At 45.2% G+C, this 72,089-nt stretch overlaps 1 non-coding gene across 1 annotated transcript; it reads right to left on the bottom strand.

Annotated features, from left to right (window-relative positions):
• Positions 1-53,027: 53,027 nt before the first annotated feature.
• On the bottom strand, positions 53,028-53,134 carry LOC125533271 (small nucleolar RNA R71). The gene has a single exon (XR_007294201.2). It is a non-coding gene; the product is annotated as a small nucleolar RNA R71 (small nucleolar RNA).
• Between the last annotated feature and the right edge of the window lie 18,955 nt (positions 53,135-72,089).

The raw sequence follows: 72,089 nt of genomic DNA, 5'->3' as shown, positions 1-72,089 counted from the left end.
ACGGGCAGTCCCTCGGTCGCGAGCTTGACGACGTCCATCTTCGCCCACTGCACCTTGACATGGGCAAAGGCCACTCGCACACCTTCGATGCAGACCGACCGCTTGATGGCGTCAAGCCGAGGGAAAGCATTGACCAGCCGCTTCATGAGTCCGAAGTAGCTGCTGGGCAGGATGTCAGCAGGCATAGACGGATTATCAAATCCTTCATGGCCAGTTCGGCCACCCTATGCAGTTCAGTCAGCTGCTTCAGCTAATCGCTAAAGGGCACCGGATGTTCTGGCGCAAGTTATTGCGACCAGAATAGCTTCTCCATTGAGCTCCCCTCTTTGGCTCGAAAGAACTCCGCTGCGTCAGCAACACTGCGCGGCAGATCTGCAAACGCTCTTGGAGAACTCCAAATCCGGGTCAGTAAGAGGTACCTTTTCTTCACAAACTTGCTCTGCATAACAAAGGCCTTACCCGTCGCGATTTTCCTGGCTTCCTGGATCTCCTGGAGGGCACCCTGGGCTTCGGCCAGGGCCTCTTCCGCGCTTTGGCGGGCCTTAGCAAGTTTGGACTCTTGGTCCAAAATCTTGCACTCCGAGGACTCGCATTTCTTTGTGGCGTCCTGGAGCTCCTGCTGGACCTCCCCGACCCTTGCCTCATGCTTTTCACGGGCGGCTTGTTCCTTCGCCGCTCTGTCTTGGGCCTCGGCCAGCAACTTCTTGAGGGTCTCCACCTCAGTCGCAGCTCCTACGAAATATCATGATAGTATGATCAACATACACAATTGATATCTTTCTACATCCGAATAGACCATTGCATACCTTGTTGGTCCTCTAGTTGCTTTTTGACATGGCCTAGCTCTTCCTCGGCCCGCTCCAAACTATGCTTCAGTTTAGAGACTTCGGTAGAATGAGAGGTCGCAGCTAGCATGGACGCCTGCTTATTCATATAGATGTATATTGGTTAGTCTCCTGCGAAAATTATTTGATCCTTTGTCCGGCTTCTCTTTTCGAGCACCAGATAGTGTCTTAGGGGCTACTGTCTATACTATGATACTCTTTTTTGCATAAAATACGTCGCATACCTCAAAGCCTGTCAGAAGGCTTGTGCAGGCTTCGGTCAGTCTGCTCTTCGCGGACTGAATCCTCTCAACCATCGTACCCATGAGGGTATGGTGTTCTTCAACAATGGAAGCACTTTGTAGTGCTTCCAGTAAGGCATCCGGTGCCTCTGGATGGATAGAGGTCACCGGCGGAATAGGTGCACCTCCTTCTGCCTGCCTGATTCCGGAGCCGTATGGGCCTCCGGAATAGTGTTCGGCTGGGGGCCGAATTGGACATGGCCCCCATCGCCAGTCTCCGGGGGGATTTGCTCCCCCATGTGTCCGACGGCCGAGGTCTCGCCTTCTGGCGCCGCCCTGACGGCCTCCTGTTCCTGGCCTGGGAAGGTCCTTCAGGACAAAACCTCGGCGTCGTCCGTGGCCTTGGGAGAGGAGGCCTCCGGAAGTGACCCGCTGTCCATCACCTTTGGATCCAGCGAGTTCCCCGAATATGAGGATCGCTGGGGGCGGGCGTGAGCCGGACTGCAACGCATGATTCGACACATTAAAACCATGAAATAAAGAAGTTGGATATATGTGTTCATAGGTGCTTTTGAGTACTTACAATTCAGCCAGGGGCTTCTCCCTAGGGTGCCACTCGGAGCTGCTGTCCGTATCCAACGCGGAGTTGTCCGCGAGGGGAACCCTCGCCTTCTTGGGCGCCCCTGCCTCCAGATCCGTGGAGGCTTCCCTTTTCTTCCTTCCCCCTTGGGGGGAAAGTTGCTTTCCTCCTCTTCTTCTTCCTCCCGCTCCTCATCTTCAGCAACGGGGGAGGAATGGGTTTCAGCGTCTTCGGACGTCACGTTTGAAGTGCCTTTGCGGCGGAGGCCACTTCGGGTCTCCTTGGTCTTCTTCCTGCCCTTCTTCTCCGGCTCTTGGTAAGGCACCGGAACCAGCATCTTCGTTAGAAGTGGGATTGCTAGGTCTTCGGGCAGCGGAGTTGGACACTGGATCCGTTCCGCCTTCTTTGTCCAGACCTCGAAAGATGGACAGGGAAGTTTAGACGTCTTCCTTGAATATACAGGTGAAGGATACATCTCGAAATACAGAAAACTTACCGGACTGGCGGGATGGGCCAGGTTGTACCCACGGTCCTCGGTCGTCTTCGGCCATGTTTCATTGGCCTTAAAAAGCACCCTCCAGATGTCTTCGTGAGTAGCGCCAAAGAACTGTTGAAGGGTCTGGTGCTTGGCCGGGTCGAACTCCCATAAATTGCAAGTCCGACTCTAGCAAGGAAGTATCCGGCGAAAAAGCATTACCTGGATCACATTGACGAGTTTGATGTTCTTGTCCATCATGCTCTTGATGCGCATTTGCAGCGCAACCAGCTCGTCCGACGATGCCCAGTCTAGGCCCTTCTCTTGCCAGGAGGTAAGGCGCATTGGGGCTCCGAATTTGAATTCGGGAGCCGCTGCCCAGGTGGTGTTGCGGGGCTCTATGACATAGAACCACTGCTTCTGCCACCCCTTTATAGTCTCCATGAAGGTACCTTTGGGCCATGGGACGTTGGAAATCTTGCTCACCATGGCGCCTCCGCACTCCGCGTGTTGACCGCCCACCACCTTCGACTTCACATTGAAGGTGTTCAGCCACAGGCTAAAGTGAGGGGGGATGCGGAGGAAGGCCTCACACACGACAATGAATGTTGAGATGTTGAGGAAAGAATTTGGGGCCAGATCATGGAAATCTAGGCCATAGTAAAACATGAGTCCATAGACGAATGGGTGGAGAGGAAATCCTACCCCGCGGACGAAGTGGGGGATGAATACCACCCTCTCATGAGGCTCTGGGGTGGGGACGATCTTCCCCTTGGCTGGAAGCCGGTGGGCGATTTCTGGAGCCAAGTGCCCTGCCTCCCGAAGCTTTGCAATGTCCTTCTCCGTGACGGAGGAGGCCATCCACTTGCCCTGCGCTCCGGATCCGGACATGGCTGGAGTGCTTTTTTGAGGCGGAAAAGATGGGAGCTTGTGTGCTGGAGCTCAAGAATGGATGGGAAGAGAGAAGGAAGGCATGGGTGAAAGAGGTGAATCCTTATCTATTTATAAAGGCAGTGAATATCAAGTGCCTCCCCACTCGCCTTAAAACTTGCCTATTCCCCAAGGGCCGTGCAGGCGGCGCGGTTGGATTACCCACGCCCGTATTGATGATAATCCCGCAATAAGGGGACACACTCTCTGCTTTGACAAGACATGCCAATGAAAACCGCATCTCGAAACATGGAACGGGAGGCTGAAAAATGGTTCGAAATAATGACCGGGAGGAGACGCGGCGTCTCACTACAAAAATGTCAGTAGATCAGACTTGTTAAATATTATACTCTTTATGGAGCCTGTTTTGCAGATCCAGACACGTTCTCTGTGTTCGAGGACTACTTTGAAATATTCGGAGGAGGAACCCTCCTTGCAATGCCGAAGACAATCTGCACGTCGGACACCTCGTCATTGAAGCCTGGTTCAGGGGCTACTGAGGGAGTCCTGGTTTAAGGGGTCCTCGGGCGTCCGGCCTGGGTGACATGAGCCGGACTGCTGGGCCATGAAGATACAAGGTAGAAGACTTCCTCCCATGTCCGGATGGGACTCTCCTTGTGCATGGAAGGCAAGCTAGACGACCGGATGTATTATTTCCTTTCTTTGTAACCGACTTTGTATAACCCTAGGCCCCTTCGGTGTCTATATAAACCGAAGGGTTTAGTCCGTATAGAACAATCACAATCATACAGGCTAGACTTCTAGGGTTTAGCCACAATGGTCTCATGGTAGATCAACTCTTGTAATCCTCATATTCATCAAGATCAATCAAGCAGGACGTAGGGTATTACCTCCATCATGAGGGCCCGAACCTGGGTAAAATATCGTGTCCCTTGTCTCCTGTTACCATCGACCTTAGACGCATAGTTCGGGACCCCCTACCCGAGATCCGCCGGTTTTGACACCGACACCCACCTCCTCCACCATTGCCCAAGCCACCACCACCTCCAAAACCACCAATGCTGAAGCCACCACCACCGACATTGCCGAATGCAAACCCCCCTCCAAACCCCACACCACCACATGCATTACCCAACCCATTGGCCATAAGACTTTGAAGCTCCATCTTTCTCTGGCACATGATCTTCATTCTTCTCAATTCCCAAAATTCTTTTGTCATTGCATCCATGCTCTCTGGATTCATCAACACGAACCGGTCCTCCTCGGTGGTCCTCTCATCCCTCCTCTTTTGTTACCCTAGGGCGATCTTGCACTCCTAGAAGGCACACCTCTTCTCCCACTCCTCCTTGTGCTTCTATTTCTTCTCAGCCATGGCCACTTTAGCATCCCAATGGTGATCATAGTTTATTTCATCTTCGACATGTCACCAATTTGATCTCTCAAAGTGGTTGCCTCAGATGACCTCTTCACTCTTGCTTTATCCTTCATGTTTCCATCCGATTTGCCGTTGCCTCTCCCTACTCTTGGTGCATTATCACTATCGTCATCCTCATCTTCCAATTTGACAAGAGAACCTTTCTTTGGGAGAGATTCCTTGTCCCTCATCCCCCTTCTCACTATCTTTGAGCAAGCGCCAACAATGATGAAGAGTGAATGGTCGGTCCTTGAAACTCACAGTTTTCTTGAAATATTCATTGGCAATGCAATCCTACACATGAACATTGAGACAAGTATGAGCTCAAAATTTTATCAACTTAGCCAAAGCCAACAAAATGAAGATATACTCACATAATCATCAATAGTGATGCCACTTGGAGGTGCATTCCACACTTGCTCCAAGCACCCATTCCAATGCCCACCAGTTTTCTTGATCATATCCCAACGACCTCGGAGTGACTTTAGGACCAGCCGCAGGGGGGCGGCAAGATGCGGTGGTACTTGTCCTCGATCATGTGCCAATAGTTCCCAAAGCTCTGACCCATGTCGATGACCGCGTCGAGTGACACACTCTCCCATGCTTGAATCAAGCACACATCCTCCGTTTCCATGTAGTTGTTGTTCTTACCAACTCTAGCATCATACTCGGCCCCCTTGATCACTTCCACTTCTTCACCGCTGTCATTCACTTGATCCACCTCCGCCTCGACCTCCACATGAGGCGCATCAAAATTATCAAAGGGAGCACTCAAAATCCATTGTATTCTCCTCCAACATCTTGGTATAAGTTGATTGCATGTTTTGGCTACAAAATTCTATGGGCAAAGCATGAACAAGTGCTTCAAAGTCTAAGCAAAGATCACTAGATCGTTTCATCAAAATATTTTTTTACCTCTCAGACATTTCATCAAACACGTGGTAGGCGTTGATACATCTCCAACGTATCTATAATTTTGATTTTTCCATGCTATTATATTATCCATCTTAGATGTTTTATATGCATTAGTATGCAATTTTGTATCATTTTTGGGGCTAACCTATTAACCTAGTGCCCGGTGCCAGTTGTTGTTTTTCTCGTTGTTTTTTTCTTTTACAGAAAATCATTACCAAACGGAACGACTTTTTGACGATTTTTCTTGGACAAGAAGACACCCATGAAGCTTCGGGAGAAGGCCAGAAGAGCCATGGGGTGAGCCACAAGCTCAACAAGCGCGCCCTAGGGGGCGTGTGATACGTCTCCAACGTATCTATAATTTTTGATTGTTCCATGCTATTATATTATCAACCTTGGATGTTTTATATGCATTTATATGCTATTTTATATGATTTTATATTATTTTTGGACCAGAAGAAGGCCATGGAGTAGAAGAGTTGGGCCAGAAGAGTCCCGGGCTGCCCACGAGGGTGGGGGGTGCGCCCACCCCCTTGGGCGCGCCTCCCTACCTCGTGGACAGCCCGGAGACCCCCTTGACTTGTTCTCTACGCCAAAACCTCTTATATATACTGAAACTTCCAGAAATAAACCTAGATCGGGAGTTCCGCCGCCGCAAGACTCTGTAGCCACCGAAAGCCAATCTAGACCCATTCCGGCACCTTGCCGGAGGGGGAATCCCTCTCCGGTGGCCATCTTCATCATCCCGGCGCTCTCCATGACGAGGAGGGAGTAGTTCACCCTCGGGGCTGAGGGTATGTACCAGTAGCTATGTGTTTGATCTCTCTCTCTCTCGTGTTCTTGATTCGGCACGATCTTGATGTATCGTGAGCTTTGCTATTATAGTTGGATCTTACGATGTTTCTCCCCCTCTACTCTCTTGTAATGAATAGAGTTTTCCCTTTGAAGTTATCTTATCGGATTGAGTCTTTAAGGATTTGAGAACACTTGATGTATGTCTTGCATGTGCTTATCTATGGTGACAATGGGATATCACGTGATCCACTTGATGTATGTTTTGGTGATCAACTTGTGAGTTCCGTGACCTCATGAAGTTATGCATAGGGGTTGGCACACGTTTTTGTCTTGACTCTCCGGTAGAAACTTTGGGGCACTCTTTGAAGTTCTTTGTGTTGGTTGAATAGATGAATCTGAGATTGTGTGATGCATATCGTATAATCGTACCCACGGATACTTGAGGTGACATTGGAGTATCTAGGTGACATTAGGGTTTTGGTTGATTTGTGTGTTAAGGTGTTATTCTAGTATGAACTCTATGATAGATTGAACGGAAAGAATAGCTTCATGTTATTTTACTACGGACTCTTGAATAGATCGATCATAAAGGATAACTTTGAGGTGGTTTCGTACCCTACAATAATCTCTTCGTTCGTTCTCCGCTATTAGTGACTTTGGAGTGACTCTTTGTTGCATGTTGAGGGATATTTATATGATCCAATTATGTTATTATTGTTGAGAGAACTTGCACTAGTGAAAGTATGAATCCTAGGCCTTTTTTCAACGCATTGCAATACCGTTTATGCTCACTTTTACCACTTGCTACCTTGCTATTTTTATATTTTCAGATTACAAAAACCTATATCTACCATCCATATTACAGTTGTATCATCATCTCTTTGCCGAACTAGTGCACCTATACAATTTACCATTGTGCTGGGTGTGTTGGGGACACAAGAGACTCTTTTCTATTTGGTTGCAGGGTTGTTTGAGAGAGACCATCTTCATCCTACGCCTCCCACGGATTGATAAACCTTAGGTCATCCACTTGAGGGAAATTTGCTATTGTCCTACAAACCTCTGCACTTGGAGGCCCAACAACGTCTACAAGAAGAATATTGTGTAGTAGACATCAAGCTCTTATCTGGCGCCTATGCCGGGGAGTTTAGCGCTTGAAGGTATATCTTTAGATCTTGAAATCGAATCTTTTTGTTTCTTGTTTTATCACTAGTTTAGTCTATAAAAGAAAACTAAAAAATGGAATTAATGGTACCTCATATGCTTCATATTTTTAATATCTTTCATGAAAATAAGGATTCTGATAATTGTGCCAAAATGCTAGAAGAATAATGCATTAAAATGTTAGGCACTAAATCTTTGTATGATGAGCATGATTGCAATGTTGTTAGTATGAATTCCTTGAATATCCATGGTACTAATGATGATTGCACTAGTCATGATGAAAATGTCTCTTATAACCATGTCAATTTTTGTGGAGTGCATAGAGTTTGCAAGTACACACCAAATAGGGAAGATAGATTTCGCAAGAGGCATAAGTATTTAGAAACTAAATGGTTGCAAGAAAGGCTAGATGTTTGTGCTGAAAATTTAGATCTTCTTAGCCATCCTTGTGAACTTTGCAATGAACGTGGTCATTTAAATATCCAATGCAAATTGTTTCATGATCGAATCGTGTCCAAAAATTGTGATGACTTGATTTCGTTGCGCATCATAATGAACTTAGTTTGCTTCTGGGTTATGAAGAAATGAAACGTATAACTAAGGATATTCCAGAATTTTCCCTTGATAAAGTTCTTGATTTTGATCTAGAGGAAATTTATATGTATTGTGCGGTGAATTGCATTGAAAATACTTATATTGCCAATTACATAAAGAGAAGAAAACAAATAGAAGATGAAGGGAATACTAATGGAAGGGAAGAGACTTCCCAATATCCTCCTATTATTTCTTATGATGAATCAGGTAATGAGGAAGAGCTTTCTATCCAACCAATCTCATTAATAAGGAGCTCCAAAAAGAGGGTTAAACCCACACATGATGCGAAGAAGCAAAAGAAAAGACGTAGAAGCAAAGGTAAAAAGGTATCCCTCCCAAATGATGTTGCTCCTATTACTCATTGCGATGATGATAATTGCTATACTATTGGTGCTATCCATACTATTAATGATGAGAGTGATTATGCTTATGATATGAAAAGGCCCAAGCTTGGGGATGCTATGTTTGATGAGAATGACATGTTTGAGAATTTATTTGCTGCAATTAATGTTTTTCCCAAGCTTGGGGATGCTATGTTTCATGAATATGATATATTTAACCTCCCAAATTTTGATATGCAAATTTATTATGATGATATCATGCCTCCTATTTATGATGGTTATATTGATGAAAGTGGGTTTGGAAGAGTGTCGACTTTAGGAAGTAATGATCCCACTATTTTGGAGGGTGTTGAATCTTATTTTGAGAATTATGAAAGTGGATTTGGAGAGGTCATGACTTTATTTAGTAATGATTCCACTATTTTGGAAGAGGTTTCAATTGATTATTATGAGAACAAAGTTGCTACTTATGATGATTATTGTGATGACACTTATGCTATAAAATGTAGTGATGATTATATTTATAAAACTTGTCATGATTATGATTACCCTTTTTCTGAACATTACTTTTTTAAAGTGGAAACAATTTATAGTATTCGAGTTTCTTATGATACTCCCACTATTCCGAATGAGAAGAATTTTGCTTATGTGGAGAGTAGTAATTTGTTTATGCTTGTAGATCATGAAAAGAATGCTTTATGTGATGGTTACATTGTTGAATTCATTCATGATGCTACTGAAAATTATTATGAGGGAGGAACATATGCTTGTAGGAATTGCAATAATATCAAGTTTCCTCTCTATGTGCTTAAAGTTTTAAAGTTATGCTTGTTTTGCCTTCCTATGCTAGTTGATTATTGTTCCCATAAGTTGTTTGTTCAAAAATTCCTGATGCATAGGAAGTGGGTTAGACTTAAATGTGCTAGTAATATTCTTCACGATGCTCTCTTTATGTTTCAATTCTTATCTTTTATGTAAGCATCATTGAAATCATCATGCCTAGCTAGGGGCGTTAAACGATAGCGCTTGTTGGGAGGCAACCCAATTTTATTTTTGTCCCTTGCTTTTTGCTCCTGTTTAGTAATAAATAATTCATCTAGCCTCTGTTTATATGTGGTTTTATGTTTTAAGTTTTAATTAGTGTTTGTTCCAAGTACAACCTTTGGGAAGACTTGGGCGAAGTCTTTGCGATCCTGCTGTAAAAAACAGAAACTTTAGCGCTCATGAGATTTGCTGCCATTTTTTACTGGAGAGTGCGGTTAGGTTGATTCTTCTTGAAGATGATTAATAGACAAATTCCTCAGGTCCACCAATTTATTTCATAATTATTGGAGTGACATAAGTATTCGAAACATACAGATTGCTACAGACTGTTCTGTTTTTGACAGATTCTGTTTTCATTGTGTTGTTTGCTTATTTTGATGAATCTATGAGTAGTATCGGAGGGTATGAACCATAGAGAAGTTGGAATAAAGTAGATATTACACCAATATTAATTTAGAATGAGTTCACAACAGTACCTAAGTGGTGATTTATTTTCTTATACTAACGGAGCTTACGAGTTTTGTGTTAAGTTTTGTGTTGTGAAGTTTTCAAGTTTTGGGTAAAGATTCGATGGACTATGGAATAAGGAGTGGAAAGAGACTAAGCTTGGGGATGCCCAAGGCACCCCAAGGTAATATTCAAGGACAACCGAGAGCCTAAGCTTGGGGATGCCCCGGATGGCATCCCCTCTTTGGTCTTCGTTCATCGGTAACTTTACTTGGAGCTATATTTTTATTCACCACATGATATGTGTTTTGCTTGGAGCGTCATTTTATTTCATTTTGCTTTGCTTGCTGTTTGAATAAAATACCAAGATATGAAATTCTTAAATGTTAGAAAATCTTCACATATTTACATAATTATTCAACTACTCATTGTGCTTCGCTTATATCTTTCGGAGTAGTTTGTCATTTGCTCCAGTGCTTCAATTATATCCTTTTAGAGCACGGCGGTGGTTTTATTTTTAAGAAATAGATGAACTCTCATGCGTCACTTATATTATTTTGAGAGTCCTAAAAAGCATGGTAATTTTCTTTAGTTATAAAATTAGTCCTAATATGATGGGCACCCAAGATGGGTATAATAAAAACTATCATAAAAAGTGCATTGAATACTATGAGAAGTTTGATACTTGATAATTGTTTTGAGATATGAAGATGGTAATATTAGAGTCGTGCTAGTTGAGTAGTTGTGAATTTGAGAAATACTTGTGTTGAGGTTTGCAAGTCCCGCAGCATGCACGTATGGTAACCTTTGTGTGACAAATTTGAAGCATGAGGTGTTTCTTTGATTGCCTTCCTTATGAGTGGCGGTCGGGGACGAGCGGTGGTCTTTTCCTACCAATCTATCCCCCTAGGAGCATGCGTGTAATGCTTGGTTTTTGATGACTTGTAGATTTTTGCAATAAGTATGTGAGTTCTTTATGACTAATGTTGAGTCCATGGATTATACACGCTCTCACCTTTCCATCATTGCTAGCCTCTTCGGTACCGTGCATTGCCCTTTCTCACCTTGAGAGTTGGTGCAAACTTCGCCGGTGCATCCAAACCCCGTGATATGATATGCTCTATAACACATAAGCATCCTTATATCTTCCTCAAAACAGCCACCATACCTACCTATTATGCCATTTCCATAGCCATTCTGAGATATATTGCCATGCAACTTTCCACCGTTCCGTTCATCATGACACACATCATCATTGTCATATTGCCTTGCATGATCATGTAGTGGACATCGTATTTTTGGAAAAGCCACCATGCATAATTTATCATACATGTCACTCTTGATTCATTGCCCTTCCTGGTACACTGCCGGAGGCATTCATATAGAGTCATATTTTGTTATAGTATCAAGTTGTAATCATTGAGTTGTAAATAAATAGAAGTGTGATGATCATCATTAATAGAGCATTGTCCCCCCCCCCCCAAAAAAAGAAAAAAAGAAAGAGAAAGGCCAAAAAAAGAAAGGCCCCAAAAAAAGAAAAAAAGAAATAAAAAGGGACAATGCTACTATCCTCCTTTTCCACACTTGTGCTTCAAGTAGCACCATGATCTTTATGATAGAGAGTCTCTTGTTTTGTCACTTTTATATACTAGTGGGAATTTTTCATTATAGAACTTGGCTTGTATATTCCAACAATGGGCTTCCTCAAATGCCCTAGGTTTTCGTGACAAAGCAAGTTGGATGCACACCCACTTAGTTTCTTTTATTGAGTTTTCATACATTTATAGCTCTAGTGCATCCGTTGCATGGCAATCCCTACTCCTTGCATTGACATCAATTGATGGGCATCTCCCTAGCCCATTGATTAGCTGCTCTATGTGAGACTTTCTCCTTTTTTGTCTTCTTCACATAACCTCCATCATCATATTCTATTCCACCCATAGTGCTATATCCATGGCTCATGCTCATGTATTGCGTGAAAGTTGAAAAAAGTTTGAGATTACTAAAGTATGAAACAATTGCTTGGCTTGTCATCGGGGTTGTGCATGATGGGAGCATTTTTGTGTGACGAAAATGGAGCATGACCAAACTATATGATTTTGTAGGGATGAACTTTCTTTGGCCATGTTATTTTGAGAAGACATAATTGCTTAGTTAGTATGCTTGAAGTATTATTATTTTTATGTCAATATTAAAATTTTGTCTTGAATCTTTCGGATATGAACATTCATGCCACAATAAGGAAAATTACATTGAGAAATATGCTAGGTAGCATTCCACATCAAAAATTCCGTTCTTATCATTTACCTACTCGAGGACGAGCAGGAATTAAGCTTGGGGATGCTTGATACGTCTCCAACGTATTATATGCATTTATATGCTATTTTATATGATTTTTGGGACTAACCTATTAACCTAGAGCCCAGTGCCAATTTCTGTTTTTTCGTTGTTTTTGAGTATCGCAGAAAAGGAAAATCAAATGGAGTAAAAGAGTTGGGCCAGAAGAGTCCCGGGCTGCCCACGAGGGTGGGGGGTGCGCCCACCCCCTGGGCGCGCCTCCCTACCTCGTGGATAGCCCGGAGACCCCCCCTGACTTGTTCTCAACGCCAAAACCTCTTATATATGCTGAAACTTCCAGAAAGAAACCTAGATCGGGAGTTCCGTCGCCGCAAGACTCTGTAGCCACCGAAAACCAATCTAGACCCATTCCGGCACCTTGCCGGAGGGGGAATCCCTCTTCGGTGGCCATCTTCATCATCCCGTCGCTCTCCATGACGAGGAGGGAGTAGTTCACCCTCGGGGCTGAGGGTATGTACCAGTAGCTATGTGTTTGATCTCTCTCTCTCTCTCTCTCTTTCTCTCTCTCTCTCGTGTTCTTGATTCGGCACGATCTTGATGTATCGTGAGCTTTGCTATTATAGTTGGATCTTATGATGTTTCTCCCCATCTACTCTCTTGTAATGAATTGAGTTTTCCCTTTGAAGTTCATCCATGTGAACGGTATGCCGCATATCACACACATCTTGTTAAGTTGAACCGTCTCTATTGTGTTCCCTAATCGAAAACAGTTCGTCCAAGTTAACTGTATGCCGTATATCGCACACACATTGATATGGCTACCCGTTTCTGTTGTTCTGCCTCATCGCAAATAGTTCGAATGGATTAACCGTGTGTCCTGCATCGCACACACATTGTTATGGCTGCCCATTTCTGTTGTTCTGCCTCATCGCAGATAGTTTGAATGTATTAACTATGTGCTATGCATCGCACACGCAACTAAAATCTGAACCGTGTTTGATGGCTCCGCCATCGCAAATGTTTTGCACCTTTTTTGATGGGTTTTTTACACCACCATTTGCGATTATTGCATTGCACACAGTTTCGGCAAAGGGTATCTGATCGTAGTGTCGCGTTAGCAGTTTCCTGCACTAGTGATAGCTAGTAGCTAGATGGCTTCTTCTCTCTCTCTCTTTGATTCTCAATACCATGTTCTCATCGATGTTCTTGGATACCTATTCGATGTAATACTTTTTTTTGCCAAGATCCGATGAATTTTGGATTTATGATCAACTTATCTATGAATATTATTTGAATCTTCTGTGAATTCTTATATGCATGATTTGATATCTTTGCAAGTCTCTTCGAACTAACGATTTGGTTTGGCCAACTAGATTGGTTTTTCTTGCAATGGAAGAAGTGCTTAGCTTTGGGTTCAATCTTGTAGTGTCCTTTCCCAGTGACAGTAGGGGCAGCAAGGCATGTATTGTATTCATCGAGAATAAAAATATGGGGTTTACATCATATTTCTTGAGTTTATTCCTCTACATCATGTCATCGTACTTAATGTGCTACTCTGTTCTTCATGAACTTAATACTCTAGATGCAGGCAGGAGTTGGTCGATGTGTGGAGTAACATATAGTAGTAGATGCAGAATCATTTTGGTCTACTTGACACGAACGTGATGCCTATATTTCATAATCATTGCCTTAGATATCGTCATAACTTTGCGCTTTTCTATCAATTGCTCAACAGTAATTTGTTCACCCACCATATTATTTGCTATCTTGAGATAAGCCTCTAGTGAAACCTAGGGCCCCCGGGTCTATTTTCTATCATATAAGTTTCTGATCTAGAATATTAGTTTCCTATTTTCTTCCTTTGCAATCTTTTACTTTCCGACCTATAAACCAAAAATTCCAAAAATAATTACTTTACCATTTATCTATCTCTATCAGATCTCACTTTTGCAAGTAACCCTCAAGGGATTGACAACCCCTTTATCGCGTTGGGTGCAAGTTTGTTTGATTGTTTGTGCAGGTATTCGGTGACTTGTTCTTTGTCTCCTACTGGATTGATACCTTGGTTCTCAAACTGAGGGAAATACTTACTCTACTTTGCTGCATCATCCTTTCCTCTTTAAGGGAAAAACCAACGCAAGATCAAGAGGTAGCAGGTGCCCATGCCTGAAGGGCTTGTTGGGCCTTCATCTTGGGGTTGTGACTTGGCCTTGGTGGCCCCGGAGTCCTTTCTAGTGCGGCTCGGTCTAGATCCTTGTCGTAGTTTCAACCCTGCCGGCCTCGCCCGACCGACAAGGGAGACTTCCTGAGAATCTTCATACTAGCTTTTTAACTTGGTCTTCTTACTGCTCCCCTTGATTTGATGAAGAGCAGCTTCTCTGGCTTTGTTTGGTGTCAAGACTTGGTATTTGATCTGAGAGTTGCAACGCGCCTATGCGTAAGTTAGGGCGACAAACGTCCACGTTCGTTGCACCGACAGGCCCCAGGCCTAGACCATACGTGCTGCCAGACATCGTAGGGGTAGGCCCCATAATGCACAAGCGCACACATTGCTCTTGCCAGGAACAATGTCATGTTTGGAGATCTTCTTTGCTTCTTCATTGATCTAGACCTGGGCCAGCCCCCAGTTCCATCTTGATACATTTGGCGATCAAACGATGCACGCCGTTTGCATCAATAAAACCCAGAGGCGCCCAAGCCCGTAGGATGCCATTAGGGCATCCGCGCGTGAGTCGGGGTAACTGCCATTTTACCTTTAGTCCAGCCACCACAACAACCGTTTCCACCATGCGCACCTCATGCATTGTGCGGGGTTGGTGGTGGACAAGCGATGCTCGGGAATGTGTGCTTTGGTAGAAGACAGAACGCCTCAGATTGGCATGGTGGGACGGTTGATGAAGCAAGATGCCAGTATGGGATGCAGAGATCCGGATTGGCAAAGCGGGGAGATTACCCCGAGTAGTGGAGAGCCAGCCTCCCTCGCCTCCGCTATAAAAGGAGGTGTGCGAGGGAAGTGATGCTCATCCCCCTTCTACTTCTCCTTCCTGCTTCTGTCTTCTGTCATGGCGCGAGGAAGAGGTCGGGCTCGCAGTTCGGCCACGACGGCGAGAACTTCTCCTCGAAACCATGCCTTAGCCTCGACCATGGTGGTAGAGGCTGGTTCTAGTGCACGGGGCGGAGCCGTGGGGCGTGATGTCTACTACGCAACCTTCTTCTCGTAGACGTTGTTGGGCCTCCAAGTGCAGAGGTTTGTAGGACAGTAGCAAATTTCCCTCAAGTGGATGACCTAAGGTTTATCAATCCATGGGAGGCGTAGGATGAAGATGGTCTCTCTCAAACAACCCTGCAACCAAATAACAAAGTGTCTCTTGTGTCCCCAACACACCCAATACAATGGTAAATTGTATAGGTGCACTAGTTCGGCGAAGAGATGGTGATACAAGTGCAATATGGATGGTATATATAGGTTTTTGTAATCTGAAAATATAAAAACAGCAAGGTAACTAATGATAAAAGTGAGCACAAATGGTATTGCAATGCTTCGAAACAAGGCCTAGGGTTCATACTTTCACTAGTGCAAGTTCTCTCAACAATAATTGGATCATATAACAATCCCTCAACGTGCAACAAAGAGTCACTCCAAAGACACTAATAGCGGAGAACAAACGAAGAGATTATTGTAGGGTACGAAACCACCTCAAAGTTATTCTTTCCGATCAATCCATTGGGCTATTCCTATAGCTGTCACAAACAACCCTAGAGTTCGTAGTAGAATAACACCTTAAGACACAAATCAACCAAAACCCTAATGTCACCTAGATACTCCAATGTCACCTCAAGTATCCGCGGGTATGATTATACGATATGCATCACACAATCTCAGATTCATCTATTCAACCAACACAAAGAACTTCAAAGAGTGCCCCAAAGTTTCTACCGGAGAGTCAAGACGAAAACGTGTGCCAACCCCTATGCATAGATTCCCAAGGTCACGGAACCCGCAAGTTGATCACCAAAACATACATCAAGTGAATCAATAGAATACCCCATTGTCACCACAGGTAGCCCACGCAAGACATACATCAAGTATTCTCAAATCCTTAAAGACTCAATCTGATAAGATAACTTCAAAGGGAAAACTCAATTCATCACAAGGAGATAGAGGGGCAGAAACATCATAAGATGCAACTATAGTAGCAAAGCTCGCGGTACATCAAGATCGTGCCAAATCAAGAACATGAGAGAGAGAGAGAGATCAAACACATAGCTACTGGTACATACCCTCAGCCCCGGGGGTGACTACTCCATCCTTGTCATGGAGAGCACCGAGATGATGAAGATGGCCACCGGTGATGATTCCCCCCTCCGACAGGGTGCCGGAACAGGGTCCCGATTGGTTTTTGGTGGCTACAGAGGCTTGCGGCGGCAGAACTCCCGAGCTAGGATTTTCTAGAGGTTTGGGGATTTATAGGAGAGGTTGGCATCGAGAACAAGTCAGGGGGCCCCACGGAGAGTCCACGAGGCACATGGGCGCGCCCCAGGGGGGTGGGCGCGCCCTCCACCCTCGTGGGGTCCATGGGACTCCCCTCTGGTAACTCTTCGTTCCAGTATTTTTTATATTTTCCAGAAAAATCTTCGTTGATTTTCAGCTCATTCCGAGAACTTTTATTTCTGCACAAAAACAACACCATGGTAGTTCTGCTAAAAACACCATTAGTCCGGGTTAGTTCTAACCAAATCATACAAAAATCTTGTAAAAATATTATAAACATGGCATGAATACATCAAAAATTATAGATACATTGGAGACGTATCAGGGCGCGGCCGGGGGCGACGCAGAGCTCGCGGCCGCGGTGGACGGAGCGGCGCGCTCGTCATTTCTCCTCCAGTCGCTCCACCTCCAGCAGAAGGTCACGCGGGGGATACGGCACTTGAGTTCATCGTCAAGGTGCACAATCCTCCCCGCGGCCGCCTGCGGCTCCCCCGCCCTTTCGCTAGGGTGATGGAGGTCGACCAGCCGCCCAGGCTGCGGCTGCACATGAGCGGCTACCGTAATGGCACCGTGTGGGTGAACTTTGAGTTCCCCGCACCCTGCATCATGCTTATTAGGCATCGGTGGAAAGCCTTCACCCGCGCCCACTACCTTGCGGAGGGGCATGTCCTTCGCTTCAAGTTGGTGGAGTCTGACATGCTCTCCGTCATGGTCTTAGGGCGTTCAGGCGGTCGTCTCGAGTGCTGTGTAGAAAGCTTGAGTGATGATGAAAGCTCCTCCTTGAGTGACAGCGACGAGGAGGAAACCGATGGCAAAGACGGTGACGGCCAGCCCCCAGTCGTCAAGTCCGAAGACGATGGCACGGACTCCGTCTGAGAGCCGCCTGCACCACCATCACCAGGTGGGCGTCGGCAGCACCATCATCACCAGGTGGGTGCCGGCAGCACCATCATATGCGGTCGGACCCCGGTAGAGCGATTTTCCGAGGGTGTTTGACCTGGGCGCCACCACCACCTCTAGCTGGACCCCGGCAGGCTCGTGGACTCCGGCTTCGTCTCCCTTGCTGGTGTCCCTGCCGAGCAGCGTCCCGCTGGTCCTGGCGTGGGTGACCATGGCATCGCCTAGCCGCTCCCTCCGTCCAACTACAAACTTACAATACATGACTTAGGATGTTGTTAATCCTGTTGTAATTAATAGTTCTATCCATTTTTTTAATTTGTCCCTTTGCTACCATACTACTCTCCGCAATGAAGATATCACTAGAGATGTTGTTATTTTATTTCAATTTGCTATTTTTGGTGGATGCTAACCCTGTTGTAGTTAACACGCCTTTCCATATGAACTTACGCAGTGCCATAATGGTCGACAATGTTGTTTGCCGTTGAGGTTAGCTGCATCCCATGTCTTATAGTATTTTACATCATTTGTGCAATTTTAGTTTAGCTTGTAAAATTTAGTTGCTTCTTGTAGGTACCACATGCCAGAGGCACTGATCAACACTTCGACTCAGAGGAATACCTCGCCTCCGCCGCCGACGACTTGGGCCGGGCTCTGGACCAGATGAAGTGCCCCAGCAACCACCCCTCGAGATTTACCAAGTATGAACTGACCAGTTCAATCTTACCAATACAAGTTACAATGGCTATATTTTGTGTGGTTGATGTATTAAGCATGTTGTAGTAAACACGCCTAACCCATCTTAGCTATTTCCCCTACCTTTTTATAGACAACTAGACCATTCTCTGCTCTAGCAACACTTGCCTTGCGATGTTTAACTCTGTTAATTACCTTTTTATCAGTGCCAGTTTCAATGGCTATACTAGGTTGTCTATAGTTAAACATGCCTTATTTATTTCAGTACTGCACACTGTGTGATGCTCAAGTATGAACTGTCCAGCTCAATTTCACCAATACCAGCTACAAACTTAGAATACATGCCTTAGGATGCTATTAAGCCTATTGTAATTAACAGTTCTATCCATTTTTATCTGTCCCTTTCCTACCGTCCTACTCTCCGCGATGAAGATATCACTAGAGATAATGTTGTTTTATTTCCATTTACTATTTTTGGTGGATGCTAACCCTGGTGTAGTTAACACGCCTTTCCTTGTACTTACGCAGGGCCATAATGGGCGATGATGTTGTTTGCCATCGAGATTAGCTGCATCCCATGTCTTATAGTATTTTACACCATTTGTGCAATTGCAATTTAGCTTGTGACATTTACTTGTTTCTTGTAGGTACACGTGTCAGTGGCACTGATCCACGCTTTGACCCGGGGGAACACCTCACCTCTGCCGCCGATGATTTGGGGTGGGCTCTGGCCCAGATGAAGTGCCCCAGCAACCACCCCTCGGGATTTACCGAGTATGAGCTGGCCGGTTCAATCTTACCTATACCAGTTGCAATGGCTATGTTTTGTACGGTTGATGTATTAAGCATGTTGTAGTAAACACGCCTAGCCCTTCTTAGCTATTTTCCTTACCTTTTTATAGACAACTGGGTCATTCTCTGCTCTAGCAGCACTTGACTTGCGATGTTTAACTTTGTCAATTACATTTTTATCAGTACTAGTTTCAATGGCTATACTAGATTGTCATTAGTTAAATGTGTCTTTATTTCAGTACTGCACATTGTGTGATGTTCAAGTATGAATTGTCCAACTCAATTTCACTAATACCAACTACAAACATACAATGCTTGACTTAGGTTGCTGTTAAGCCTGTTGTAATTAACCATTCTATCATTTTTTAATCCGTCCCTTTGCTACCGTGGTACTCTTTCGCAAGAAGATATCACAACATATGTTGTATTTCTATTTCCATTTTCTATTTTTGGTGGATGTTAACCCTGTTGTAGTTAACATCGCCTTTCCATGTACTTATTCAAGGCCACAATGGGAGATGTTGTTGTTTGCCATCGAGGTTAGCTGCATCCCATGTCTTATACTCCCACCCTTCCTGAATATAATTCTTTTTAGAGATTCCAATATAGACTATATATGGAGCAAAATGAGTGAATTTACATTCTAATCTAAACTATGTCTATATGCATCCGTATGTAGTTCATATTGAAATCTCTACAAATACTTGTATTTAGGAACAGAGGTAGTAGTATTTTACATCATTTGTGTGGTATAGATCCACGCTTTAACCCCTTTTGCATATGGGGAAATGAGATGTTCATGAGCAAGCGTCAAGTGAGGAAACTAAGAAAGACTGTTAGGCGAAAGAGACAGGTGATGGGAATTAAACTCTTTATTTACACTTTGTCCAAGACAACAGTGAACTTTAGGATGGTAAGTAATCCGTTGCCTTTCCCCCTGCCCACAACGAGTTACTCTATTAGACATGAATATCTGAAAGTTTTCTCTTTTCACTGGTTTCCAAAGCAATTTATTGATGATTACCTTGCAAACTACATGACCAAAGTGGAGGCAACTAAGGTTAAAGTATATAACTCATACTACCATGATAATGGTCTAGAAGTCTTCCTAAAGGTGGTGAAGGATGGGCTAGCGATCGTCACAAGGGGTTGTACAAGAGTTGTACGTGCCTTTGGCATGCAGGAGGGCACATTATGGGCATTCTGCTTGTTCAACACCATCGGCAACCAAATGATTTACACTTCTCTCTTCACCTTCACCGCCCCTAAATATTGTGGTTCATCATAGTTAATTGCTGCCTAATCCTCTAACTATTAAACATATTGTACTGAGAATTTTATTTATGGATTGGTTGTTGAACCATTGTGCTGACAATTGAATTACAGATTTCATAATTCAAAACCTAAAATTTAAAATTTCAATAATAAATTACAGGGAAAAATTAAATTAAACAAGAGCGAATAAAATAATGTACACACGGTTAGAAAGAAAACAACATGTGTGATGGAAAATATAGAACAGGCGGTTCATTGATGGGAAACGTTTGCGATGCTCAACGGACGAACACACGGTTTCATCTCATATGCGTGTGGGATTTCCAGCAGTACCACACACGGTTCCATTTGTATGCGTGTGCGATTGATGGTAATAGGACAAACATTTCAAATCTGTTTCTGTGTGTAATATTGGACAAAAAGAAGATGGTGCATATATGGAGCCCGTGTGCGATAGGAATACCTATCGGAGACAGTTATGAAATGGACACGTTGGTGATAGTAGAGGCACCGCACACATTTTACATTTTTAACTGTGTGCAATAACGTACCTATGGCGAACATATTGGTAGATTAAATGTTTGTGATATCCACCTTTTTCACACGAGTATAGGTGTGTAATCGTTTTGGATGTCTCCTGGATCAAAAACATAACGTCGAGGCCTAATGTGTGGGACAGGCCGTGTCTTCTTATAATTTTATCCTATGGAAATCATGAGTAGCCGCTCGCATATCCTTAACGGTTCCTGGGTCGTGTGGGAAGGACCCCCCCCCCCATATCGCACACATAGGCAAGGCGATGGTTTAAAACTCCGCTGCGGAAAGGGGGTAAAAACCGTTTAGATAGCACGTAATGGTACCCGTGGGTGTTCATCTTCTTTCATTGTATAATCCATGTTTGTTTTATTTTTCTTTCTTCTTGTGTGTTTGGGAAACTTTGAGAAAATGCAAAAATATCTCTCTCTTATTTTTGGTTTTTCTTTCCTGTTTAATTAGTTGTAATATTAAAAGAAAATCCTAGAAGATTTCTCATTTCTTCTTTTACTTGTTGGGAGCTTTTCTGTGTAAATAGTTTTTCTTGTTTTTTCTTTTCTCCTTTATTAATTTGCTTTCTTCATAAAAAATAAAAACTCCAATAGTATTTTAGTGTGTCTCTCTGAAATTCTTTTCTTTCTTTCTTTGAGTCATCATAGGGAGAAGACCACGATGAAATTGTTGAGTGGCTCCCGTATGCATTATTGTTGAATTAAAGAAGAGCCCATATTACCTTGTCTTCTCCCTTGAATAAAATGTTTGCAGATTCTAGTTTAGTCCACGGCACTCTTGAACTATTAGTATTCCCATATCATTCGGTCGTGCAAGTGAAAGGCAATAACGACGATATGATGAAGTTACTATTGCAAAGAAAAGTTGTATGAACTCTACTTGTTTTTGTTTTCATAAGTATGTTTAACTCAGTATCCATGATTTAGCATATTACGAGTAAACATGTTTATGATGACAATTAGAGATTATAGTTGCTGATGCCATGCTTAAGTATCTAAGAGTGGATAATGATTTATCTTGAGTGTCAACATGCATTAAAATGGTTATGATGTAGTATGTTAATATGGTATCCTCCTCTGAATGTTTCAAGTGGCTTGACTTGGCACATGTTCACACATGTAGTTGATTCAAAACCAACATAGCCACCATGATATTTATGTTTAGGGTGGCTTGACTTGGCACATGTTAACCATTGTCGATCTCTAGTTGGCCGCTTCTCAATTCATTTGCTAGCCTTCATCTGTACTAAGCAGGAATACTGCTTGTGCATCCAAATCCCTAAACTGAAGTTGTTCCAGATGAGTCCACTATATCTACCAATATGCGGTATTACTCTGCCATTCCAAGTAAATTTGCATGTGGCACCTCTAATCATTCAAATGAACATCTGTTTTGTGTGCCTATACCACTCATGCAGCGACAGGGGGCGGTCAGTATCTTCCATGCTAAGCGGGTTATTCTCACGATGGGTATTTATTCATATGTCATTGCACGAGGAGGCTGGTAATTTGGATGCTTCTCCTATAATCAAAATGAAAAAAAAGAAAACAAACTCCCCTAGAAAGTTGTTGGTATGGAGGGAACCCGTGGATTCGGCTAGCCATGGCTTGTGTTTGTATGGTGGAAGGGAAGTAAACTTTACCTTTCCGCTTGGGAACCGCTGATAATGTATTTAGCATTAAAGATATTAAAAACTCACGGTAATGACATTGACAGGAAAGGCATACCTCTCAAAATTATATTTATATCTGATTTAAGCTTCGAGCTCTAGCACCTCTGCAAATCTCTGCTTCCCTCTGTGAAGGGCCTATCTGTTTACTTTCATGTTATTGTACTTTTATTGTTGAGTCATCACCTTCTCAAATAAATCACCAATCCTAAGAGAACTATTGTCATTCTTATGCATTGAGTATAGTTAATGTTGTGTGCATCATGACTGGATCTCTTTTACCCTGAACTACAATGTTTAGTCACTACTTGAACTTTGGAGGTGCTTTGCATTTGTGCTTTGCGGTCTCAGAAAGGACTAGCGAGATACCATGTTATCATATTATATCATGATTGTTTGACAAATTGTTGGCATTTGAGGTGTGTTATTATTGCTCGCTAGTTGATTATGCCATCGATATGAGTGAATGTGATTTAGAAGTGTTATCATTTGCATGGTTAGTTCATGATCTTTGCTGAAAACTTGGGTGCTATTTAAGCTTATATATGGATACAAGAACAAAAGAGTTCATAAAAGTTTTTCTTTATCACTTTCAGTTTGTCAACTGAATTGCTTGAGGACAAGCAATGAGTTAAGCTTAGGGGAATTGATATGTCTTCATTAGATCTACTTTTCCAAACACTTCTGCTCTTGTTTTGGACTCTAATTTGCACGATTTGAATGAAATTACCCCGGACTGACGTTGTTTTCAGCAGAACTACCATGGTGTTGTTTTTGTGCAGAAATAAAAGTTCTCGGAATTGGATGAAACATTTTGGAGTTTTTTATGGAATAAATGGAAAATACTGGAGGGGGCCACCAGCTGCCCACAAGGCAACATGGTGCAGCCACCCCCCAGGCATGTCGTCATGCCTTATGGGGCCCACGTGGCTCTGCTGACCCTAATTCTAATGCTATAAATTCAGTTTCCCTGAGAGAAAAAATAGGAGAAGAAGTTTCATCGTGTTTTACAATACGAAGCCACGGCCACCTCCTATTCTTCATCGGGAGGGCAGATCTGGAGTTTGTTCGGGGCTTCGGAGAGGGGGGTTTGTCGTGTTCATCATCACCAACCATTCTTCACCGCCAATTCGATGATGCTCACCACCGGGAGTGAGTAATTACTATGTAGGCTTGCTGGACAGTGATGGGATTGGATGAGATTTATCGTGTAATCGAATCAATTTGTAAGGGCTTGATCCCTTGTATCCACTATGTTTTGAGATTGATGTTGCTATGACTTTGATATGCTTAATGCTTGTCACTAGGGCCCGAGTGCCATGATTTCAGATCTGAACCCTCTATGTTTTCATGAATATATTTGAGTTCTTCATCCTATATGCTAGTTATATGCACTTGTTATTATTCTGATCCGTAGACCCCATAGTGACAATTGTTTGGGATACTCTCTGGGGATGACTATAATTCGAGGAGTTCATGTATTCAATGTGTGTTAATGCTTTGTTCCAGTTCTCTATTAAAAGAGGCCTTAATATCCCTTAGTTTCCTTATGGTCATGATACGTCCATTTTGCATCATGTTTTTATGTTGATATTTATTGCATTATGGACTGTTATTTCACTTTACAATACAATTCTTATGACTTTCTCTCTTATTTTGCAAGTTTCACATGAAGAGGGAGATTGCTGGCAGCTAGAATTCTGGACCGGAAAGGGCTATATCAGAGGAATCTTTTATGAAAAACTCCAAATGAGCTAAAAATTGACGGAGATTTATTTGGGAATATTTAAAATTATTTGTGAAAGAAATACCAGATGGGGACCCACCAGGCAACCACAAGCCTGGGGCGTGCCCTACCCCCTGGGCACACCCCCCGAGCTTGTGGCACTCCTGGTAGGCCTCCGAGGCCCATCTTCTCCCATATGGTGCCATTTGACATAGAAAAAAATAGAAGGAAGGTTTTGGGGCGAAGCGCTGCCGTCTCGAGGTGGAACCTAGGCAGGAGCACTTTTGCTCTCCGGCAGAGAGATTTCGCTGGGGAAACTTCCCTTCGGGAGGGGGAAATCAAAGCCATCGTCATCACCAACGATCCTCTCATCATGGGGGGGGGGGCAATATTCATCAACATCTTCACCAGCACCATCTAATCTCAAACCCTAGTTCATCTCTTGTATTCAATATCTGTCTCAAAACCTCAGATTGATACATGTGGGTTGCCAGTAGTGTTGGTTACATCTTGTAATTGATGCTAGTTGGTTTATTTGGTGGAAGATTATATGTTCAGATACTTGATGCTATTCAATACCCCTCTGTTCTTGAGCATGAATATGATTTGTGAGTAGTTGCTTTTGTTCTTAAGGACATGGGAGAAGTCTTGTCATAAGTAATCATGTGAGTTTGGTATTCGTTCGTTATTTTGATGCTATGTATGTTGTTGCTTCCTTTAGTGGTGTCATGCGAACGTCGTCTACATGAAACTTCACTATCTTTGGGCCTAACGGAAGGCATTGTGGAGTATTTATTAGATGATGGGTTGCTAGAGTGACAGAATCTTAAACCCTATTTTATGTGCTATTCCGTAAGGGGCAGATTTGGATCCATTTGTTTCATGCTATGGTTAGATTTATCTCAATTCTTCTTTCGTAGTTGCGGATGCTTGCGAGAGGGGGTAATCATAAGTGGTAGGCTTGTTCAAGTAAGAATAGCACCCAAGCACCGGTCCACCCACATATCAAATTATCAAAGTAATGAACGTGAATCAAGCAAACATGATGAAAGTGACTAGATGAAATTCCCATGTGTCCTCAAGAACGCTTTGCTTATTATAAGAGACCATTCCGGCATGTACTTTGCTACAAAAGGATTGGGCTACTTTGCTGCACCTTCATTACTCTTACTACTTATTTCTCGTTACAAATTACCTTGCTATCAAACTATCCGTTACCGATAATTTTAATGCTTGCAGACAATACCTTGCTGAAAACCGCTTGTCATTTCCTTCTGCTCCTCGTTGGGTTCAACACTCTTGCTTGTCAAAAGGACTATCATTGATCCCCTATACTTGTAGGTCATCAAGACTATTTTCTGGTGCCGATGATGGGGAGTGAAGCGCCTTTGGTGAGTGGAATTTGGTAAGGAAACATTTATATTACATGCTGAAATTTACACTATCACTTGTTTCTATGAAAAATAATCCTTTGAGGGGTTTGTTCGGGGTATCTTCACCTTGACCGGAAGCACAAATAAATTCTCCTCAACCTACTACACCTATTGAAAATATTTATTATGAGTTTCCTTCGGGTATGATAGAGAAACTGCTAGCTAATCCTTATGCAGGAGATGGAACAATACATCCTGATATGCACCTAATTTATGTGGATGAAGTTTGTGGATTATTTATCTGGAGGTGGAGTTAAGAAGAATGTTTTCCCTTTATGTTTTGGGGGAAGCCTTGACATGGTATAGGTTATGTGATGATATTGGAACTTGGGATTGGAACCAATTGAAATTGGAATTTCATAAAAAAAAAATATCCTATGCATCTAGTTCATCGTGATCGGAATTATATACATAGTTTTTGGCCTCGTGAAGGAGAAAGCATCGCTCAAGATTGCGGGAGGCTTAAGTACATGATGTACACATGCCCCAATCATGACCTCTCAAAATAAATTATCTTACATAATTTTTATGCTCGGCTCTCTCATGATGATCGAACCATGCCTAATTCTTCTTTTACTAGTTCCTTTATGAAGAAAACTATGGAATTCAGATGGGATCTTCTGGAAAGAATTAAATGCAACTCTGAAGATTGGGAACTCGACAAAGGTAATGAGTCAGATATAATACTTGAGTTTGATTGTGTTAAATGTTTTATGGATACTGATGTTTTTCATAAGTTTAGCACTAAATATGCACTTGATTCTGAGATAGTAGCCTCCTTTTGTGCATCATTTGCTACCCATGTTGATCTCCCCCCTGAGGGAGTCCTGGACTAAGGGGTCCTTGGGCGTCCGACCTATTAGACATGGGCCGGACTGATGGGCTGTGAAGATACAAAGACCGAAGACTCTACCCGTGTCCAGATGGGACTCTCCTTGGCGTGGAAGGTAAGCTTGGCGTCCAAATATGAAGATTCCTTTCTCTGTAACCGACCTTATGTAACCCTAGATCCCTCCGGTGTCTATATAAACCGGAGGGCTAGGTCCGTAGACAGATATCCTCATAATCATAGTCAGACATGCTAGACTTTTAGGGTTTAGCCATTACGATCTCGTGGTAGATCTACTCTTGTAATACCCATATTCATCAAGATCAATCAAGTAGGAAGTAGGGTATTACCTCCTTAGAGAGGGCCTGAACTTGGGTAAACATTGTGTCCCCTGTCTCCTGTTACCATCGACCTTAGACGCACAGTTCGGGACCCCCTACCCGAGATCCGCCGGTTTTGACACCGACATTGGTGCTTTCATTGAGAGTTCCACTGTGCCGTCGTTAATAGGTTTGATGGCTCGTTCAATCATCTACAGCGATGTTGTACAAGGGGAAGTCTTCCTCCTCGGACAGATCTTCGTGTTCGGCGGCTTTGCACTGGGGGCCAACTCGCTTGGCCATTTGGAGCAGATCAAAAGCTACACCCCTGGCCATCAGGTCAGATTTGGAAGCTTGAACTACATCGCGGATATCCGTGGGGACTTGATCTTCGACGGATTTGAGACCACGGCAGCCGCTCCCTGTCACCACGATGAACATGATGTAAATCTGTCATCGGACCATACCCAGGAGATAGTACCTGTAGCTGCTCTGGCCCTAGATCCGGAGCAGATTGCGCCATCCGAAGACGGGAAGCTCAACCCCGCTGCGGAAGCCGCAGACTCAGCGGCGTTGGAGTCGCACACAGATCTAACTTCAAGTGACATCTGTGTCATCGAAACCATGGACTCGTCTCCGGCTACGGGTTCCGAACCTTGTGCGTCCGCATACGCCGAGCTTGATCGACCATCGATCGTCGAATTCAGCTCCGCGGACATCTTCCGGCACTCGCCTTTGGGTGACGTGTTAAATTCGTTAAGAGCACTATCCTTAGCGGGGGCTCACAGCCGAAGTATATCTGGTTCGAACTGGAGGCTGATGACGGAGAATTTATCTTCCCACCCACCGCCCACTTCATAGACACTATGGAAGAATTAACCGACACGCTCGATTACGGCTCCGACGACATTGACGGTATGGACGATGATGCCGGAGAAGAAGAGGCCCAAAACCCGCCGTTTACCGGACGCTGGACGGCCACTTCCTCGTATGACGTATACATGGTGGATGCACCAAAAGAAAATAGCGGCGATGACAAAGAGAATCTAGTTGAGGATGAACCTCCCAAGACAGAACCAAAGCGTCGGCGTCAGTAGCACTGCTCTAAATCACGCCGCAGCAAAGACAGCAACACCGACACGGGAGATGATAACACTCCGGACGGTGCTGAAGATAGAGAAGATCCCGACGAACGAACTGCCGAACAGGACAGTCGGGAAAATGAGCAAGTTAGCCCTGATGAACAAGCCATAAACGATGACTCCGAGGACAGTAATTATCTTCCACTCTCTGAGGATGAGGTGAGCCTCGGCAGAAAGCATTTTATCGTGCCTGAGGAACCTCAGGAGCAGGAGCATTTTAAGCGCCGGCTAATAGCCACTGCAAGGAGCCTGAAAAAGAAGCAACAGCAGCTTCAAGCTGACCAAGATCTGCTCAACGATAGATGGACTGATGTCCTAGCAGCTGAAGAATGCGGCCTCAAGCGCCCAGCCAAAATTTACCCGAAGAGCAAATTGCTACCTTAGTTCGATGATGAGGCGCTGGAGCCCATACCATCACCGCACAATGCGGCTAACCGACCACCACGCGGTCGAGACAAAGCGGCAACTCAAGCCGAACACCAGCCACAGGTCGTGATCACACATATGACCTTCGGCAGGACCTGGACAATAGAGCAGGACATACCAGATCGATCTATGGATTGTGAGGACGTGCCCCGACACGTGACGACGGCTATCTATTCGGACATGACAAGCCTAGTCACACCCGGGCCGAAAACCGCAGACGGACTCCATCGGAGCTACGTCAGAATGTGGCCCAACATAGAGGCACCGCACACCCTCTTTGCTTCACAGACGAGGTAACGGAGAACGAATTCCCAGAAGGGTTTAAACCCGTGAATATCGAATTATATGATGGAACAACTGATCCCATGGTATGGATCGAGGATTTCCTTCTCCATATCCACATGGCCCGCGGAGATGACCTTCATGCCATCAAATACCTCCCGTTAAAACTCAAAGGTCCAGCTCGGCACTGGTTAAATAGTCTGCCCGAAAACTCTATTGGCAGCTGGGAGGATTTGGAAGACGCCTTCCATGATAACTTCCAAGGTACATATGTCCGGCCACCAGACGCCAATGACTTAAGCCATATAGTTCAACAGCCCGGAGAGTCAGCCAGGAAGCTCTGGACTAGGTTCTTAGTTAAAAAGAACCAAATATTCGACTGCCCAGACGCGGAAGCCCTAGCGGTCTTCAAACACAGCGTCCGGGACGAGTGGCTCGCCCGCCACATCGGTCAAGAAAAACCAAAATCCATGTCAGCCCTTACCGCTCTGATGACCCGCTTTTGCGCGGGAGAAGACAAGTGGCTCGCTCGTAGAAGCAACAACGCTAGTGATCCGGGCACTTCCGAAGTCCGAGACGGCAATGGCAAACCACGACGGAGCAAACACAAACATCGTAATGATAAAGAAAGAACGCATGACACAGCGGTCAACGCCGGTTTCAGCGGCCCCAAACCCGGTCAACAGAAAAAGCCATTCAAGGCAAACAGAGACGGACCATACAATTTAGACAAGATATTGGATCGGCCCTGCCAGATTCATGGCAACCCCGATAAACCAGCTAATCACACCAACAGAAGCTGTTGGGTCTTCAAGCAGGCCGGCAAGCTCAACGCTGAACACAAGGGGAAGAGGCCGCCCGGTGATAGCGATGACGAAGAGACTCACCAACCAAATACCGGGGGTCAGAAGCAATTTCCCCCTGAGGTAAAAACAGTGAACATGGTATACGTGACACACACCCCTACAGGGGAGCATGGGAAGCACTCCCCCCCGGACTGAGAATCATACTACATTTCCTTCAGCCGGAGTACAAAGCGGTCTTATTAAACCGCATACCTTGTCGGCCATTAAGCCGCCGGTCTCCATTCAGCAGGACTGACCAATTCTAGAGCTGGACTAGCAGTTCGGCTTTCGCCATCCGCCTCATACACCCACGAAATCTGTACAGCGCATACATAACTATGCACTTAAAATACCATGGGCATCGGCGGAAGCACAATACGGATGGGCCTACAAGTACTCCCATACCCTCCTTCTTTTCTTTTCTAACTACTCTTTCTTTTTCATTATCCTTTACCACATGTGACTCGCAGGCTGGTCATCTCACCGACTCTATCAGAGTTCTGGTTTGTACATTCACCCAAAAGCTACTCCTTTTGAGGAGCCCCTTCATCGAGGAAAGGCGGCGCCGACGTGCGACAGGAGGTCCAAAAAAACTTTTTGTAGACCGCACTCTCTATTTTGCGAGCCTGTAAAGTGCCTTCTTCCTCAGCCATCGACCCCTGGCATGTCACATAGCCGGGGTCGTGGCGTTATTATATACAAAACAACGATTGGCATATCACTCAAGTTCTAGTGAAAATAATCTGTATCCACTATTCACTTTTCTCTAAAGAACTGAATTTTGCTCCTTGTGTTATTTCACACACCCCGAGAAAACTTGCCAGGGGCTCGATATGGGAACAAAATAAATTGCCAACATGTCCGAATAGCTTTATAGCATACTTCGGCGTCGTGAGTTTGGCCTTATATGCATTGGCTACGAATCATGTCTTGGGTCAATAGTTGGGTTGCCCGGCTCATGTGCTTGCTACCTTACGTTCTGCTCTATCGGCTAAGGTACTAAAGGGAGAACTACTGCGATTGTGTTTCCGGTTCATCTGGTCGAACACCTCAGTAGAGAAAGCCGAAAACTGACTGTCATGATGCGGCGAGAGCTGGTCAACCACTCGATGACTTATTAGAATCTTTCGCGATTCCCTCCGTATTACATGAATGACCTTTCTTCAGGTCATACATGTTACGCACCATATTGGGATAACCGCATACATACCAGGGTCTATATAGTAGACCCACCATAAAACTCCTATGGCTAAGTGAAAGTGTTAACGCCCTATAGTCCGATTGCCTCGTTCACCACATTGACACCTCCTTCATGGACCAAGACTTTGGGTTAAGAGTGATCAAGTGCTTTTCCGAACACCCCCGTATTTTCTACGAGGGGGCTGAAGCCGACGACTGGAAAACTTTCAGATTATACAAAAATGGCCGCACAGGAGGAACCAAAGCTTTTAAGCGAATATCATAATATTATCATAATATTGTCTTTTACAATTTCAACAAATTTCATTCGAATATCATGTCTTTCGAGCACTGACCCTCTATCAAGCGGGCACCCTCTAAGACGTCCTCAGAATAATGCTCTGGTGCGTGATGGTCCTTGCCCTTGGGGGGACTCCTTGCTGCAACATCGGTGGCCTTCATCTTTGCCCAATATGTCTTAACACGGGCAAAGGCCATCCATGCACCTTCAATGCATGTTGAACGCTTAACGGCGTCGATACGCGGCTCCGCATCAACAAGCCGCTGCACCAAACCGAAATAGCTATTCAGAATTGGCTTAGTAGGCCACAGCCGGACTATGATGTCCTTCATGGCAGAACCGGATATCATGTGGAGCTCGGCCCACTGGGCCATATGTTTGTTCAGCAACAAAAGACAGTTTGGCGCGCCAAATTGTGACCTAAAAAGCTTCTCCATGGCACACCCTTCCTGCGCTTGGTAAAATTGCGCCACATCGGAGGTGCTCTTCGGCAGGTCCAAGAATGCGTCTGGAAAGCTCCACATCTGATTAAGTGGGGAATACTTTGGATCGCCGAATTTAGTCTGTAACAAGAAAGGCTTACCAGCTGCTATCTCCCCAGCTTGCCGGATCTCCTCCCGAGCCGCTCTAGACTCAGATCATGCTTCTCTTGCCTCTTGTAAGGCCTTGTCGAGATCGGCCGCTTTGGCTTTGTTATCCCTCTCGAGGAATTCACACTGGACAGTGGTTTCCTTTAGCTCGCGCGCCATGACAGGAATTCTCTCCTCACACTGAAGCCGAACAACCTGTTCGGTTTTCAATTCATCAGCTGCCTTGTTGGCAACCAAATTACTCATTCGGGCTTGCTCCTTGGCTAGAGCAAGTTCAGCCCGAAGGGCCTCCACCACGGCAGCACCATGTGCAGTTATGCGCGTCTCAGTATACAATTCTAGCTTCGTGCATATATTATCATACATACATATACTGACTGCCCCAAAAACATACCTTGCGCCTCGTCAAGCCGCCTATTGATAAGCGTGATGTCATCATCCGCCTCATCAATCTTCCGCTGCAGATCCACAACCTCTATGGATCGGGCAGTAGCCGGGGAGGTAATAGCCTGTGTTCCAAGTAGTCAGATTATTTCCTAGACATATCTTTTTGATCCTCTGATTGCCTCCCTTGGGAAGCCAATCAGAGTCTCAGGGGCTACTATCTATACATAGGAGTATTTTGTGAATAAAACACAATTGAAAGCATTATAGTACAAACCTCGAAGCCTCTTAGCAGGCTCGTGAAGGCCTCATTCAATCTGCTTTTCGCGGACAGGACCTTTTCAACCACCGTACCCATCAAGGTACGATGGTCCTCGGAGACGAACGCCTGTCGCAGCATGTTCGTCAATATATCCGGCGTTTCTGGATCTCCAGAAGTTGCTGTAGCAGCACGGCCTCCCTTCGAAGGGATCCGTTCATTCGTCCCTAGAGTTGTCTCTGGCTATAAGCCGGACAGTCCGGGGCCTTTATTGTTGGCCCCCGGACCCGGGGCTACCGAAGTATCACCTTCGGTTAGTGTTTTCATCATCCATCGCACCACTTGTTGATCAGGAGAGACCCTCCAGGATGACACCTCGAAGTCATCCGCTCTATTGGGCGAGGAGACCGGTGGAGGTGTCTCACTTTTCATCATCTCCGGGAGAAGATCCCTCGAGGAAGAGGACTGTTGAAGAAGACTGTGTGCCGAGCTGCAAAAACGTATATTCTAGATGTTACCCTGGTCATAGGAGAGGAACGGGATATGTTTAAAACACCCTTGTTTGCTTACGATTTAGGCTTGCCCTCGCCGGGGGACTGCGCGATGGCGTCGTCCTCCAAGCCCGAGCCGCTCGACAGGGGCATCTTGCCTCGCTTATGAGCCTTTTCCTCCCAATCTTCGGAGACGACCCTTTTATTACCATGGGGAGAAGGAATGTTGGTTTCTCCTTTACTTTTGTCTTCGGGCGATGGGATTTTGATCTCCCCGGACACAGCATCTAATATATCTTTGGGATGGAGGCCACCTTCGGTCCTCCCGCTTTCCGTCTTGTCCTCCTTCATAGGCATCTGGTACGGTGCCAGGGCCAGCATCCTTGTTAATACGGGATCCGCTGAGTCTTCGGGATGGGGGGCCGAACACCTAATTCACTCTGCTTTCTTTATCCAGCCCTGGAAGAAGATAGTGTGATCAGTATCACATTACAAAGTATTTGTAGTCAATATGGCACGCATAGCTAGAAATTATTCGGGATTCGAGCACTTACCGAGCTATCTGGATGGTTGTGGTCGAGGCCGATGTCCTCGATGGTGTCCGGCCACTATTTTCGTTTCCCGAAAAACAACTTCCACATTCCTTTGTGCGTAGTACCGAAGAAGTCTTGGAGGGTCCGTGGTCCTTCCGGATTAAACTCCCACATACGGAGAGTCCATCGCCGGCACGGCAGAACCCGGCGGACCAGCATTACTTGAACCACATTGATAAGACCGACGTCCTTCTCAAGGAGGCTCCGGATGCGGCTCTGTAGAGTCTACACTTCGTCAATTGATCCCCAGTCCAGCCCCTTATTTATCCATGATGCAAGCTGTAACGGAGAGCCAGATCGAAACACAGGTATAGCCGCCCACTTGATACCGCGGGGTTTAGTGACATAAAACCACTCCCGCTACCATATGTTGGGAGTTTCGGTGAAAGAGCCTTTTGGCCAGGGAGCATTGGTAAGCTTGCTCACTGTAGCACCTCCGCACTCCGCTTGTTCCCCGTCGACTACCTTCGGCTTCACACTAAAGGTCTTGAGCCATAAGCCATAGTGTGGGGGAATACAGAGAAAGGCCTCGCACCTGATAATAAACGTCGAGATGTGGAGGAAAGAATCTGGGGCTATATCATGAAAATCTAGTCCGTAGTAAAACATGAGCCCCCGGACTATGGGATGAAGAGCGAATCCTAGCCCTTGTAGGAAGTGGGAGATGAATACGACCCTCTCGCTGGATCTAGGAGTAGGAATAACCTGTCCTCGAGCAGGAAGCCTGTGGGGGATCTCCTTGGTCAGGTATCTGGCCGCACGAAGCTTCGCAATGTCCTCCTCTATAACAGAGGAAGCCACCCATCGGCCCTGGAGGCTGGGTCCGAACATGATTGGGCAGCTTGAAGCAATGGAGTCGAACCTTGGGTGCTGGAACTCGAAGTTGGAAGGGCTGAGGAAAGGGTCAGCATAAAATAAGACGGCCCTTGGCCCCTTTATAAAGGTAGCAGATATCAAACGCCTCCTCCTAAGCCTGAAAACCTGCCTATTCCGAAGGGATCATTCCAATGGAACAGTTGGGTTACCCGCGCCCTATTGATGAGAATCCTGCAATAAGGGGACACGATCTCTGTTTTGACAAGATGTGCCAATAAAAACCGTGCCTCAAAACATGGAACAGCAGGACAAGAAACGGTTCAAAATAATGACTACGCAAGTGTGATGTCACATTACAAAAAGTTGTTGACGGATTGGATTCGTGATATATTATACTCTCCGTGGTTGTGCGTGGTACTTGTGTTGCAGATCCGGACACGTTCGTCACGTCTGAAGACTATCTTGGAGTATTCGGAAAGGGAAACCGCGTTGCAATGCCGAAGAAAATCTGCGCGCCGGACACCTCGTCATTGAAGCCTGGTTCAGGGGCTACTGAGGGAGTCCTGGACTAAGGGGTCCTCGGGCGTCTGACCTATTAGACATGGGCCGGACTAATGAGTTGTGAAGATACAAAGACCGAAGACTCTAACCGTGTCCGGATGGGACTCTCCTTGGCGTGGAAGGCAAGCTTGGCATCCAAATATGAAGATTCCTTTCTCTGTAACCAACCTTATGTAACCCTAGATCCCTCCGGTGTCTATATAAACCGGAGGGCTAGGTCCGTAGATAGATATCCTCATAATCATAGTCAGATAGGCTAGACTTTTAGGGTTTAGCCATCACGATCTCATGGTAGATCAATTCTTCTAATACTCATATTCATCAAGATCAATCAAGCAGGAAGTAGGGTATTACTTCCATAGAGAGGGCCCGAACCTGGGTAAACATTGTGTCCCCTGTCTCTTGTAACCATCGACCTTAGACGCACAATTCGGGACCCCTACCCGAGATCCGCCGGTTTTGACACAGACACCGCCCCCAATTAAGAATAGATTGAGCAACCCATTATAGTTAAAGATGAAACTATCATTTACAATGTTGATCCAGTTGTGCCTACCACTTATATTGAGAAACCACCTTTTTCTTGTTAGGATAAAGGAACATGCTAAACTTTCAACTTTGGTTAAAAAAGTAATATTATAGCACCAATACCCTCTGAACAAATTAAGGTTGAACCTAATGTTGCTATGGTTAAAGATCTCTTGGTCGATAATATTGATGGGCATGTTATTTACTTCTATGATGAAGCTACTAGAATTGCTAAACCTGATCCTAAAGATAAGAATAAGCCCGTCGTTGGCATGCATGTTGTCTCAGTTAAAAGGAGATCATGTTTATCATGGTTTATGTGACTTGGGTGCTAGTGTGATTGCTATTCCATTTACCTTATATCAAGAGATCATGAATGATATTGCACATGTTGAGATAGAAGATATAGATGTTACTATTAAGCTTGTTGATACGTCTCCAACGTATCTATAATTTTTTATTGTTCCATGCTATTATATTATCCAACTTGGATGTTTTATATTCATTATTATGCTATTTTATATCATTTTTGGGACTAACCTATTAACCAAGTGCCAAGTGCTAGTTATTGTTTTTCTTTCCTTTTTTTCTTTATAGAAAATCAATTCCAAATGGAGTCCAATTGGAACAAAACTTTTTGATGATTTTTCTTGGACAACAAGACATGTAGGAACCTTCGGGAGGAAGTCAGAGGGGCCACAGATTGGCGACAAGCTCGGAGGGCGCGCCCTAGGGGGGCGCCCCTCAGGCTTGTGGCCCCCCTGTAGCACCTATAACCATATTTTTTTTCTTCTATAAATACCTAAATTTTTCCCATAGACTAGAAGTCACACCAAAAATACTTTTCCGCCGCCGCAAGTTTCTGTCCTCGTGAGATCCCATCTGGGGACCTTTTTCTGTACTCTGTCGTAGGGGGATTAGATCATGGAGGGCTTCTACATCAACTTTGTTGCCCTTCCGACGATGTGTCTGAAGGAAATATGCCCTAGAGGCAATAATAAAGTTGTTATTTTTATATTTCCTTATATCATGATAACTGTTTATTATTCATGCTAGAATTGTATTAACCGGAAAATTGATACATGTGTGGATACATAGACAAAACACCGTGTCCCTAGTAAGCCTCTAATAGACTAGCTCGTTAATCAAAGATGGTTAAGTTTCCTAACCATAGACATGTGTTGTCATTTGATGAACGGGGTCACACCATTAGGAGAATGGTGTGATGGACAAGACCCATCCATTAGCATAGCATATTGATCGTTCATTTTTATTGCTATTGCTTTCTTCATGTCAAATACATACTGCATCCAGGTTCTGCTATTGGTTGTTGACCGGAGAGGTGTCTCGGTCATGTCTACATAGTTCTCGAACCCGTAGGGTCCGCACGCTTAACGTTTGATGATGATTTTGTATTATATAAGTTATGTGATTTGGTGACCAAATGTTGTTCGGAGTCTCGGATGGGATCACGGACATGACGAGGTATCTCAAAATGGTCGAGAGGTAATGATTGATATATAGGATGATTTCGGACACCGGAAATGTTCCGGGGGGTACCGCATACTTATCGGGTCACCGGAAGGGGTTTCGGGCACCCCCGGCAAAAGATATGGGCCTTATGGGCCAAAAAAGGGGAACGCACCAGCCACAAGGGGCTGGTGTGCCCCACATATGGGTCGACCAGGGATGGAGAAGGAAAGGAGAAGGGAGAAAGGCAAGTGTGGATTAGGATTCCCACTTCCTTCTCTCCCCCTTTCCTTCCTCCTCCGTCAAATATGGCAGGGGGCACAGGGCAAGGAAGCCCCAAGAGGGCCGGCGGCCAGCACTTGGGCGCATCTTGGCCTCTCCCCCTGCCCTCCCACCTATATATATGTGGGGAGGGGGCGCCTAGAACACACAACATCAATTGTTAGCCGTGTGCGGTGCCCCCCCTCCACAGTTTATACCCCGGTCATATTCTCACGGTGCTTAGGCGAAGCCCTGCGCGGATCACTTCACCATCACCGTCACCTTCCTCAACACCTTGCTGGATCAAGAAGGCGAGGGACGTCATCACGCAGAACGCGTGCAGAACTCAGAGGTGCCGTATGTTCGGTGCTTGATCGATCGGAGCTAGAAGAAGTTCTACTACATCAACCGCGTTGTTAAACGCTTCCGCTTTTGGTCTATGAGGGTACGTAGACACACTCTCCCCTCGTTTCTATGCATCTCCTAGATAGATCTTGCGTGAGCGTAGGAATTTTTTGAAATTGCATACTATGTTTGCAAACAGTGGCATCCGAGCCAGGTCTATGCGTAGATGATATGCACGAGTAGAACACAAAGAGTTGTGGGCAGTGATCATCATACTGCTTACCACCAATGTCTTATTTTGATTCGGCGGTATTGTTGGATGAAGAGGCCCGGACCAACCTTACATGACCACGTTAATGAGACAGGTTCCACCGACAGAAATGCAATTAGTTTTGCATAAAGGTGGCTGGCGGGTGTCTGTTTCTCCTACTTTAGTTGAATCAAATTTGACTGCGGCCGATCCTTGGTGAAGGTTAAAACAGCAAACTTGATAAATCACCATTGTAGTTTCGATGCATAGGTAAGAACGGTTCCTGCTAGAAGCCTGTAGTAGCCACGTAAAACTTGCAACAACAAAGTAGAGGATGCCTAACTTGTTTTTGCAGGGCATGTTGTGATATGGTCGAGACATGATGTGATATACGTTATTGTATGAGATGATTATGTTTTGTAAAAGTTATCGGCAACTGGCAGGAGCCTTATGGTCGTTTCTTTATTGTATTGTAACACCCTCGATGCGACTATACCTCCCACGTGTCGAGGCACGACTTAGAGGCATAATCGCATTGAAGGCATATGTCGCAAGTTAGGCAATCTTCACAACATCCCATGTAATATAGATAATAAAAGGGGAGATAACATAGTTGGCTTACACTCGCCACGTCAATCAAGTACATAAATAACATTACATCATCCAAACACTCATGGCCCGACTACGGCGCCAAAATAAAAGATAACCCAACATGCAACATGGTCCCGATCACCCCCAACTGGGCACCACTACTGATCATCAGGAAAGGAAACATAGTAACGTTGAGAGTCTTCGTCGAACTCCCACTTGAGCTCAAACGCGTCACCTGGAGCGGAATCATCAGGCCCTGCATCTGGTGTAATAGTAATCTGTGAGCCACAGGGACTCAGCAATCTCGCACCCTCGCGATCAAGACTATTTAAGCTTATAGGTAAGGCAAGGTAAATATGAATGGAGCTGCAGCAAGCGACTAGCAAATATGGTGGCTATCTTATTCGCAAAAGAGAGTGAGAAGAGGAGGCAAGGCACGAGCGAGAAACTAGAGGACAACCTGCGCAAACATTACTCCAACACCGTGTCCACTTGCCGGACTCCGCCGAGAAGAGGCCATCACGGTAACACACTCAGTTGATTCATTTTAGTTAAGTTAAGGTTCAAGTTATCTACAACCGGACATTAACAAATTCCCATCTGCCCATAACCGCAGGCACGGCTTTCGAAAGTTCAAATCCCTGCAGGGGAGTCCCAACTTAGCCCATGACAAGCTCTCATGGTCAACGAAGGAATAGACCTCCTCCCAAGACGTTCCGATCAGACTCGGTATCTCGGTTCTTCAAGACACTTCAACAGGTTAAAACAAGACCAGCAACACCGCCCGAATGTGCCGACAAATCCCGATAGGAGCTGAACATATCTCGTTCTCAGGGCACACTCAGATGAGCGATCCATACAACTAAAACCAAACCTCGAGTTTCCCCGAGGGGGCGCTGCACAGGACTCTAGTTTGGACCAACACTCAAAGGAGCACTGGCCCAGGGGGGTTAAAATAAGATGACCCTCGGGCTCCGGAAACCCAAGGGAAAAGAGGCTAGGTGGCAAATGATAAAACCAAGGTTGGGCATTGCTGGAAAAGCTTTAATCAAGGCGAACTATCAAGGGGTTCCCATTATAACCCAACCGCGTAAGGAACGCAAAATCCGGGAACATAACACCGATATGACGGAAACTAGGGCGGCAAGAGTGGAACAAAACACTAGGCGAGAGGCCGAGCCTTCCACCCTTTACCAAGTATATAGATGCATTAAGATAACAAGATAATATAATGATATCCCAACAAGTAAATAAATGTTCCAACAAGGAACGGCTTCCAATCTTCACCTGCAACTAGCAACGCTGTAAGAGGGGCTGAGCAAAGCGGTAACATAGCCAATCAATGGTTTGCTAGGGCATGGTGGGTTAGAGGTTTGACATGGCAATTTGGGAGGCTTGAAAGCAAGTGGTAGGCATCGTAGCATTGGCATAGCAAAAGAGCGAGCAATCTAGCATAGCAAAGATAGTAGTGATTTCAAGGGTATGATCATCTTGCCTGCACAGTTGTCAGAGTTGACTGGATCCTCGAAAGCAAACTCAACGGGCTCCTTGTTAGCGAACTCGTCTCCCGGCTCTACCCAAACAAGACAAACAAGCAACAAGGGTACAATCAACCACGTGCAAGGATCAAACAATATGATGCAAAGATGGTATGCTATGCAGGATGCGATGCGGGATGCATATGCAAGATATGACAGGGAAAAGCAAGAACCTGGACTCAACTTGGAAATCCAAGTGTGCCACTGGAAATATGAGAAGAAATCGCTTGAAAACGATATAAAGAACGCCGGAATCGGAGTTACGGTTTGGAAATGGCAAGCGATTTAAATATGACACCGGTCTGCGATTAACAACAAGTAACCATCTAAATGCAATGAGATGAACAAGCTACAGCACCCAAACATAACAACAAAATACATGGCAGGGATGCATTCAAGATGCTTATCAAAAGTCTAGCACTGAGCTACGGCCAATTCATCCATTAACAGGTTCAAACAAGCATGACAAAAATGCATATGGTAAACAAATCTCAGACTTAGTGAAACTAACACTTGTCTGGAATTTCAGATCAGGTAGCTCTCTTCAGAGTAACAAAACTACATGCTACAGGACCTGAACATGGTAAAGTAAAGCATGGAATGGAGCTACTCAAAGAGCTTAACAAAAGTCCCTTAGTGACCTTGAGCCAAAAGGGACCAGAAAATACAATTGCAAGCATGTGAACATAGCAAAAACATAATCAGTTTTCATACTTAGTGAAAACTGGCACATGCTGAAACATAACTCAAGTAGGCATGTTTACGAGCTCGAAGCACTCAATACGGAGCAAGTCATGACAAGCTAAGCATACAACCATCAAGAATATGCAAAATGCAAGCTAGACATGGCAAGAACAATAGCATAGCATGCATGGATCAACCACAACATCATCGGCAAAATTGCAAACAAGTTGACAATCTGCCCAGATTCACAAAGTAGCAAAAGTAGAGCTCGATTGACTCAAGATAGGTTGCTCCATAATTGCAAACAAAGACATGGATGGATAGAGCACTACAAGATTAACAAAACATCCTTAATGATCATCCTCAAAAGAGGCACGGATCACTAGGAAACAACATGAACATATGGCCATATGAGATAAACAGATCAAGGACTTAGTGGAATTGCTAAGTCCCTGAAATCAGAATTACCAAGTGCCTCACTTTGCAAGCTTGTGCTAGTCACCACACACATCACAAAAATACATGGGTTGCACCTCTGGAAAGATGACAAAACCCTTAACAAAACATATGTAGAACTTAGGGGCATATCATGCACACAATAATCATGGCAAAAATGACAAAAAGCTAAATGGAGTAGCAGATCTGACAATTATCTCAAGTAGCCCTCTTCTAACAGCATTTTGGGCATCAAGATGAACTCAAATGAAAATGATGCAATGGAATGAAATGATGTACTCTCTGAGATGAACATTTTGATATGCTATATGCCAAAAACGGAGTTATGGATGAGGAGTTACGAGGCTATGAACATGAGCACATGGATCTGAGATTTGAGGACTTAGGGAAAAAAACAAAGTCAACCTAGGGTTTACTGTAGACGTCCAGATCTGAAATGCGGCGCGCTCTACGAGGATGGCTGGACTCTCGCCGGAGTCGCAAGGAGAGCTCGCCGGAGAGGGGATCCGGCGACGAGGTACTCGTCGGAGAGGGGTCGGGGAGGCGCGGCCGGGCGCGGGACCCGAGGGGCGGCGAGGGGCGCGGGCCCGGGGCGGCGATGGTTGCCGCTGTCTCCGGCGAACTACGGCAGCGGGGCGGCGATGGTGCGGTGGCGGAGGCGGCGGGGCCGGCGAGCGCGGTCGGGCGGGCGAGGCGGCGCGGCTTCGGGCCGCGGGGGCCCCGGCTGGGCCGAGCGGGCCGGCGGGGAAGTGGGCGCGCGGCTCGGCGAGTCGGCGGCTGACACATGGCGGCGGCGGGCGGTGGCGGACACGTCCGGCCCGAATCGGACGTGTCCATCGGCGAGAGGTGGGAGGAGACTAAGTTAGGGTGGATTTGATCCGGAATTTCGGGAGGGGATGCCTTTTTATAGGTAGAAGGAGTTAGGAGAGTCCAAAAGAGGTGCGGTTTTCGGCCACGTGATCGTGATCGAACGCTCTAGATGATGGAGAGGTTTATGGTGGGTTTTGGGCCAAATTGGAGGGGTGTTGGGCTGCAACACACACGAGGCCTTCTCGGTCCCTCGGTTAACTGTTGGAGTATCAAACGAAGTCCAAATGATACGAAACTTGACAGGCGGTCTACTGGTAGTAAACCAAGGCCGCTTGGCAAGTCTTGGTCCAATCCGGAAATGTTTAAACCCCACACACGAAAGAAAGGTAGAAATGACCACCGGAGGAGAACGAAGCGCCGGAATGCAAAACGGACAACGGAAAAAATGCTCGAATGCATGAGATGAACACGTATGCAAATGCAATGCACATGATGACATGATAATGGATGCATGACAACGACAACAACACACAGAGACAAAGACCCGACCCGAGAAAATAAAATAACTTAACGCCGGAAACGGCAAGAGTTGGAGTACAAATTGGGAAAGTTACATCCGGGGTGTTACAGTATGAAATGGAAACGCCTTGTAATTGCTTTACTTTATCACTATGCGTTAGCGATAGTTTTAGAAGTAATAGTTGGCGAGATGACCACGACGCAACGATCGAGATCAAGGTGTCGAGCCGGTGACGATGGAGATCATGACGATGCTTTGGAGATGGAAATCAAAAGCACAAGATGATGATGGCCATATCATGTCACATATTTTGATTGCATGTGATGTTTATCTTTTATGCATCTTATTTTTCTTAGTACGGTGGTAGCATTATAAGATGATCCCTTCACTAAATCTCAAGGTATAAGTGTTCTCCCTCGGTATGCACCGTTGCGACAGTTCGTCTTGTTGATACACCACGTGATGATCGGGTGTGATAGACTCTACTTTCAAATACAATGGGTGCAAGACAGCTTTGCACATGCGGAATACTCGGGTTAAACTTGGCGAGCCTAGCATGTACAGACATGGCCTCGGAACACTAGAGACTGAAACGTCGAACGTGAATCATATAGTAGATATGATCAACATAGAGATGTTCACCATTGATGACTACTCCATCTCACATGCTGATCGGACATGGTATAGTTGATTTGGATCACGTGTCATTTAGATAACTTGAGGGATGTCTATCTAAGTGGGAGTTCTTAAGTAATTTGATTAATTGAACTTAATTTATCATGAACTGAGTCCTAGTAGTATTTGCAAATTATGTTGTAGATCATTAGCTCACGATGTTGCTCCCCATTTATTTTTTATATGTTCCTAGAGAAAAATAAGTTGAAAGATGATAGTAGCAATGATGCGAACTGGGTCCATGATCTAAGGTTTATCCTCATTGCTACACAGAAGAATTATGTCCTTGATGCACCGCTAGGTGACAGACCTGTTGCAGAAGATGATGCAGACGTTATGAATGTTTGACAAACTCAATATGATGACTACTTAATAGTTTAGTGCTCCATGCTTTACGGCTTAGAATCGGGGCTTCAAAGACGTTTTGAACGTCGTGGAACATATGAGATGTTCCAAGAGTTTAAATTGGTATTTCAGACTCATGCCCGTGTCGAGAGGTATGAGACCTCTGACAAGTACTTTGCCTACAAGATGGAGGAGAATAGCTCAGCCAGTGAGCATGTGCTCAAAATGTCTGGGTACTACAATCTCTTGAATTAAGTGGGAGTTAATCTTCTAGATAAGATAGTGATTGACAGAGTTCTCTAGTCACTATCACCAAGCTACTAGAACTTCGTGATGAACTATAATATGCAAGGGATGACCAAAATGATTCCCAAGCTCTTCGCAATGCTGAAATCAGCAAAAGTAGAAATCAAGAAAGAGCATCAAGTGTTGATGATTAACAAGACCACTAGTTTCAAGAAAAAGGGGCAAGGGACAGAAAGGGCACTTCAAGAAGAACATAAAAAAAGTTGCCGCTCCCATAAAGAAGCCCAAAGCTAGACTCAAGCTTGAAACTGAGTGCTTCTTCTGCAAAGGAAATGGTCACTAGCGGATAAGAAGGCGCTCCTCACGAGCCGTCGTGACCCAGATCCTCGGGAGGATCTGGAGGCTCAGGTGGCTGTGACGCCCCAAGACCGGAGCTTCATATGCCTTCCATGGTTTCCGAGATTCGTCGTGTGATTTGTTTGGTCGTTTCTTTCTTCTTTGCATCAGGTGCATTGCATCATGTCATCATGCCATTAAATTTTTTCCAACTCATTTAAATAAATTGCATAGATCTTTCGATCTATTTAAATCGAGGGAATTCACATGGTGGTTTCTCTTTAAAACATATCCTCCCAATAGTAGGGAGCTATATTCAATGTTTGTTTAATTTCAAATTCACCATAACACACTTACAAAAATCCCAATGCTTTACTTATCACAACTCTTGGCCTCTAACTTTGCCATATGTCCTTTCGTCATTTTCCGGAACTCTTCCTAATTTCCCAACATTTTTGGACTCTTAAAAACCTTGAGTTTATTCAAACCATTTGCTTTAAATTCAAATGTATTTGAATTTAGATCTTTCAATCATGCCACTTTCATTTTCCTAGATCGAGCTCAGTTTTGTGAGTCTGAGAAAATACTCCTTTGCCCAAGTCCCTTCTCTTACCTTTTTATTTTTCTTTCCTTTCTTTCTTTCCTTTTTTTCTGGTATGAGAATGAGGGAGAGAGGAGAACCCCAGCGCAGCCCAGTCGGTCAGTTGGGCTTCTAGCAGCCTCGTCCCACCAGTGGCCCAAGGCCTAGTCACGCCACCACCTAATCCTAACCCTAGCGGGCTACTAGGCCCGACCGAAAACCCTCTCATCTCCCTCGAACCCTTCCCTCGTTCCCCTCCTCGCGCCGCCAGGAGAACCATGCCTGAACCCCAATCCCCATCTCTCGATCTCTCCCTCCTCATCCCGTCGCATGATCCCTCCAACCTCCTACCATGGCCGCCATCGCTATGCTCCCAGCGGTCCGGTGCCCTCCTCCAGCGCCTCTGCGCCTCTCTGCTACCCCGTTCCCGCGCCTGGCCCGAGCGCCTCTCCTCTCCTGCGCCTCATCCCCGGCGCCGTCCAGCCGCACCGCACCCTCAAGTGCCCCGCCCCCCGTCTCCCGCAGCTGTGCCCGAACCTCCATGGCGCGCCGCCCCAAGCTCCGCCACTGGTCACCTCAACCTCCAGGTCCGGCGACACCCCGGGGTCCGTGCCGGTGTCTAGTTTCATCCCCGACCTGACCTCCTCCTCGACCTCGCTTCGCTACAGCGCCACCGGTGACCTGACGGACGAGCAGAGAGCTCCGCCACCATCTCCAGCCGCCTGCATCGTTGCCTTCATCCGCCCCGAGTGGCTCCTTGCCGTGCCGCCGTCTTCCCTCACATCGGCCGCTACCTTGCCCCCGACCAGATCTGTCTTCTCTACCGTCCCGGAGCACTGTGCCCATGATCCCCTGCTCCGGCAAGCCCCTGCTGCTGCCTCCATCGAAGGCTGCCAAGGTCATCTGTTTGGCCCCGATGACTTTTGGCTCATGTGCATGCCCCGCGTCTTGCACATCCATTTGTTGTTGCTGTTGACGTCAAGCTCGACCCCCGAACAGGGAATAACGCTAAGTACCAGGTCAACGAGGACCGCCCAATTCGTCTTCTGCCGTCCCCGGAATCGCCAAGTCCCTCGACGACAAGTTCTTCTCCGAACGTGTACGACTATAGCCGGTGTGCATTTTTGTCAAGTCCGACTACGACAAACGACTACACGATGAGACGCCAAGTACCACTACACCCGGAGACCTCGAGCCCGTCAAGTCCGACAATGATTGTGTACAACTACCGACAATGTGCATGTTGCCAAGCACCCTCTTCGGATCGCCATGTTCGACTACCGATGACATATACCACTACCATCGCCGTGATCGCGAGAACCTCTACTTCCCCTTCAAAATGTGTACTATCGACCCTCGAAGACCCGTGGACGCCAAGTTCCTTGTCTTGACCCCGAACACCTACGGAGTGTGAACATCTACGAAGCGAGAACGACTACTTCCACTACCGCTGTCGCGAGAACGCCTACTTCCCTCTACGAACTTGATCCGTTCCGATAATGCACGCTTCGAAAGGTATAACCATCGAGACGATGGTCCGTGGACCGAATGCATGTGTGATGTATGAGATGATCGTGGTTGCACCGTGTCCGAGTTGTTCTTTGCGAGTTCCTCGTTGCCTTGCCATCGACATGTGGGAACCTGGTATCCGGGAGCACCCCATCATCTTGCATGGCACGCTCACACCCACTTCCTTTTGCACCGGTATCCCTGTGAGCCACCGGATCACCGATATGTTGCTGTGGCATCATTTTCAGTTTCGTTGTCGTGGCACCCCTTTCGTTTCTGCCACGATGACAAAATGCTTCATATCATGCTCTTGTCAACTTTTAATAAAAATTGCATAAAACATGCACATGTCATCCGCATCATGTTAACAACATCAATAATGTTTAAATTGTTGTTTGCTTCAATTGCTATATGCATGTGGGGGGTTTACCGGAAAGGTTATTTATTGTTTCCGGCCTCATTTAGAATGCCTAACTGTGTAGTTTACTTTTGTCTCACCTCTTGCCATGTTTAATAACATTTAATATTGTTGGGTACCTAACCGAGAGTGAACTAAATAATTGATGTGGTGTTCCGTCAATATGCAACTCATTGCATATTGAGCTCCACTTAACTTGTAGTTTTGGTTGTGCACTTTGTCATGCCATGCATATTTAAACCGGACATGCATCATAATTGATTGTGCACCATGTCATGTTGATGTGATGGTTGTTTACTATGTTGTTTGCTTCTTTCCAGTGTTTCTCCTTCAGGTTAGTTCTGATAACGTCGCGTTTGTGAGGATCCGTTCGACTATGTCCGCTTGTCTTCTTCATGGACTCGTTCTTCTTCCTTGTGGGATCTCAGGCAAGATGACCATACCCTCGAAATCACTTCTATCTTTGCTTGCTAGTTGCTCGCTCTTTTTTATGCCGCGATACCTACCACTTGCTTTATCATGCCTCCCATTTTGCCATGTCAAGCCTCTAACCCACCTTTCTTAGCAAACCGTTGTTTGGCTATGTTACCGCTTTGCTCAGCCCCTCCTATAGCGTTGCTAGTTGCAGGTGAAGATTGAAGTTTGTTCCATGTTGGAACATGGTTATTGTTGGGATATCACAATATCTCTTATTTAACTAATGCATCTATATACTTGGTAAAGGGTGGAAGGCTCGGCCTTATGCCTAGTGTTTTGTTCCACTCTTGCTACCCTAGTTTCCGTCATACTGGTGCTATGTTCCTTGATTTTACATTCCTTACGCGGTTGGGTTATAATGGGAACCCCTTGGGATATAACATGTCCAAGGAATCCAACTTCCTTCAACCAAAACTCACATTTGCTGAACTTGGCATACAACTGATGTTCCCTAAATTTCTCAAGAACTAAACGCAAATGCTCCTTGTGCTCCTCTTCATTCTTTGAGTATACCATTATATCATCAATGAACACCACAACAAACTTATCCAAATATTCCATGAACACCTTGTTCATCATGATCATGAAATAGGCAGGGGCGTTAGTCAGTCCAAATGACATGACCGTATACTCATATAACCCGTACCTTGTGGTAAATGCGGTTTTAGGTGTATCCTTCTCCCAGATCTTTAGCTGGTGATATCCTGATCGTAGATCGATCTTCGAAAACACCGTAGCTCCTTGCAACTAGTCAAACGAATCATTGATCATCGACAGTGGGTATTTGTTCTTGATCGTCACCTCATTCAACGCACGATAATCAACAACCATCCTTAGAGACTTATCCTTCTTCTCAACCAAAAGCACTGGGGCTCCCCATGGTGATGAGCTCCATCGGATGTAACCTTTCTCCAATAACTCCTTGATCTTCTTCTTAATCTCCTCCAGATCATTTGCGGGCATCCGGTAGGGTCTCTTTGATATCGGCCCTGTACCTGGCAATAGCTCTATCAAAAACTCGATGTCTTGATCCGGTGGCATGCCTGGTAACTCCTCTGGAAAAACATCTGGGTAATCCTTCACTACAGGCACTTCCTCCTGAACAACTCCCGTGAGGGTATTTACTTGGCTCCTCCTAGGCACATGCCTAGATACATACTTGATCCTTTTTCCCTCCAAGGTGGTGAGATAAATCGACTTACTAGCACAGTCAGTGCTTCCTCCATACTTTGACATCCAGTCCATGCCTAATATCACATCCAATCCTTGTGACTCCAAAATTATTAGGTCTGACGGGAAAACATGGCTACCAATGGTTAAGGGTATCCGGTCGCACCATCGGCTAGCCATATACTCTGTTCCAGGTGAACTTACTAACAGAGGGGTCCTAAGGGCTTGGGCTGGTAGTTTAAACTTATCAATCAATCCCCTTTGATATGTATGAATGTGATGCACCAGTATCAAAAAGAACAAGGGTAGTAAAATACTTAACCAAAAACTTACCGATAACTGCGACTGGCTGCCCTTCAACCTCCTCCACGTTAACATGGTTCACTTGTCCTTTGTTGGATGGATTGGGCTTCTTCCCAGCACTCCCATTACCGTTTCCATTCTTCGCTTCAGGGCACTCCGTGGCATAGTGTCCAGTCTTCCCGCACTTGAAGCAAGTAATGTGACTTAGGTCTCTCTTGGCGGGTGTGGCTGGATTGGAGCGGTTCTGATTGTTGCTTGTTCCATTCCCAGTCCCATTCTTGGAACCATTGTGGTTATGCGAACTTCCTCCGTTGTGGTTCTGACCTCCATGGTTATGAACAAGTCCTCCAGAGTTCGGGGTTAGACGAGGCTTCTGCTGAGCTCCTGAGTTGTACCTTCCTTGTCCATACTTCCTTTTGCGGCTCTCAATTTGTTGTTGCTTCCCCTCAATCATAAGAACCTTGTCTACCAACTCCTGGTAGTTGTTAAATGTTGCCACCATCAATTGCATGCTCATCTCATCATTCAGCCCTTCCATAAACTTCTCCTGCTTCGCGGCATCTGTGGCCACATCGTCAGGGGCATAACGAGACATCTTACTAAATTCATCCACGTACTGCCCCACAGTATGGTTCCCTTGGCGCAAGTTGCGAAACTCACGCTTCTTCATGCTCATCACTCCCGTTGAGACATGGGTAGTGCGGAATGCTTGCTGAAATTGATCCCATGTGACAGTGGCTATAGGGTAGGTGATAGTGTAATTCTCCCACCATGAGGCTGCTGGTCCATCCAACTGATGTGCGGCGAAACACACCTTCTCAGAATCTGTACATCCTGCAGTGGTTGACTCCCTCCCAATCCTGCGGAGCCAATCATCTGCCACTATTGGCTCGGTGCTACTGGAAAACACCGGCGGCTGCAACCTTAGAAACGGGCTAAGTTGTGAACAGGTGGTGGTGGAGGTGGGTTGTTGTTGTTGTTGCCTTGGTTCTGAACTAACAACTGCATCAGTGTATTCTGCTGTTGGATCAACTGAGTGAGCTCCGGTGGGAAGGTAAATCCGGGGTCACGTCTTGGAGGCATCTGAGGGTCTAGAGGGAAGAGAATAGAATAGAATGAGGTCTAGTGAGAGAAACACTACCCATATGCACATGAGACAAACACAGTCATATCACTCAATCAATCAAACAAGGGCATACAATCGATCTAACTATCGTTACAAAAGTGCTCGGACTATACTATATACATGGTGGAATACTACTACTGATGTGGCGGTCTACTAGAAATATTGATCGGTTGAAGACTCCATGATGTCTGCTCCAGCTTCGTCTTCATAGTCATCATCACTACCGTCGGGGTCCGAGTCGGTGTCGTCGATGATGATGTAGTCCTCAGAACGAATCTCCTTGGGTTCATCGTCTTCTCCTCCTGGCGCGGGGTCTCCCATGAAGACTCCTAGCTTCCTTTCCAGATCGTCATTCTTCTCCACTAGTACGATGATTTCCTCCTCATAATCTTCGCGAGTAGCCTTGAGTTCTTCCTCCAGTTCCGTGATTCTTGTCATCGCCTTCTTCAGATTTATCATGCCTACGCACATCTGGTTCTCCTGGCGACGAATGTGCTGGTTTAACTCCTGGATGAAAGCTGCGATTGATCTATCCTTCCTGGTGCTGATCATCTCCCATTGCTCATCTCGGCGCCCACAAATCTGGTAGATAGTATCCTTAAGCTCCTTATGGTAAACTTCTCCAATGCGTCCCATGGTGATGTGGGCCGCCATACTCTTTCCTAAACTCCAGGTTGGTGCATCAAAGGAAAACTCTATGGGCTTAGTGACTGGTGCGAATGTCCTTCCTGGAACTTGAACTTGAATCATCCATCTCTCCTCTACTGGTAAAGTGGCGTTGTAAGTCCCGGTGAAGCTTGGTATTCCAATGTTCAGGTACTTAGTGACTTCCTTCAAGTGTCGTCCAAAAGGTTCTTCTTCATCCGGTTGTGCAAACTTGTTCCTTGCATCCGCCATCCTAAAGAGTAGAAGATGGAGAGGAGTCAGAAATGAGAAGAGAGTAGTGATCTAGGGCTTTAGCTTAGTGGTCGTGTCCTACACTCAGCGTGTCCTCTGATACCATCTTGTAGCGACCTGACCTCAAACGGTCAAGTCTCTGTGCTTCAGTGTCATCCCTGGATCGGTAATGCTGACACACACAGTACTCGAAGGATTTATAATAGAGTAGCAATCACACACTTATTACATTGAATGTCTCAAAAGAGAACTTATGACAATAAAATATGGCTTAGGGCCATCTAATACGATAACAACAGAAGGCTTGGAAGATAAAGTGAGTCCGTCAACTCCAACGGCATAGCTGAGCTGCACGGCAACGACCTAACGAACCTTACTCCCCGTCTGAAAAGTCTGCAACATAATACGTTGCAGCCCGAAAACGGATCAGCACATGGAATATGCTGGCAATATAACACAGTAGAGCAAGAACTGAATAATGCTATCACTACATGCATATTTGGCTGGTGGAAAGGCTCTATGGTTATAGTTTTGCGAAAAGCCAATTTTTTCCTACAACAAAGGAATAGATTTTATTTAACTATCATGGTAGTTGAAATATCATTGAGAAGGTTCCTCCAACTCAATCCCAATTAAAAGTAATTATCACCCCAACAATATTAAATTAGATTGATGAGATACATATGATAATCCAAGTACTAGATAGTCAAGATGTCCATAACCGGGGACACGGCTAACCATGATTAGATTGTACACTCTGCAGAGGTTTGCGCACTTTTCCGCACAAGACTCGATCTCCTCCATTGGATTTCTGATAGCACATTCATTCATATTGTATTTCAAGCCATAACAAATCAAACCTTGGACCACAGTTTTTACTTATAAAGTATTCATTCTTATTGAAATATTCTTATTATGATATTTTTACAACACTTATTCATAGCTTGTAGGACTGGTGCGTTTAGGCACCTAAACTTCATCGAAAGTGTTTATAACCTTCAAGCTGGGGATCATCTTGTGCGAAAAGTTAGAACTAGAAGGGGCAAGCTGAAAAGAACCTACGCACCTAGTCAGACAAAGAAGAGCAGATGTCTGCTTGGGTGCGTGAGAAGGGGTTGGTCTGGCGCGACCAGCGAGAGGCATATCTGATCCCACGCGCAAGGCCACAAGAAAGAAGAGGAGTTGAGGGTGTCGAAGGAAAGAAAAGGATCAGACCGACTACCTTTTTCTCCCCAACTCCTCACTGCCTTCCACGACTCACCTACCACCAGATCGAATCAGGCAAGAAAAGGGGGGTCGAGGGAAGGAAGAAGAAGAGGAGATCGGAGGCCGTTCCACCTTGCTGCCGCCCCTGATCGCCAACCTGCTGCTCTCCAACTCCTCGCTACCTTACACCACTCAACCACCACCAGATCGAAGCAGGGGATTGAGGGGAACGAGCAGAAGAACCAGATCGAAGGAGAGAAAGGGAGAAGAGGTCACCGGGAGATTGGTGGAGACGCCCGATCCACCACTTCTCTCCAACGACGACGCCAACCTGCTGCACTTCCTCGTCTTCAACCTCAAGAAACGGAGCTGTGGATCCTCTCCAACGACCCCTTGCTGATCCTCTCCAACTTGGCTTCGCTGATCGTCTTCGTCCCTGCTGCTCTCCTTCACCCACAACATCTACAGCCCAGGAGACAACTCTATATCTCTTTTCTCTTACTGTAGTTTTCTGAATTTTTGCTCTGAATATTCTGTAGCTTGTAATCTGAATCTCAGTTAACTGTTGATGTGTCCGTGAGAAAACTAGGTGGTTCAACTTGTAATATTGTTCTGCTACCTGTGATGTTTGAGATAGTTCCATCATCTACTCTATGCTACTGATAATATGTTCAGTTCGTACTTGTCATGTGTTAGTTAGTATTCTGTTACTGTATGTGTGAGATCCCTTATGTGTTCGTTCTTGCTGAATTGTTGTTGCACTTGCTGGATATTAAGTTAGTTGTTATACTCCTGTGAGCTGCTGTCTCTTTTATTGGTTGCTTGAGTTGTGTGTGATGTCTGAACCATTTACCTTTGCTGCATATTATTTTTGTTTTACCTTGCTCTAGTAATTGCTTGTTGTCACTACTGTTTGATTCATCTGTCCGGTTGTTCTGAATGTTTCGAGTGTGTGCTTCGAAGTTCTAGATCCCTATGGAGAACACGACATCCGTAGTTTGGGCGTAAAAACCCTGCTATATTACAAACGATCATTTTGGCGCCGTTGCCGGGGATTTAAATTTCATTAGCACATTAGTAGAAGCAGATCAGAATTTATTTTAGGTCGATTATGTAGTATTGCTGGCAACTAACAATTTCCTAACATTGGCTGCAGTTTTGAGAGAAACTAGCATGTGTCAATTTCAGGAACTTTTACAGGAAATTGTCTTATGCTTCATCCTGAATATTCACTAGAGCCATTTGATCCAGAAATTGAAAGGACTTTATTGAGAAGAAGAAGAGAGAATCAAACACGGTTTGAAGTTGCTGAATCTTTGCAAGATCGAGAAGAAGAAAAGATGCCTGATCCAGTACCTTTGCTGAGGGACTTGTGGATCCCAAGAGATCATGGGATACCAGGAGAAATGGTGCAACCAATTATTCAGGCGAACAATTTTGAATTGAAGCCTGCTCTGATTAACATGGTACAACAGTCCAGATTTGGTGGGACAGCTTTAGAAGACCCTCATGAGCATATCAGGACTTTCTTGGAGTATTGTAACACCCTCAAGCAAAATGGAGTTTCACCGAGTGCTATCAGATTATCACTATTCCCATTTTCCTTAAGAGATGGAGCAAGAGTATGGCTTCACTCATTGCCTGAACATCTGAAGGATACTTGGGAGACTTTACTGCAGACATTTCTTGAGAGATACTTTCCACCAACAAAAGCTGCTGAATACAGGGACAAGTTAACAAGGTTTACTCAATATGATGGAGAAAGTTTGTATGAGGCATGGCAAAGATTCAACTCTTTAATCAGAATGTGTCCTCATCATGGTTTAGAAAGATGGCTGGTGTTACAAACCTTTTACAAAGGACTGTCCACTCAAACCAGAGCTTTTGTCGATTCTGCTGCTGGAGGAGGAATCATGAACAAAACCCTTGATGAAGCATTTGCATTGATTGAAAGCATGGCGTCCCATCATTTCCAATGGTCAAGTGAAAGAGCAATAGCACCGCCACATCCTGGTGTGTATAATGTGTCTGCAAATGATAGCATGGCGGCTCAGATTGACATCTTGAACAAGAAGATGGATAATATCATGTCAAATTGCATCGGTACCTCCGTAGCTTCAGTAAGTGTGCCTCAAATGTGTGATGTATGTGGCCAAGAAGGTCATCCTTCAACAGAATGTACCTTCTATTCAGCAATTGGATCATCGGTTTCAGAAGTAAGTTATGCTCAAGGTCAAGGTACATTCTCAAATAGCTATAATCCTTCTTGGAGGAACCATCCAAACTTGTCGTACAAGAACAATCAGTCATATGCAAGTGGATCGACAGTACAAGGAAATCGACCACCAAATCATCCAAGTCAATTTGAAGTGCCGAGGCAGAATGAACAACAAAATGTTCAGTCAAATGGAATGGAGGAAATCATGAAGATGCAGTTGGAATTAATGAACAAGATGGCAAATGAAGTTAATGGCTTAAAAGATTCTGTTAAGATGCTTGTGAGCAAAATGGATAGTATGGTGGGAGAAAATGAAGCAAGGCTGCCTGCTCAACCAATTCCAAACCCGAAAGCTCACTGTGGGGCGATATCTTCAGTTGATGCAGTGACTATAAGGAGTGGAGCCATGACAAGACCATTACTTCCTATTCCGAAGACATATGTGCCTCCTGCTATGAGGCCAAGTTCATCCGGAACTTCACCTTCAACATCATTAGAGAAAATAAAGGAGAAAGAAGTTGATAATCGAATTGAAACTGAAGTCAAATTTCCTGGTTTTCAAACAAGAGTTGAGCCTTTGCTAGAGGAAGCAATAACAACCAACAACATTCCCTTTCCTGAGAGGTTCAACAAACCCAAAGATGACAAGCAATTTGCCAAATTTTTGGAAACTATGAAAGGAGTTCAGATTACTATTCCTATTCTTGAAGTTGTCTTGCATGTTCCGATGTATGCCAAATATTTCAAGGAATTATTAACAAAGAAAAGAAGCATGTCTGAGCCAGAAGTTGTAACTCTATCAAAGGAATGCAGTGCAATAATTCAGAATTCCATGCCTGAAAAATTGGATGATCCAGGAAGTTTTTGTGTACCATGTGTGATTGGAAACAAAACTTACAGTGATCTATGTGACTTGGGCTCAAGTGTTAGTGTGTTACCACATTCAGTTAGCAAAAGGATGTTCTTGGGAGAATTAAATCCAACATCCATAACTCTTCAGTTAGCCGACAGAACATACAGGAGACCTGTTGGAATTCTTGAGGATGTTCCAATCAAAGTTGGGAAGTTTGCTTATCCGGTTGACTTTGTAGTGCTAGATATGGAGGACAAGAGTGAGGCTGTGATTCTTGGAAGACCATTTTTGGCCACAGCTGGTGCACTTATTGATGTCGAAGAAGCTAAATTGAGCTTGAGGTTTGGAAATGAAAAGGTGGAGTTTGACATGAAGCATGCAACACATGTTTCGCAAGGAGAAGAACACTGCTACAGAATTGATACATTACAGAAATGTGTGGAAGAAGGTTATGAAGAGAGGTATGGAAGAAATTATGGTGAAGTAGTTGAGGAGGATAATAGTGAAATTAGATATGAGGAAATCAGACCTGTGAGCATGTTGGAAAGGAGTGCAAGGTCATTAGAGAAGATGCAACCAAGGCAAATAGAAATGAAACAACTTCCAGAAAGTTTGAAGTATGTATTCTTGGACAATGAAAACCAGTGGCCAATTATCGTAAACAGTGAGTTGACGGAAATGCAAATAAAAGGGCTTCAAGCAGTTTTGCAAAAGTACAAAGATGTTATTGGATATTCGATTGATGATATGAAAGGGATAAATCCTGCTGTCTGCTCTCACAGGATTTACTTGAAAGAAAGTAGTGTGCCAATTAGAGAAAGTCAAAGAAGGTTAAATCCCCATCTACAAGAGTTTGTCAAAAAGGAGATTCTTAAATTGCTCTCTGCTGATATCATATACCCAATTTCAGACAGCGAGTGGGTGAGCCCCATTCATATGGTGCCCAAAAAAGGAGGAATAACTGTCATTGAAAACGAACAAGGGCAAACGATTCCTAGTAGGACTGTCACAGGGTGGAGAATGGTCAATGATTTCAGAAAATTAGATGAAGTAACAAGGAAGGACCATTTTCCTTTACCTTTTATTGACCAAATGCTAGAAAGGCTTGTTGGGCATGAATATTTCTGCTGCTTAGATGGGTATTCAGGATTCTTGCAAATCCCAATTCACCCGGATGATCAAGATAAAACAACTTTCACTTGCCCATATAGAACATTTGCTTACAAAAGACTAGCTTATGGACTTTGTAATGCACCCCCAACATTTCAAAGATTTGTACTCTCTATATTCTCTGATATGATAGGAATCAAAGTGGAGGTGTTCATAGATGATATTACAGTCGTTGGAAAAAGTTATGAAGATTGCTTGAATAATCTGGCAGCAGTTCTTCAGAGGTGTTCAGAACACAATCTAGTCCTAAACTGGGAGAAGTGTCAGTTTCTTGTAAGGGAAGGAATTATTTTGGGACATTTGGTGTCTAAAAGAGGAATTGAGGTTGATCCAGCAAAAGTTGAAGTAATATCAAAACTCCCACCACCTGTAAATGTGAAGGGAGTCAGGAGCTTTTTGGGACATGCTGGATTCTATAGAAGATTCATAAAGGATTTCTCCAAGATAGCCAAACCCCTCACTAATCTCCTAAACAATGATGTTAAGTTCAACTTTGATGCAGAATGTGAAAAATCCTTCAACTTGCTCAAAGAAGCATTGGTCACAGCTCCAGTAGTGCAACCCCCTGACTGGGAATTACCATTTGAGATAATGTGTGATGCAAGTGACTTTGCTGTAGGTGCGGTACTTGGACAAAGAAAAGGAAAAGATTTGCATGTAATATACTATGCTAGCAAAACACTTGATGATGCTCAAGCTAATTACACAACCACCGAAAAGGAGTTGTTGGCAGTAGTGTATGCTTTCGACAAATTCAGGCAATATCTTGTGGGATCTCATTGTGTAGTTTATACAGACCACGCTGCAATAAGATATCTACTCAGCAAGAAAGAAGCCAAGCCAAGGTTAATTAGACGGATACTCTTGCTTCAAGAATTTGATATGGAAATCAAGGACAAGAAAGGAGCTGAAAATGTTGTGGCAGATCACTTGTCGAGATTGCAAAACAATGCATTAGACTCCTTGCCAATCAATGATGTTTCACCAGGGATCAATCTTATGCAAGTGACTAGTATACAAAACTATACACCATGGTACGCAGATATAGTTAATTATCTGGTCTGTAACAAAGTTCCTACAGATTTTGGGTATCAAAAGAAGAAAAAATTCCTATCAGATATGAAGCACTTCTTTTGGGATGAACCTTACTTATTCAAGCATTGTGTTGATGGTATTGTTCGAAGATGCTTGCCGAAAGGTGAAACTAAAAGTGTGATCTATCATTGCCATTCATCCCCTTATGGAGGTCATGCAAGTACTCGAAAGACTCAAGCAAAAATTTTGCAAGCAGGATTTTATTGGCCAACTTTATTCAAGGATGTACATTCCTATATTGAAGCTTGTGATCCTTGTCAGAGAACTGGAAAGATTTCAAAAAGGCAAGAGATGCCTCAAAAAGGAATTCTTGAAGTAGAGCTCTTTGATGTATGGGGAATTGATTATGTTGGACCCTTGCCATCATCAAAAGGGTACAAATACATATTGGTGGCAGTGGACTATGTGTCAAAATGGGTTGAGGCTGTACCAACCGTCAACGCTGATTCCAAGTCAGTTTGCAATTTATTTAAGCAAGTGACCTTTCCAAGATTTGGTGTGCCACGGATTGTTATCAGTGATGGAGGAATGCATTTCAACAACTCCCAACTAGAATCTCTCTCAGCAAAATATGGAGTTCATAATCACAGAATTACAACTCCATATCACCCACAAGCAAATGGACAGGTGGAGCTCTCTAATAGAGAAATAAAGGCTATCCTCGAGAAGGTAGTATCAAAGTCAAGGTCTGATGGGGTACTGAAATTACCAGACACACTTTGGGCATATAGGACAGCTTATAAAACACCAATTGGAATGTCACCATTCAGGTTAATATATGGAAAAGCATGTCATCTACCCGTTGAACTTGAACACAAAGCTCAATGGGAAATAAGGAAACTCAATATGGACCTTGATACAGCTGGAAAACATAGAAAACTTCAACTCTGTGAAATGGAAGAACTGGGAGCTGACTCTTACGAGAGTGCAAGAATTTACAAAGAAAAGACCAAGATCTGGCATGATAAGCATATATTGAGGAAAGAATTTCATCTTGGACAGTTGGTATTGGTCTACGATATGAGGTTTCATTTATTTCCCGGTAAATTCAAGTCAAGATGGTATGGCCCTTGCAAGGTGAAGAAGATTCTGAAAAGTGGTCCTATCCAAGTGCAAAGTACTTCTGGAGGTCTCTTCCTTGTAAACGGCCAAAGACTGAAGCCCTATATCCCTGGAGACACACCTCTGATTTCTGAAGATGAGAATGCAAGCGAAGATCAAGACCTGGAGAAGGAAATTCAAGAAGGCGAGGGGAGCCAAGGGGTGATGTCAATCCCTGCAGGACCCTGACCCCCACTGAAGAGACATGGTCGAGCTAAAGACCTAAAACAAGCGCTTTTCAGGAGGAAACCTGAATCTTTAATAAGTTCTTTTTCTATTTAGTTTTCATAGAAAAGTTTTTATGTGTTTATTTCTTTCTTTTTCAGCGAATAAAGGCAAGGGGAGCACAAACATGGAACACAAACAGGGAAGAGTGGAGAGAAGAAACTAGGGGAGAAGATTTACCAGGTGATTCTGTTCCACTTGAAGCAACCTTTAGAAAATTCAGTATGAGGACTGGTATTTATTTGCATTGAAAATCTTTCTTTTTCTGCATTGTGACACGTTACTCATCACTGCAAAGTAGGATTCACCTCAAGAAGATTGTTGATTCTCTTAATACTAAAACTATGCAGATGTATTCTTCTTATGGTAAATTGTGATAATGAATACTTTATACCTCCGTGTAAATGTTCAATGGGAATGCCTTGAGTCTAAGTGAAACTTATTGATGAATTGATGTGATGTGTCTAACTGTCCCAAGTTAAGCTAAGTAGCTGGTGGCACTTAAGTAGTAACTATGATCTCTGGATCTGTAGTCTGTGAAAAACAGTGCCATTAGCTATGGATTTCTCTTTCAATTACTCATGTTTTACTTTAGCTAAGTAATTTTAGTATAAATAAATAAGATATTTGTAATAATTTAAGTCCGATCGACCTACAGTAGCAGGTCATGTTCCCTGGATCGGTGGCTTGTGAAATCTGGTAGATTGGGCTGTAAAACTTTTATAACAAAAAATGCTACAATTGTCGAACCAGGTGTATACCATGTTCTCTGGATCGGTGGTATGTTCCTTTGGGGAGACAATAACAAAAGAATTCTAATAATTGGTCGAGCCAGGTGTATACCATGTTCTCGGGATCGGTGGTATGTTCCTTTGGTGAGATTGATATAATATCATCACTTGTGCCTTAAATTCAATAAGTAACTTGTCTTATAAATTGATTTTGGGGTCCCAGCTTATCTTAGGACTGAAGACACAGCCAACTCTTGATTATTCGGATTCACTTTCACTCAAGGTCATTGACTTGGAACATTTACAGTGTGTTATAAATTATTGCTTATCACAATTTAGCATCAGTAGAGTACAGTTGCCTAGTTCTAGTATTGTCGGAATTACTATCCATCCAAAAGTGCATCTTTACTAGGCAGTGTGGGTAGTGTCATCATCATTTTTCTTTACTTGAGGACAAGCAAAGATCTGGGTGTGGGGGAAATTGATAGCACATTCATTCATATTGTATTTCAAGCCTTTCTGCATAACAAATCAAACCTTGGACCACAGTTTTTACTTATAAAGTATTCATTCTTATTGAAATATTCTTATTATGATATTTTTACAACACTTATTCATATCTTGCAGGACTGGTGCGTTTAGGCACCTAAACTTCATCGAAAGTGTTTATAACCTTCAAGCTGGGGATCATCTTGTGCGAAAAGTTAGAACTAGAAGGGGCGAGCTGAAAAGAACCTACGCACCTAGTCAGACAAAGAAGAGCAGATGTCTACTTGGGCGCGTGAGAAGGGGCTGGTCTGGCGTGACCAGCGAGAGGCATATCTGATCCCACGTGCAAGACCACAAGAAAGAAGAGGAGTTGAGGGCGTCGAAGGAAAGAAAAGGATCAGACCGACTGCCTTTTTCTCCCCAACTCCTCGCTGCCTTCCACGACTCACCTACCACCAGATCGAATCAGGCAAGAAAAGGGGGGTCGAGGGAAGGAAGAAGAAGAGGAGATCGGAGGCCGTTCCACCTTGCTGCCGCCCCTGATCGCCGACCTGCTGCTCTCCAACTCCTCGCTACCTTCCACCACTCAACCACCACCAGATCGAAGCAGGGGATTGAGGGGAACGAGCAGAAGAACCAGATCGAAGGAGAGAAAGGGAGAAGAGGTCGCCGGGAGATTGGTGGAGACGCCCGATCCACCACTTCTCTCCAATGACGACGCCAACCTGCTGCACTTCCTCGTCTTCAACCTCAAGAAACGGAGCTGTGGATCCTCTCCAACGACCCCTTGCTGATCCTCTCCAACTTGGCTTCACTGATCGTCTTCGTCCCTGCTGCTCTCCTTCGCCCACAACATCTACAGCCCAGGAGACAACTCTGAATCTCTTTTCTCTTACTGTAGTTTTCTGAATTTTTGCTCTGAATATTCTGTAGCTTGTAATCTGAATCTCAGTTAACTGTTGATGTGTCCGTGAGAAAACTAGGTGGTTCAACTTGTAATATTGTTCTGCTGCCTGTGATGTTTGAGATAGATCCATCATCTACTCTATGCTACTGATAATATGTTCAGTTCGTACTTGTCATGTGTTAGTTCGTATTCTGTTACTGTATGTGTGAGATCCCTTATGTGTTTGTTCTTGCTGAATTGTTGTTGCACTTGGTGGATATTAAGTTAGTTGTTATACTCCTGTGAGCTGCTGTCTCTTTTATTGGTTGCTTGAGTTGTGTGTGATGTCTGAACCATTTACCTTTGCTGCATATTATTTTTGTTTTACCTTGCTCTAGTAATTGCTTGTTGTCACTACTGTTTGATTCATCTGTCCGGTTGTTCTGAATGTTTCGAGTGTGTGCTTCGAAGTTCTAGATCCCTGTGGAGAACACGACATCCGTAGTTTGGGCGTAAAAACCCTGCTATATTACAAACGATCGATTTCTCGCACTATGCTACGTCTTGAGCTTGCGTTGGTTTTCCCCAAAGAGGAAGGGATGATGCAGCAGACTAGCGTAAGTATTTCCCTCAGTTTTTGAGAACCAAGGTATCAATCCAGTAGGAGGCCACGCTCAAGTCCCTCGTACCTGCACAAAGCGATAGCTACTCGCAACCAACGCGATTAGGGGTTGTCAATCCCTTCATGGTCACTTACGAGAGTGAGATCTGATAGATATAATATTTTTGGTATTTTTGGTATAAATATGAAAAGTAAAAAGTAAAGGCAAAGTAAAAAGCAAAGCAAGACTAAAGTGATGGAGATTGATATGATGAGAATAGACCCGGGGGCCATAGGTTTCACTAGTGGATTCTCTCAAGAGCATAAGTATTCTACGGTGGGTGAACAAATTACTGTTGAGCAATTGACAGAATTGAGCATAGTTATGAGAATATCTAGGCATGATCATGTATATAGGCATCACGTCCGTCACAAGTAGATCGAAACGATTCTGCATCTACTACTATTACTCCACTCATCGACCGCTATCCAGCATGCATCTAGAGTATTAAGTTAAAAACAGAGTAATGCCTTAAGCAAGATGACATGATGTAGAGAGATAAATTCATGCAATATGAAATAAACCCCATCTTGTTATCCTCGATGGCAACGATACAATACGTGCCTTGCTGCCCCTTCTGTCACTGGGTAAGGACACCGCAAGATCGAACCCAAAGCTAAGCACTTCTCCCATGGCAAGAACTACCAATCTAGTTGGCCAAACCAAACGGATAATTCGAAGAGACTTGCAAAGATAACCAATCATACATAAAAGAATTTAGAGAAGGTTCAAATATTATTCATAGATAGACTTGATCATAAACCCACAATTCATCGGTCTCAACAAACACACTGCAAAAAGAAGATTACATCGAATAGATCTCCACAAGAGAGGGGGAGAACTTTGTATTGAGATTCAAAGAGAGAGAAGAAGCCATCTAGCTACTAACTATGGACCCGAAGGTCTGAGGTAAACTACTCACACTTCATCGGAGAGGCTATGATGATGTAGAAGCCCTCCGTGATGACGGCCCTCTTCCGGCGGAGCTCCGGAAAAGGCCCCAAGATGCGATCTCATGGATATAGAAAGTTGCAGCGGTGGAATTAGGTTTTTGGCTCCTGTTCTAATCGTTTGGGGGTACGTGTGTATATATAGGAGGAAGAAGTACGCCGGAGGAGCAACGAGGGGCCCATGAGGCAGGGGGCGCACCTCCCACCCTCGTGACCGCCTCTTTTGTTCCTTGGAGCAGGGTCCAAGTCTCCTAGATCACGTTCGGTGAGAAAATCACGTTGCGAAGATTTTATTCCATTTGGACTCCGTTTGATATTCCGTTTCTTCGAAACACTGAAATAGGCAAAAAAAACAGCAATTCTGGGCTGGGCCTCCGGTTAATAGGTTAGTCCCAAAAATAATATAAAAGTGGAAAATAAAGCCCAATATACTCCAAAACAGTAGATAATATAGCATGGAGCAATCAAAAATTATAGATAAGTTGGAGACGTATCAGGCATCCCCAAGCTTAATTCCTGCTCATCCTCGAGTAGGTAAATGATAAAAAGAGCATTTTTGATGCGGAGTGCTACTTGGCATAATTTCAATGCAAATCTTCTTAATTGTGGTATGAATATTCAGATTAGAAAGATTCAAGACAAAGATTTATATTGACATAAAAAATAATAATACTTCAAGCATACTAACAAAGCAATTATGTCTTCTCAAAATAACATGGCCAAAGAAAGTTATCCCTACAAAATCATATAGTCTGGCTATGCTCCATCTTCACCACACAAAGTATTTAAATCATGCACAACCCCGATGACAAGCCAAGCAATTGTTTCATACTCTAACTTTTTCAAAACTTTTTCAATCTTCACGCAATACATGAGCGTGAGCCATGGATATAGCACTATAGGTGGAATAGAATGGTGGTTGTGGAGAAGACAAAAAGGAGGGGAAGATAGTCTCACATCAGCTAGGCGTATCAACGGGCTATGGAGATGCCCATCAATAGATATCAATGTGAGTGAGTAGGGATTGCCATGCAACGGATGCACTAGAGCTATAAATGAATGAAAGCTCAACAAAAGAAACTAGTGGGTGTGCATCCAACTTGCTTGCTCACGAAGACCTAGGGCAATTTGAGGAAGCCCATCATTGGAATATACAAGCCAAGTTCTATAATGAAAAATTCCCACTAGTATATGAAAGTGACAACATATGAGACTCTCTATATGAAGAACATGGTGCTACTTTGAAGCACAATATATGAGACTCGCTATATCATGGTGCTACTTTGAAGCACAAGTGTGGAAAAAAAGATAGTAGCATTGCCCCTTTTTATTTATTTTATTTTTTTGGCCTTCTTTTTTCTTTGGACTTTCTCTTTTTTTATTGGGACAATGCTCTATTGAATGATGATCATAACACTTTTATTTATCTACAACTCAATGATTACGACTCGATTCTAAAACAAAGTATGACTCTATATGGATGCCTCCAGCGGTGTACCGGGATATGCAATGAATCAAGAGTGACAAGTATGAAGAAATTATGAACGGTGGCTTCGCCACAAATACTATGTCAACTACATGATCATGCTAAGCAATATGACAATGATGAATGTGTCATGATGGGCTATGGAAATGTCATAATAGGTAGGTATGGTGGCTGTTTTGAGGAAGGTATATGGTAGGTGTATGATACCGGTGAAAGGTGCGCGGTATTAGAGATGCTAGCAAAGGTGGAAGGGTGAGAGTGCGTATAATCCATGGACTCAACATTAGTCATAAAGAACTCATATACTTATTGCAAAAATCTAGAAGTTATCAAAGCAAAGTATTATGCGCATGCTCCTAGGGGGATAGATTGGTAGGAAAAGACCATCGCTCGTCCCTGACCGCCACTCATAAGGAAGACAATCAATAAATAAATCATGCTCCTACTTCGTCACATAACGGTTCACCATACGTGCATGCTACGGGAATCACAAACCTTAACACAAGTATTCTTTAAATTCACAACTACTCAACTAGCATGACTTTAATATTATCACCTCCATATCTCAAAACAATTATGATGCTTCAATCTTTTCTTAGTATTCAACACACTCAAAAGAAAGTTTCACAAATCTTGAATACCAAGCATATTATTATTAAGCAAATTACCATGCTATTAAGAGACTCTCAAAATAATTTAAGTGAAGCATGAGAGATCAATAGTTTCTTTAAAACAAATCCACCACCGTTCTCTAAAATATCTAAGTGAAGCACATAGAGCAAAATTATAACGCTCAAAATATTAAGTGAAGCACATAGAGCAAAATTAACTAGCTCAAAAGATATAAGTGAAGCACATAGAGCAAAACTACTTAGCTCAAAAGATATAAGTGAAGCACATAGAGTATTCTATCAAATTTTAATTCATGTATGGCTCTCTCAGAAAATGTGTACAGCAAGGATTATTATGGAATACTAAGACACAAAGACACAAATAATACAAGACGCTCTAAGCAAAACACATATCATGTTGGTGAATAAAAATATAGCTCCAAGTAAATTACCGATGGAAGTGGACGAAAGAGGGGATGCCTTCCGGGTCATCCCCAAGCTTTGACTTTTTGGTGTCCTTGGATTATCTTGGGGGTGCCATGGTCATCCCCAAGATTATTCTCTTGCCACTCCTTGTTCCATGATCCATCAAAAGAACTCACCCAAAACTTGAAAACTTCACAACACAAAACTCAAAATAGAAAACTCGTGAGCTCCGTTAGCGAAAGAAAACAAAAGAACACTTCAAGATACTGCAATGGACTCATTCTTTATTTATGTTGGTGTTAAACCTCCTGTATTCCAACTTCTCTATGGATTATAAACTATTTTACTAGCCATAGATTCATCAAAATAAGCAAACAACACACGAAAAACAGAATCAGTCAAAAACAGAACAGTATGTAGTAATCTCTAGTTAGCACAAGATCTGGAACCCCAAAAATTCTCAAATAAATTTCTGGACGTGAGTAATTTATCTATTAATCATCTGAAAAAATAATTAACTAAATATCACTCTTCGAATAAAAATGACAGCAGTTCTCGTGAGCGCTAAAGTTTCTGTTTTTTACAGCAAGTTCAACAAGACTTTCCCCAAGTCTTCCCAACGGTTCTACTTGGCACAAACACTAATTAAACACAAAAAACACAACCAAAACAGAGGCTAAATAATTTATTTATTAAATAAAAGCAAGGAAAAATATTGGGTTGTCTCCCAATAAGCGCTTTTCTTTAAAGCCTTCTTAGCTAGGCATTGATAATTTTAATGATGCTCACATGAAAGACAAGAATTGAAGAACAAAGAGGGCATAATAAAACATGTGACAAACACATCTAAGTCTAACATACTTCCTATGCATAGGCATCTTATAGGCAAACAAATTCTCAAGGCAAGCAAAAACTAGCAGATGCAAGGAAGCGGAAAGAAACAATAGCAATCTCAACATAACGAGAGGTAATTTAGTAACATGAAGATTTCTACAACCATATTTTCCTCTCTCATAGTAATTACATGTAGGATCATAAGCAAATTCAACAAAATAGCTATCACATAAAATATTTTCAACATGACCCACATGCATGCAAAGTTGACACTCTTCCAAATTAGTGGGATTAACATTAACTAAAGTCATGACTTCTCCAGACCCACTTTCAATAATATTGCAAACACTATTATCAATCTCATATTCATCATGGGGTTTAAATAAATTTTCAGGATCATAAGAAGAATCACCCCAATCATAATCATTGCAACAAGTAGTAGATATAGCAAAACTAGCATCCCCAAGCTTAGGGTTTTGCATCTTATTAGCACAATTGTCATCAAGAGAATTTATAATAAAATCATTGCAATCATGCTTTTTATTCAAAGATCTATCATGAGTCACTTCATAGAGCACTTCATCACGATTTTCAGATTTACGGATTTCAGGCAAAAGCTTATAAAGATAATCTAGTGCATCCAAATCACTAGGAATTGGTTCATCATAATTGGATCCCTTAAAAAGATTGGTAAGCGGATGAGGATCCATAGATCTTAAGTTCTCTGTTTAGTAATAAATAAACAAATATTCCAACCATACGAGCAAACAAGAAACGGACAAAAAGAGGCAAATAGAGAGGGAGGATAGAGAGAGAGAGGGCGAATAAAACGGCAAGGGTGAATTGGGGGGAGAGGAAAATGAGAGGCAAATGGCAAATAATGTAATGCGAGAGATAGGGATTGTGATGGGTACTTGGTATGTTGACTTTTGCGTAGACTCCCCGGCAACGGCGCCAGAAATCCTTCTTGCTACGTCTTGAGCTTGCGTTGGTTTTCCCCGAAGAGGAAGGGGTGATGCAGCAGAGTAGTGTAAGTATTTCCCTCAGTTTTTGGGAACCAAGGTATCAATCCAGTAGGAGGCCACGCTCAAGTCCCTCGTACCTGCACAAAGCGATAGCTACTCGCAACCAACGCGATTAGGGGTTGTCAATCCCTTCACGGTCACTTACAAGAGTGAGATCTGATAGATATAATATTTTTGGTATAAAGATGAAAAGTAAAAAGTAAAGGCAAAGTAAAAAGCAAAGCAAGATTAAAGTGATGGAGATTGATATGATGAGAATAGACCCGGGGGCCATAGGTTTCACTAGTGGCTTCTCTCAAGAGCATAAGTATTCTACAGTGGGTGAACAAATTACTGTGGAGAAATTGACAAAATTGAGCATAATTATGAGAATATCTAGGCATGATCATGTATATAGGCATCACGTCCGTCACAAGTAGATCGAAACGATTCTGCATCTACTACTATTACTCCACTCATCGACCTCTATCCAGCATGCATCTAGAGTATTAAGTTAAAAACAGAGTAACACCTTAAGCAAGATGACATGATGTAGAGAGATAAATTCATGCAATATGAAATAAACCCCATCTTGTTATCCTTGATGGTAACGATACAATACGTGCCTTGCTGCCCCTTCTGTCACTGGGTAAGGACACCACAAGATCAAACCCAAAGCTAAGCACTTCTCCCATGGCAAGAACTACCAATCTAGTTGGCCAAACCAAACGGATAATTCGAAGAGACTTCCAAAGATAACCAATAATACATAAAAGAATTTAGAGAAGATTCAAATATTATTCATAGATAGACAAGATCATAAACCCAAAATTCATCGATCTCAACAAACACACCGCAAAAATAAGATTACATCGAATAGATCTCCACAAGAGAGGGGGAGAACTTTGTATTGAGATTCAAAGAGAGAGAAGAAGCCATCTAGCTACTAACTATGGAACCGAAGGTCTGGGGTAAACTACTCACACTTCATCGGAGAGGCTATGATGATGTTAAAGCCCTCCGTGATGACGGCCCTCTTCCGGCGGAGCTCCGGAACAGGCCCCAATATGGGATCTCGTGGATACAAAAAGTTGCACCGGTGGAATTAGGTTTTTGGCTCCTGTTCTGATCGTTTGGGGGTACGTGTGTATATATAGGAGGAAGAAGTACGCTGGAGGAGCAACAAGGGGCCCACGAGGCAGGGGGGCATGCCCCCCACCCTCGTGACCGCCTCTTTTGTTCCTTGGAGCAGGGTCCAAGTCTCCTAGATCATGTTCGGTGAGAAAATCACGTTCCCGAAGATTTTATTCCGTTTGGACTCCGTTTGATATTCCGTTTCTTCGAAACACTGAAATAGGCAAAAAAATAGCAATTCTGGGCTGGGCCTCCGGTTAATAGGTTAGTCCCAAAAATAATATAAAAGTGGAAAATAAAGCCCAATATAGTCCAAAACAGTAGATAACATAGCATGGAGCAATCAAAAATTATAGATACGTTGGAGACGTATCACACTACATGGTGTTTGAGAAACAGATGACCGAGACATAGTCTTTCAGAAGCATTAACTCTAACCCCGGGTAGACTGTACCAACCTACATCCCCTACATCTGCTAGCCTACCACTGGAAGAGGTCATGCAACTTACTCAACTATGCTAGAGCCCATAATAGCTTGTGGCTGCACACGGAAGTTTCTAGCATGAAATATCTCAGTTCCCTTTGAGCCTGGGTGGCGGACCTTAGGATTATCACACGGGTCCTCCGGGATATCCTAGTGCCGGGGTTTCTGATCCACAGGCACCTATGGGACCGGCGGACCGGGTCCCTTTTGGTTCGGCGGGGGGCGGAGGTTGCGCAAAGAGCAGATCGAAGCGAAGCCCGTGGGCGGTTGGTCGTGCGAGGAGTAAATCGAGGCGAAGCACGCGAGCGATTTACCCAGGTTCGAGCCGCACGGATGCGTAAAACCCTACTCCTGCTTTGTGGATTGGTATTGATTTCTAGCTCGGGAGCGAGACCGAGCGTGGGTATGTGGAATTGCTCAACCCCAAGGCTCTCAAAATGGCCGACCCCCTCTACGTTGCACACGGGCCTCCTTTTATACTCAAGGGGTTACCGACATAGAGCAACGGGGGCCAAGGGCAAAAATGGAAAGGGTGCCGTGGGTAGGCACAGCTAGGTGCTGTAGTAGGCACAGCTAGCTGCTACAGTGTTATCATACCTAACCCTGACGGCAGGGGACAAGGGCATTAAATGTCCGTCTGTGTCGCCTAGACAGCACCGAAAGGGACTGCTAGGGACGCCACCGTCTTGCCACGATGGTTGTCTTGTCAGCGCCTGCGTGCCACCGCACGCCCCTAGCTGCACAGCCTCCTGCCACGTGCGCTCGGGAGGGGCCCCGGAGCGACACGTGGGTGGATGTGCTGGAGCGCGGGCATGGAGTGGGGCTTGCCGCGGCAAGCACCTTGCCGCGGCCGTCGACTTGTCGCTTCCGGGAGCTTGTCGCTCACTGGGCCTTGTCGGGGCGCGTAGCGCGCCGCGGCAAGTTCCTTGGAATGCCTTGGACGGCCTTCCCGGCAAGCGCCTCTTGCCGGGGCCTTGGGACGCTTCTGATGGCCTTCCCGGCAAGCTCCTCTTGCCGGGGTCTTGACTTCTTCCCGGCAAGCTCCTCTTGCCGGGGTCTTGTCTTGAGTACTTTGTTCTTGAATGGTCTTCAGAGGGACCACGGAGGATCTTGGCAGCGACCTGGCAGGCCTTGCCGCGGGACGCTGCGACTGCCCGTGCACAAGTTCAGGGTACTAAGGGTACCCCTACTTTAGTACACCGATAGGAGCCCCCGGGCCTGGGCCAGACACGGTGCCGAGCGCTGTTGGGCCAGGCCCAAAACAGTGCACGGGCACGCGCGGCCTAGGTTACGCCGAGTCTTCCTCCGCATCCACCGCGCCCTCCCCCCGACGGCATGCGTTGAATGCGGCGTCGTGGGGGAGGTCGTGGGGGTTCCTTCTCTCGAAATGCGGAACGTCCGCCCCCTTCCCCCTTTAAGAGGAGGGGAAGCGGGGGCAGTTGGCCCATTCGCCCGTTGCCGTTCCCAATCTCGGAAATCTCCGCCGCCCTCTCGCCTCCCCAAAGCAGAGAGAGAGAGCAGCGCTCCGCCCTCCCCCGTCGCCAGCACCACCAACGCCGTCGATCCCCTCCACTGCTTCCGCCATGGCTCCGAAAGCCGACAGGGGGAAGACCGTGAAGACGACCGAGGCGCAGCGACTCACGACACTGCGGAAGACGCGGGCCGTTTTCCCCCCAGGCTCGGCGCGAAGGAGATGAGGGCGGACTATTCTCTGTTCTGGTCGGCGGAGACGCGCGCGCATCCGCGCACAAGAGTTCTCCCCGCCGCCGCCTGTAAGACTGCCCCAAATGGGTACGCCTTCTTCGCGTTGTTCTTCTATTGCGGGCTCTGCCCGCCCTTCTCCGATTTCTTCTGCGACATCATGAACACCTATGGGTTCCACCTCCTCGACTTCACCCCCAACGCCGTTCTGACGATGGCAGTTTTTGCGCATCTCTGCGAAAACTTTGTCGGAGTTCTTCCCAACGTAGCCCTCTTCCGCCATTTCTTCACTCCTCGAGTAGAGAGAGGAGAGCCTCTATCCGGCGGGATCGCCTGGATCTCGAGGACCGGCAAGAAGGAGACCTATCTGGAGGGAGAGTTCCGCGGCAAATGGGAGGAGTGGAGGGCTGATTGGTGCTGGATTGTCGAGGAGAGTCTGCAGCCTTTCACCGCCCGGCGTCAAACCCCGGTGGCGCGCGGCGACGACTGGAGCGACCTGGCCCCGGAGGACGACAGGCTGGGGATCGCCGTCACTAGGATCCTGCGCCTCCGGAATGCCGGGCTCACTGTCGGCGCGGTTGGCGCAGACTTCCTCCGCCGCCGCATCGCCCCCCCCCCGCGACACCACTGACGCGGAGATGGCGCGCATCGCCACCAGGCTGGAGGAGGCGGCGGCAGCCGCAGCCGCGGGCGAGTTTGGGTTCTCCTCCGCGGAAGCAGACGCGGCAGAAGTGGCGAGCTGTGGCGAGCAAGGGGAGTCTGCCGGCAAGGAGGGGCTTGCCGGGCAAGATGCTGAGCCGAGCGAGCCTACCAAAGATACGAGCAGCTCGCGGCAAGTCGACTCCTCTTCCTCCTTGCCTCCGGACAGCCCACCAGAATCAGAGGCCCCAACGCCGCCCAGGAGGCGTCTCCGCAAGGTTGGCGATGAGGCGGAGCGGCAAGTGGGTCAACAGTCGCCATGCCGCGTGACGCGCTCGACCACGGCAAACACCGTTGCCGCGGGAGCACCTCATGCTACGACAGCAACTGGAGCGGGGTCCAGCCGGACCACCGCTTCGGTCCCTGCCGCTTCCCGTGCCGTGCCGACAGCCGGAGCGGGGTCTTCTCAGACCGCCACCACTGCTCCCGCTAAGAGGCCAAGGGAAGCTTCTCCTCCGCCTCCTCGCTCTGGGAGCGCGCCGGGCTTCGACTTCTCCGCGCTGAGCTCTGACGAGGAGGATGAAGAAGAGTAAGCTTCTCTTGCTGCACTCGCATTTCTTCGGTTTTTGTTGTTGTTCTTGCTTCTCAATTGCTTTTCCCTGAGCCTGCTCCTTTTTAGGACTCTGGCCCAGAGAGCGGCAAAGAGAGCTAAGGCCCCGGTGGTCATCGTCGAGGACGTGCCCACTGCGACAACAGGTGGCGCGCCCGAGACAACCTTGCCGGACCTGGCGACTTTCCTCCATGGCAGCCCCCAGCGTAAGTGTGTGAACTTTTTGCCGCGGTGAGGCGCGCATGGGTACTTGTCTTTGCTGATATCCGCTTGTTGCCTTGTGTAGGAGCAGAGCAGCCTCACCAGGAGCGTCCGGAGACAGCCCCCGGCATGCCATCTGCTTCAACAACGCCGCCCAGGGAAAATTCTCCGGCAAGAGATTCTCCGGCAGGGGGTGGCTCTCCGGCAAGGGGAAGCTCTCCGCCAAGGGACGGCACCAGCATCCCCCCAGCGGCAGAGACCATGGCCACCGAGCCCAGCGCAGGTAATCTCCTTGCTTCAAATCTTCCCTTGGGTTCTTCTTCTTCTGGTCTCTTTGAGTTTTTGGCTGGATCTTGTTTGACTCTTCCCCCCTTTGCCGGCCATCAGACCCATCCGCTGCGGAGCGGATGGAGACCGAGGTCGCCGCTGAGGACGCAGCCGGTGGTGGCGACGCCGCCAGCGCCGAGGCCGCCAAGGCTGGCGCCGCGGCGGCTGGCGAGGGATCTGGCGATCGTATTGACGTCCCAGAGGCCGCAGGAGCGCCAGGCGCTGCACCGACCGCCGACCCGTCCGCCGAGGCCGCAGCGCCAAGCATCGAGGAGCCCCAGCCGGGCGTTTACTTGAAAGCCGGTGAAGGCGTCTTCATCAACCTCCCCTGGGCATCAAGCTCCAGGGCGCCGGTCGAGGGGGAGGTCTTCGACGGGGAAGTGCTTGCCTCCGCGAGTCTGAAGCTGGTCGATGCGCCGAGCAGCAGTAGCAACAAGCCCGAAGAGGAGCGGCTGCTGCGCAGGTTGATGTCGCTCTACCGCGTGCGACAAGCCAAGCTGGAGTCCCGCGAGGCGCTTGTCGCGAAGGCGGGAGCAGACATTGAGAAGCGCGCAGACGAGCTCGCGGGTTTCCACTGGGAAGCCGTCTGATCCTTGGCAGAGGAGCGGGAGCAGCTCGCTGAAGCGAAGAAGGCCTTTCTCCTCGAGAAGGCCGAAGCCGAAGAGCTGTAGCAACTTGCCGCCGTGAAGCTAGCCGCGGAAGAGGGCGAGCAGGCGCAGCGGAAGGTCAACCTCGACGCTCACGAGGAGGAGCTTGCCGCGCGCGAGGAGAAGCTGGGCGGAGCCCTCAAGCAAGCGGAGGATGCTGCCGCCGCTGCCGAGGCCGCCAAAAAGGTGCTGGAGATGAAGGTGGTGCAGCTGGAGGCTGACCGCAAAGCATATGGCGAAGAGCTTAGCGCCGCCAAGGACTCCAACTCCGCCCTCGAGTCGAGGCTGGTCGCTT

The sequence above is a fragment of the Triticum urartu genome, chromosome 1A (assembly GCF_056163025.1).
Source record: "Triticum urartu cultivar PI428250 chromosome 1A, HENAU_Tu73, whole genome shotgun sequence".
Taxonomy (NCBI): Eukaryota; Viridiplantae; Streptophyta; class Magnoliopsida; order Poales; family Poaceae; genus Triticum; species Triticum urartu.
The sequence above is the reverse complement of the archived record's forward strand: the minus strand, read 5'-3'. Positions and strand labels throughout refer to the sequence as shown.